This window comes from Vicia villosa, linkage group LG4 (assembly GCF_029867415.1).
Source record: "Vicia villosa cultivar HV-30 ecotype Madison, WI linkage group LG4, Vvil1.0, whole genome shotgun sequence".
Classification (NCBI taxonomy): domain Eukaryota; kingdom Viridiplantae; phylum Streptophyta; class Magnoliopsida; order Fabales; family Fabaceae; genus Vicia; species Vicia villosa.
In genome coordinates, this window is record NC_081183.1 from 39,910,900 (window position 1) to 39,982,988 (window position 72,089).

Sequence of the window (72,089 nt, forward strand, 5' to 3'; positions counted from 1 at the left end):
ATGAAAATCCTGAAGATATGTCATCTCAGGGGGGTCAAAAATTAGGGTATGACAGAGTCATCTTCCGACTATGCGCCTAGTCAAGATCCAAAGCTAAGTATTCAATTTAATTATTATTATTTTAAAGTTTATTTTGTTTTCCTTTTAATTAGGGTTTGCCTTTAAATAAATCTTGCCTACATTCACTTTTCTGCCCTTGCTTTGCCATTTTTCAGGGTTAACCCCAAGGCTTCCTCCGACCGCCAACCATATCAGATCAAATTAAAAGCTAATTACTCTTTTATATTTTAAATTATTTGTTTATTTGATCTTATTTATTAAATTAGGGTTAACCCTAATTGGCATTTGGGCTGATAATGCACTCACCCTACTTTTGTTTGCTATTTTTCCCACCTTTTCAGGGTTTGCCAACCATCAAGGCTCGAATAGTCAGTAACCCTAAACGTTAATCTCCTTTATTCTTCTGCTTTTATTTATTTATTTGTTATCCTCCGCTGGTTTCATCTCCCATTTCCTCCGCTGGTTTCTTTTTCCCCTTCCCCGTATTGCTTTAATTATGTTTGTTTATTGACTGATGTGGTTAGTAATTTTAGGGAGTGCAACCCTGAATTAAATTATAATCATTTAATTAATATAAGATAATATATTATGAACTAATCACGTGATTGGTGCACACACGCACACTTTTGGGGTAACCTCTTTGCTGCCTGTTGCCTGTTGCCTTTGTTCCCTTGTGTTTTTGCAGAATAGCCATGTCCCTCAATACGAGGATACCTCAGCCATGTTGCCTCGATTAAGATCATGGGTCCCTAATGATGCTGCCTTCGATACACTAAACATGATCTCGACCCTCGGAAGTTGCCTACGAAAGGCTGAGGTATCCTCTGGCTGCCTACGAAAGGCTATTCTGGTTCTTCCCTTAGACTATCTGCCTCTCTATGGCATGGGATAGTCTTATGGCGAACGAACTCTCGATGACCCTTCAACCTCCAAATGAAAGGCTTCCTGCCCTCTTATGGCATGGATAGACCCTTTCATCCTGAAAGGCTAAAAGAACTGTTTTCTACATTACTAAGGTAATTGCCCCTAATTGCTTTGCCTTGCTCTAAAACCTTTTTCATATTCTTTCTCATAAACCTTCAAAATGGCTACGCTCATTTACGAGCTAAAGTCCATATTCACTTCTTCTACATTTCTGAACGAAAAAGAGCAAAGCAATTAAGAGCCCATGGAAAACCATGGATGCAAAGGGTGCCTTACACCTTCCCTTTGCATAATTACCCCCCGAACCCTGTTTTTATTTAAAAAGGTTTTTCCTGTTCTTTTAGCCTTTCCGATTTAATTTGGATAAAATAAAAGTCGGTGGCGACTCATTGCTATCCGCACATTTCAAATAAAGTCAGTTCACCGTATTACAAAGACCAAGACCAAGATTTAATTCTGATACTTAGTTCCGGGTATTCTCTAGAGATAGTTCAGAAATGATCAAGACCAAGATTTAATTCTGATACTTAGTTCCGGGTATTCTCCAGAGATAAATTCAGAAATAATCAAGACCAAAATTTAATTTTGATACATATTTCCGGGTATTCTCCAAAGATAGTTCAGAGATAATCAAGACAATGATTTAGTTCTGATACTTAGTTTCGGGTATTCTCCATGAATAGTTCAAAGATAATCAAGAGACTTAGATCTAATTCTATCACTACGAACAGTGCTGGTATGATAGACCTCCAACAAACACTTCTCAATACAAAGGATTCAGTCTAACGCACGATTCATCCTTCAGCCTAACGCACGACTTTCCAGACATCTACCGATGCAAATTGGATCAGGTCTAACGCACGACCCATCCTCCAGTCTAACGTACGACTCATCCTAAGTATATTCTTCAGATACGGTCTAACGTACGACGTATTCTAACTCTCAAGTCTATCAAGCTGGATGGCATCTTTAAGCCCATCTCAATCGTACATCTTTTCCAAACACCTGGATGGCATCTCTAAGCCCATCTCCGAAAAAGTCCTTCCACCATCAGCAAGGGAAAATTTCTTGGTATTCTAGTGTTCAATCCTCTTCCACCTTCAGATTCCGACTGGCACACAAGCCAATCTACATCCTCAAGTGTAAGAAGATTGAACAGGGGCAGCTGTCATACCCCAAAATTTGTCCACCACATTTTCATGCTCAAGCTCATTTGAATATCAAAGTCTCAATACTTGATTGAATATACACTCTCCTAAACAACAACTCTCCGACTAGGGTTTTGCCTTTCTCAAAGAAAAGTCAGGTTCTGATACCTCAAGTGGACTCCATGACCTATCATATGATTCTAAGAATCCCTATGCCAATTTTCAAGCCCTAACTCCCAAGATTGCACAGTCAACTGCTTAAAAGATCAACAATCGACCAATTTGACCTAAAAGTCAATTGTGGTCAAAGTACAGTCAAAACTCCTGATTTTTTGTCAACATCCTCATTATGAAGTATCATTCATCATTTTATCAAGAATTGATCATGATGCATCAAGGAAAGCTCCAAAATCATCAAAAACCTAAGTTTCTAAATTAGGGATTTTAAGGAGAAAGTCAACCCAACTTTGACCAGCCATAACTTTCACCGGGAACATCAGAAATTTTCCATCCAAATATCAATTTGAAGGAAATTGAATTCTCTACAAATTTTTCTCTCACAAGCCAAGTCCAAAAATGCTCCATTTCAGAGATATGGGCCAAAACATTATAGGTCCTTCTAAAAGATCGCAAAAAGTCATTTTTTTTTCAAAGCTCATAAATTGAACATGGTAGAATCAATTGAGATGAAACCAGAAGGAGCTTTTATAGGACTCTTTAAGCTTTCTAAAAAGTCCTAGAACATGTTCATACCACAAAAATTGAAGGAGATATGAGGCTCAGAAGTTGGTCAAAATTCAAGAAGTGCATGAAGCCATAATTGAATAATTTTGTGTGTTTGAACTAATGGGCTCAGGTTTTGAACTTAAAGCATACATATGATCCAAATAAGAACCTATAAAACCATACTTGTATTTTTGGCATTTTTATTTCTATTTATTTCAATTTTATTCATATAAATTGCAAATAAATCAAGTAAAATACCAAAAATACAAATTAAATGGTGAAGCTTTGGTTTGGATCATATAAAGGCCCAAGAAACTCATTAAGGACCATAAAATTTCGTGGTGCATGGTTTCAATAATTATTTTATTTATTCTTTGATTTTATTGAATTTAAATCAATGAAAAATAAAATAAATATCTAATTGATGCATGATCAGATTTTTTCAATCAATAGGCATTCTTGGAACTCAAGCAAGTCATTCATATTTGATTGAAATAATATTTGGATGAAAATAGCAAGTTATTATGAGATTTTCAAATCAAATATTTTGCAATATTTCCAAATATTCAATCACATAATTATTTCCAAATTTAATTGACCTAATGGGTTCTCTATATATACCACAATGTAATCAGAACAAGGATTCACGAAAACCTAGCCTCAAAAGACACTTCCAAACCTTCAAAAATTCTCAAAAACTAGGGCAACTTGCACTCTTTGTTTCAAGTCAATTCAGAGGCAAGCAAACGTTCTATTCAGCTTTCAAGGTATCACAAGGTGAGTGCAGGTAATTTTTAAACATTGATTGTACATGAAAAGCATGTATCATAGTCATATACTTTATTCATGATTCTAATTTTCGTATTTCATAGATTGGTGTGTTTCAATAAAGTTTGATGATACTAATGAGATCCTGAGATCATTTAGAATAGGTTTGAATAATTTCTTGGGAGTTTGGACGTGAGGATTATGAGACACCATTGTTAGGGCTTTGAACTTGTGTCCTTCGAATCCCCACGAACAAGCACTTGCAGGCCATGAAAATAACACCATTGGATTCGTAATGTCCCAAATATATAATCTGGGCAGCTTTTTTTCTCGTTTGATTTTGATTATGCAGGTTCCCAGTTCACGCCATGGGGGACTTAGGATACACGAAAATCCGCAGGAAAAGGCGTACGAAAATCCGCAACAAATTCCATAGGTGGCGAGGAAGAAGACGATGAGTTGGAAGGCTGACTCTGTTGACCATGCGTGGAGCGTCCTAATTCGTCAGTCAACCGAATCATTCCCTCTCTCCACTCATCATTGGTTCACGTATAATTATGTGGGCCCAGTTCTGAGTTTGGTTTGACTGACCCATTAATGATTTTTGTTTCTAATATAATTTATTCAATGTGCTATATTGATGACTAACTGATTCCAGCGCGTTTGGCAAGAAAGGATTAGTTTAACCCATGAGACATGGGTTCGAGCCTGGCTACCCTTAATTTTTTTAAAAAAGGATTTGTTACGGATCCAGTGTACCTCACCTTGGGCTGCGATACGATGCACCTCATACCATTAACCGTCCGATCTCCATGATGCACGATCTAGTGTTACACAACGCAAGTCCATCATACACATTCATTCATCAGCCACACAGGATCCAATACCCAGCTATGTTTCTCCTCCTTTTTTTCTTTTGTTTTGTTTTTTTTTTGTTTGTTTGTTTTCTTTCTTCTTTAGTTTTTTTACTTTAATTTAATTAACCCTTTATTAATTAATTATTTAATGTTAATTAATCATTAACTAATAAACCATAAAGTTAATATTAGGAGTATAATTAGGTTTTTTATCATTAGGGGTAGGTTTAATTAATGAATGTTGATTTAATATAATTAGGATTACGTTTTTATTATGATAATTATCTTAATAATTAATATTTAATTAATTAATTTAGGTTACATAATTTAGGCTAATTAGTTTAATTTTTAGGTTTATAATGTTTAACCTCGATTTTATTTTTAGGTTTGTTAATTTTAACCATTAATAGTATTTTTAGGTTTGTTTATTAACCCTCAAGATTTAGAATTTATCACCATTGTCTTGCTAACCCTTATTGTAGAGCTGTAATGCACTAACACTTTTCTTCTTCATGACTAATTTTCAGGAATAACCAAAAATCCTTCAGCCACGCGCCATCAGATCAAAAAGCTAAGTTCTAACTTCTTTTTTGTTTAAATTTCACTTCAATTCTTATTTAGCCTTTTGCCCAAAATAGGGTTTATTTCAATTAGTTAATGAATTTCTCCTACACTCACCCTTATTATTTTCCTTTTAATTTTCAGAGTTCGAGGAAGATCAAGGCACTCAAGGATTTTTACTAATTATTGATCTCTCTTATTTTTTGCCTTTATTCCCCCTCCCCGCAGGTGTTTATTGTAATAGCTAGGACATTTAAACTGCTTTATTTTTTTATTTTTTTGCCATGGTTAGTAATCCTAGGGAGTGCAAGACTATTAACTGAACCTAGATCACTAACTTATAAGATAAATATCATCGAAGTTAACCACGTGATTGTTGCACCCACACACCTTTAGGGTAATCCCTTTTGTTGTTGCCTGGTGCCTTATATTGTTGCCTTGTTGCCTCTAAGTATACTAAATAGTCAAGTCTCTCAATTCCGAGGATACCTAAAGCAATGTTGCCTATTGCCTTCAAAGTTATTAAAACTCCCTCGAGGTTGCCTTATAAAGAATAATTGTCCCAATTACTAAGGTATCCTCGCATGATGCCTAAAAAATTTAATGACTATTATATCCTTCCCTTATACTACCTGCCTTTTTTATGGCAAGGGACAGTCTTGTGGCGAACGATAACTCGATGAGCCCTCACACATCCAATTGAAAGACTTCCTACCCTCTCATGGTATGGATAGACCCTTTCACCCTGAAAAGCTAAAAGAACAAATTTCAAAACTTAGGGTAGTTGTTACTAATTGCTTGCTCTAAATTCAAAATCTTTTTTCCACTTTCTTTCAAAATCAAATTCAAAAAAACTACGCTTATTTACAAGCTAAAGTTCTTATTCAAATTTCTATTCGCACCCTGCTTTTCAAACAATTCAAACATTTTAAAAACAAAGTGAGTTAAGCAGTTAAGAGGCCATGGATAACCATGGATGCAAAGGGTGCCTCACACCTTCCCTTTGTATAACTTACCCCCCGAACTCAAAATCTTTAAAAGGTCTTTTCCTGTTCTTTTAGCCTTTCTTATTGGATAAAATAAAAGTCGGTGGCGACTCTTACTTACCGCACATTTCGATAAAGTCAGTTCACCGTATTACAGAGACGATGAATGAAGAGAGAGAATGTAAAGAGATGAATTGTTGTGAAGATGAGTTTATATAGGGACGGATTTGAAATGAAATGAAATGTGTGTTTGAATGAATATGATTACAGAAAAACAAAAAATCAAATGCATTTAATGAGAAATGTCGTTAGGAGAGATAATGTAACATTTGAAATAATTTGCACAGTTACCTAGGGCGGCGTCTCCTCAACTGCACGCGTGCTTGTCCAAATAGAGTGAACACGTGTTCAGCATCTGGAAAGCTGGTGACTGCTGTTTTGCTTTAAAAGAACTTCTGAATCAACTTAGATAATGAAACGTCAGTGATAACAGAATCAAAACTTTTAATTGATCATCATCAGAACTTCTTATAGGAAGATAAAACAAGATCATTTCAGAACTAATCCATACATCAGAACTTCTCATCTTCTCATTCTGGGCATAAATCCATACTGATATTCTTCAGAATGAATTTAAACCTATCTTCAGCAAGGGGTTTTGTAAAGATATCAGCCCATTGATGGTCTGTATCAACAAAGTTCAAAGATAGAACACCCTTCTGAACATATTCCCTAATGAAGTGATGTTTGATCTCAATATGTTTAGCTTTGGAATGTAAGATAGGATTCTTAGGTAAACAAATAGCAGAAGTATTATCACAGAATATAGGAATGTTACTCTCATATATCTGATAATCTTCTAGCTGACTCTTCATCCAGAGCATCTGTGTACTACATCCAGCAGCAGCAACATATTCTGCTTCTGTTGTAGAGAGGGAAATGGTAGCTTGCTTCTTGCTATACCAGGAGATCAAATAACTTCCAAGAAATTGACAACTTCCAGAAGTACTCTTTCTTTCAATTCTATTTCCAGTGTAATCAGCATCACAGTATCCTACTAAGTTGTACTCTTTAGATCTTCTGTAGACTAAACCAACATTAGTAGTACCTTTCAGATACCTCAGAATTCTCTTAACAGCTGTTAAGTGAGATTCTCTAGGATCAGATTGGAATCTTGCACATAGACAAACACTGAATAAAATATCAGGTCTAGAAGTAGTAAGATAAGAAGAGATCTAGTCATACCTATGTACAACTTCTGATCTACCTTCTTACTTACCTCATCCTTACCTAAGATACACGTTGGATGCATAAGAGTATTTGCTTTCAGAAAGATTAAACTTCTTCAGAAGTTCTTTCACATACTTGGTTTGGTGAACATATGTTCCTTCTGATGTTTGATTGATCTGGATCCCAAGGAAATACTTGAGTTCTCCCATCATGCTCATTTCAAACTCAGCCTGCATAGACTTAGCAAACTCCTTTCCAAGTGTAGAATTAGATGTTCCAAATATAATATCATCAACATAAATTTGACAAATTAAAAGATCCTTCTTAAATGTTTTACAAAAGAGAGTAGTATCCACTTTTCCTCTAGTGAAACCATTATCCAGAAGGAAAGAACTTAATCTCTCATACCAAGCTCTAGGAGCTTGCTTCAATCCGTATAATGATTTCTTTAGTTTAAAAACATGATTTGGAGACATAGAGTCTTCAAATCCAGGAGGTTGATGGACATAAACTTCTTCATCTATATAGCCATTTAAGAAAGCACTCTTAACATCCATCTGATATAGAGTGATGTTATGTTGAGTGGCAAAAGAAATCAATAAGCGAATAGATTCTAACCTGGCCACTGGTGCAAAGGTTTCAGTATAGTCAATACCTTCTTGCTGACTATAGCCCTGAGCCACCAGTCTGGATTTGTTTCTTACAACTTCTCCTTTTTCGCTTAGCTTATTTCTGAAGACCCACTTTGTACCAATGATGTTAAATCCTTTTGGTCTAGGAACAAGATCCCATACATCATTCCTTGTAAACTAATTTAGTTCTTCTTGCATGGCAATTATCTAGTCTGCATCTTCTAGAGTTTGATCAACAGAAGTTGGCTCGATCAAATAGACAAGACCTAATTGACATTCTGCATTGTTCTTGAGGAATGCTCTTGTTCTGATAGGATCATCCTTCTTTCCAATAATGACATCTTCTGAATGAGCAGAAGTGAGTCTAGAAGATCTTATGACTGTTGGCTCTTCAGAAATTCTGAGATTCTCTAAAGTTGTAGCAACTTGATCTTCTGATCCTTTGCTTCTTAGATCTTCAGCTTCTGAAACTTTGCTTCTTGGTTCTTCAGCTTCTGATATATCAATATCTAAATCTGCAAAATTCTCAAACTGCTTTGGCTTTTCAAGACCAAGCTTATCATCAAATCTGATATTGATTGATTCTTCAACAACCAATGTTTCAGTATTGTATACTTTGTAGCCTTTAGAGCGTTCATAATATCCAAGAAGGAAACACTTATGTGCCTTAGAATCAAACTTACCAAGATGATCTTTAGTATTCAGAATAAAATAAACACATCCAAAAGGATGAAAATAAGAAATGTTGGGCTTTCTGTTCTTCCACAATTCATAAGGAGTCTTATTAAGAATAGGTCTTATGGAGATTCTATTCTGAATATAGCATGCAGTGTTTATTGCTTCTGCCCAAAAATGCTTAGCCATATTGGTTTCATTGATCATGGTTCTGGCCATTTCTTGTAGAGTCCTATTCTTTCGTTCTACAACTCCATTTTGCTGTGGAGTTCTAGGACAAGAGAAATCATGGGCAATACCATTTTCTTTGAAGAACTCCTCAAAGAATCTGTTCTCAAATTCACCACCATGATCACTTCTGACCTTTATGATTTTACACTCCTTCTCAGATTGAATCTAAGTGTAGAATTCAAGGAACACTGAATGAGACTCATCCTTGTGTTTCAAGAACTTTACCCATGTCCAGCGGCTATAATCATCTACGATGACTAATCCATATTTCTTCCCTCTGACAAATGCTATTTTGACTGGGCCAAACAGATCAATGTGCAGAAGTTCTAGCGGCCTAGAGGAAGAAACAACATTCTTAGACTTGAATGCAGGTTTGGAGAACTTGCCCTTCTGACATGCTTCGCAAAGAGCATCTGATTTATATTTCAGATTAGGGAGTCCTCTGACCAGATTTAGTTTGTTAATCTGAGAAATCTTTCTCAAACTAGCATGGCCTAATCTTCTGTGCCAGACCCATTGCTCTTCACTAACAGACATAAGACAAGTTACCTTCTGATTCTTAAGATCTTGAAGATCAATCTTGTAAATGTTGTTCTTTCTCTTGCCTGTAAATAGGATTGAGCCATCCTTCTGACTTACAGCCTTGCAAGACTTTTGATTGAAGATTATGTCATAACCATTGTCACTTAATTGACTTATGGACAACAAATTATAAGCTAATCCATCTACCAGAAGAACATTAGTTATAGAAGGAGAGTTACCAATACTAATGGTTCCTGAGCCAATAATTTTTCCCTTCCGATCTCCTCCAAACTTAACTTCTCCAGCAGATTTAAGCATCAGGTCTTGGAACATAGACCTTTTTCCCTTCATGTGTCGAGAGCATCCAGAGTCCAAGTACCATGACATGCTTTTCTTTGTCTTCTTTGCAGCCAAGGATATCTCTTCAGAATCTGATTCTGATGTAGATTCTGATCCATCATCAACTATGGCCATCAGTGCAATGTTTGCCTACTCGCCTTCAAAGTCTGATTTTGATTCTGATGAATCTGAATCATCCCAAGTTGCCATAAGACCTTTCTTCTTATGAAACTTCTTCTTGGGCTTCTCCTTCTGAAGCTTTGGACACTCACTCTTGTAGTGACCTGGCTCATTGCACTCGAAGCAAGTGACCTTCTTCTTGTCATATCTTCTGCTTCCAGAAGATTCTCCTTTTTCAAGCTTCTTATAACTTTTGAAGTTCTTGAACTTCCTATGCTTGCTCTTCCAGAGTTGGTTTACCCTTCTGGAGATCATGGACAGTTCATCTTCTTCTTCTGATTTTGATTCTTCAGAATTTTCTTCTTCAGCCTGAAAAGCGTTAGTGCATTTTTTATAATTGGATTTTAATGCAATAGACTTACCTTTCTTCTGAGGTTCATTAGCATTCAGCTCAATTTCATGACTCCTCAGGGCGCTGATCAGCTCTTCCAAAGAGACTTCATTCAGATCCTTTGCTATCTTGAATGTAGTCACCATTGGGCCCCATCTTCTGGGAAAGCTTCTGATGATCTTCTTGACATGATCAGCCTTGGTGTATCCCTTGTCAAGAACTCTTAATCCAGCAGTTAGCGTTTGAAATCTTGAGAACATTTTCCCAATGTTTTCATCATCCTCCATCTTGAAGGCTTCATATTTCTGGATCAAGGCAAGAGCTTTGGTCTCCTTGACTTAGGCATTTCCTTCATGAGTCATTTTCAATGATTCATATATGTCATAGGCAGTTTCCCTGTTAGATATCTTCTCATATTCAGCATGAGAGATAGCATTCAGCAAAACAGTCTTACACTTAAGATGGTTTTTGAATTGCTTCTTTTGATCATCACTCATCTCTTGTCTTGAGAGCTTTACACCACTAGCTTCCACTGGATGTTTGTAACCATCCACCAGAAGATCCCATAAGTCACCATCTAAACCAAGAAAGTAACTTTCAAGTTTATCTTTCCAATATTCAAAGTTTTCACCATCGAATACTGGTGGTCTAGTGTAACCATTGTTACCATTTCCATTGTGTTGCTCAACAGAGCCAGATGTAGATGTAGTTGTTGGAATTTCACCAGCCATCTAAACTATGTGTTTTTATCTTCCTGAATCTTTTCTAACACGGTTAAGTGCTTGCACCTAGAACCGGCGCTCTGATGCCAATTGAAGGATAGAAAAACACTTAGAAATGGGGGGTTTGAATAAGTGTAGTTTTAAAACTCTTAAGATAAAAACAATTTGCACAATGATTTTTATCATGGTTCTTTGTTAACTAAAGTACTCCAGTCCACCCCCTTGGAGTGATTTACCTCACCTGAGGATTTAATCCACTAATCAACCTTGATTACAATGGTTTTCCACTTAGATACCTTCTAAGTCTTCTAGAGTATTCTGATCACACCTTGATCACTCTAGGAACCCTTTACAAATGAATGTAAAATAAATTCTTACAAGAGTATTACAATGCTTCTTAATAAGCTATAATCACAACTGTGATATTTCTCTTAAGTTTAAGCTTAATCTCACTAAGATATTACAACAGTAATGAAGTGAGGTTGAAGATGAAGTTTGAGAGCTTTTTCACTTTGACAGCGTTTCTGTAAGTTTGCGCAGAGTGTTGTATTCAGCTTCTCATCAGAACTTCTATATATAGGCGTTTGAGAAGATGACCGTTGGGAGCATTTAATGCGTTGCGTGATCCGTACAACATTGCATTTAATGTTTCACTCTTTTGTCAACTACCTCGAGCCTTGCTTTTCCTGCTTTTACTGACTTTGCCGTTAATAGCTTCTAACGTTCCTTTTGTCAGTCAGCGTAGCCTACCATCTTGTACTTGCTTCTGATCTGATGTTTGTAGAAACAACGTTTGAATTTCATCAGAGTCAAACAGCTTGGTGCAGAGCATCTTCTTGTCTTCTGACCTTGAAGTGCTTCTAGCGTGATACCATGAGAACTTCAGTGCTTTTGCTTCTGATCTCAAGTTCTTCTGATGCTTCAATAGACCATGTTCTGATTCTGCTTGACCATCTTTTGATGTCTTGCCAGAGCATGTTCTGATGTTGCATGCTGAACCTTCTGAGTCAGTGCTTCTTGCGCTGATTTTGTGCATACTCTTTATATGTTTCCTGAAATGGAAATTGCATAGGATTAGAGTACCACATTATCTTATACAAAATTCATATACATTGTTATCATCAAAACTAAGAATATTAATCAGAACAATTCTTGTTCTAACATAACGCATCATTCTTCTAAAATCAACCAACAAACCCGTGGTTTTTCTATCCCGAACTACGGAGCTCTGACTTTCCCATTGCACGAGGGAATACGTAGGCACAAGACGCAATGTCTTGGAGAGCCCAATAAACTAAAAATAAAAACCCTAATTTCTCTTTCCTAAGTAGAAGATTGCAAACTTTTTACGATAGTACTCGAGCACAACATTAATTAAATGGGCCTCGTTGAGTACAACGGACGTGAGGGGTGCTAATACATTCCTCTCGCGTAACGGACTCCCGAACCCGATATGGTTGCGATGACCATTCCCTTCCCTTTGTAGGTTTTTTTCGACATCGAGCATGCGATGCGCTCGGGTATTTTTCGCGCCGCGGCACACTGAATTTACGGTCAAAACATGAAACTTTGCAAAAACCAACAACAAGACCAAATTTCACGAATTAGAAGCAATACAACACATAACAACAAGAAATTGTCATCAACGTACATCAATCATCAACCTTATGAAATTCCCATTCAAAACCTAAAATTATCACATAGAACCAAAACCCGATTCCTATCTACTAATCATCATACGCAACCTTATAGAGTTAGAACTCCACCCTTACCTTGGATTGGTATTCTCCACTCTTACAATGGATTCCTTTCCCTAGCCTCTTTGTGTTTCTTCTCCTCTTCTACGATAACTCCTCTTTCTCACGTTCTTTCTAATTTCTTCCAATTCTCTCTTATTTTAGTTAACCCCTTTACTAACTTCTATCTCACTAACGGGCTTAACAATAACACCCCCAATATTCCTCATGCTAACACAATATAGGCCAAACTAATTTTATAATCATGTATTCTATTATTATTATTATTATTATTATTATTTAACTTCTAATAAAATATCATAACCTCTAATGTCTAGCCACACCCCCATGTTTCTACACGTTTAGACATACACCCCTCTAATTAACACAATTTCACAAATAAACCATAATTCTACCAAATAATCCACAAACAATTAATAAAATAATTGAATAAAATTAAACAGGCGTTACACATTACAGATTTCTTCAAATTCAGTCTTCCATGAGAGGACCAAATATATTGAGATAGACTGTCACTTTGTCAGAGAGAAGATCGAGTCTGGTGACACCTCCTCAAACTGTGTCAACTTTAATGATTGACACTTGTGTTTAAAAAAATCCATGTGAAGCCCCAAAACAAACTATATATGTAACAAGCTTGGTGCATTTGACTTATATGATCAAGCTTGAGGGAGAGTGTTGACATTTACATATGTATATGTAGAAAGAGAATATTCTCTAGAATATTTTTTATTGTATTCTTGAATAGAATAAGACACACACACACACACATATATATATATATATATATATATATATATATATATATATATATATATATATATATATATATATATATATATATATATATTTATATATATATATATATATATATATTGATACTATGTTTTGTATTTTCTTTCTTATATAATTTATCTTCGGTTGTACTATTGAGACACACAATTTAATCTAAATGTCTCTTAGTCTCACTTATTTCAACACTTTTTAATATTTAAATCTCTTTCATCAAAAAATATCATCGTCGAACCACTTAAAGAAATCACATCATTTATTAGTGTGGTTTTAGTTGTTTCTACATGCCATAATTGTTTTTCAAAATTCAAATTTGTTATGTGACTCACGGATCAAAGAACACCATCCTCCTGACCGCAACATTCTCTCCTCTTGTATATTCATAGTACAAATTCAACAAAACCAAAGATTTGGTTGATTTGTTGTGTTGCAAAGCATAGTTGAATCTCAAATTATGGGATTGCACATGTTGAACATCTCAACATGGAGAGGAACATGTACTAAACTAGGGAATTGGGAATTGCATAACAATAAGAATATGAAGATGAACGTGAGCTTTATGAAATTGTGAGATTAAGGGAGATCAAAAAACAAACTCGGATTAACAACGGACAACAACATAATCAAGAGGTGCCTTGGGTGAAAATTGAACAAAATATATGGAATATGATGAACAAGGAAGCAAGATAAAGGAAGGTTTGAAATATCACATTCATGGTTGCTTAGAATATGGATCGCGTGTGTGTTATACAATCCAAAAGGCATGACTAATTGTTCAAAGAGGCCATCTATTGTATAAAATGTCATCTTAAAGGTATCTTCGGACGTGAGGGTATTTGAAGGTACATGGAAAGTAGATTGAGTTTGGAAAAGACTTTTGAACCATGAATCTTATTGAGCAACTCATCAATGATCCATATTTAATTTCCTCACAAATGGAAGTGGGTTTTAGCACGCATGCATGCATCCATTTGAACTAACCCACATGGGTTGAGAGTTTGAGAAAAAGAAAGAGAATGAACAATCTAACTAACTCTAATTGTCTTGCAATAAAAATTGATTCAAGTCTCTATAATATTTACATTTTAAAATGATACTGTAATAAATTTTATTTTTGATGTTTATTGTTAATCAAACATCGGAAAAAAAAATTGCTCAATATTATAATGGTTTGTCAAGTATTATTTTGTTTAGTATTTGATGAGAAAAGATAATTTGGAATTTGCTCTTTTTTATTCATTCACCTCTCAACTTCGAGGAGAGTTTGTTAGGAGCAAGTGTCATATGTAACCTTGATCTTCCATTCATTCATTCATAACATAAATTTGTAATGCTATCTAATGGAATAAAAGAAAATTTCTTTAGCCACCTCTCTATGGGGTCACCCCCAGCGAAAATCCGAAAATACTCCTGCTTCGGAAATGAACTTCCGAAGCGCTTTTTTTTTAAAAAAATTTCCATAATTCGGAAGTGCATCTCCGAAAACACCTCATGGGGGGTGTCTTCGGAGATGAACTTCCGAAAACACCTCATGGGGGTGAATTCGGATGTTCATTTCCGAATTATGCAGAAACTGTGTTTTTTTTTTATGTTTTTTCTTAAACAGTCTCGCATTTTAATTAAACGCAAACGGCAAATAAAATAAGCGACATATAAACAGAAAATACTAATATGATAAATAAAATCCAAAAACACTGTGCGAAAGATACAATCCGAAATCAAAACAAAACAAAACAAAACACGTTGTAATACGGTGAACTGACTTTTTATCGATCGAAATGTCGCGGTTGAGCATGAGTCGCCACCGACTTTTATTTTATCCAAACAATATTCGGAAAGGCAAAAAGAAACAGAAAAAAACCTTTTTTAAAGAAATCTAAGTTCGGGGGGTAATTTATGCAAAGGGAAGGTGTAAGGCACCCTTTGCATCCATGGTTTTCCATGGGCTCTTAATTGCTTTGCTTGCTCGTTCGTTTAGAAAATGTAGATGAAAGAGATAGGGACTTTAGCTCGTAAATGAGCGTAGCCCTTTTGAAAAATTATGAGAAAGAATATAATGAAAGTTTGAGCATTGCAAGGCAATTAGGGGCAATTACCTTAAACTCAGATGATAGGTCTCTTTTTAGCCTTTCAGAATGAAAGGGTCTATCCTTGCCATAAGAGGGCAGGAAGCCTTTCGTTTGGAAGTTGAAGGGTCGTCGAAGCATCCTTTGCCATAAGACTGTCCCATGCCATAGAAGGGCAGGTAGTCTAAGGCAAGGATCAGAATGAGCCATTTTTCCGTTAGGCAACCAGAAGATACCTCAGCCATTTTCCGTAGGCAACATCCGAGGGTCGAGGTCATAATTGTGTATCGAAGGCAGCATCATTTAGGGTCGTATGACCTTTACATATCGAGGCAGCATGGCTGAGGTATCCTCGTATTCGAGGGACATGGCTTATTCTGCAAAACAAACATAAAGGCAACAGGCAACAGGCAACAAGGCAACAGAGAGGGTTACCCCAAAGCGTGCGTGTGTGCACCAATCACGTGATTATATTCAATTATATTATCTTTTAATTAGTTATTCTAATTCAGTTTAAGGCTTGCACTCCCTAAGATTACTAACCACACAATAATATAAAGCAATAAAGGGGGCGGGAAATTGTAACCAGCGGATCCCTTATCAGGGTTTGACACAAGTAATAATAATAAAAGGCATAAAATAAAATGAGGTTTAGGGTTACCAATGACGTAGCTTTGGCGATCGACAAACCCTGAAAAGGAAAAAGACAAGACAGAAAACATATAGTGAGTGCATTATCAAATTCGAGGGCAACCCTCATTAACTACAAAAGAAAATAGGATAATAAATTAAAAATAGAATAGGGAGAAGGTACTTAGCTTGGCATTTGCCTGACAGGGTTGAGGGCAAAGGTTTGCCAGAAGCATCGACTCTGACCATTAGGAATGAGCAAAGAAACAAATAAGGCGTGAGTGTATTATCAGATTCGAGGGCAAAGGGATTAACCCTAAAAATAAAGAATAAATAAATATAAAAATAATAGTTAAAAAAGTGAGGGTACTTAGCTCTGATTTGATCTGATATGGTTGATAGGGCGCTTTAAGGTTAACTCTGAGGGTAATAAAAATTAATGAAAATTGCGGATGTCCATAAGAAAGAGTCTCAATCTCAAGTGGTACCTGCGTGAGGTTGAAGCAGATCTGGTGCGATCTGGTGTCATGTTGTAGTATTACCGATCGGTTGTCGTTGATGTTCGTGGCTGGGATGAGAGGCTCCATTGATTCACGTAGTGGCTTGCGGTCATCGCGGTTGCGATCCGGGGGCTGTTCCATAAGTTGCAGCGGTTCACGGCGGTGAATGGACGTCGGATCTAAGGCGTGGTGGCTGCAATCTGAAACGAAAGTGGGGAGGTTGAAGGTTGCCTCGTCGGAAGGCCTTATCTATTCCCCTTTCCTGCAAAACAAACACAAACTTGAAATCCAATTAACGACGCGTATAATTGTGCTAAAAAAACTTTGAGAGTAGTGTTTGAAAAAATAATGGTATTATTGTTGGAATAATGAACATGAGGTTTGTTCAAGTTTCTGTGATTTCTAGATTTTTCTTGAATATGTAAGGTTTGTATTTGTGAATGAAGAGAGCTATCGTGAGAATTCATTTTTTATTCGAAGACATGAGAATCCTTATAGTAAAAGAATGTGAGAGTGGACTACAAGGGTTAGTAAAGTGGTGAAACAGGATTGTTTCTACCGTAAGGCAGTGTTAGTAAAAAATAAGGGTTTTGTTCCTATTTATAATATACAAAATTAGGTTAAATTTAATGGACCAAAATTAATTAAAAATAACTAAAAGCCCAAATAAAAGGAATTATTTTAATTGAGTTTTTATAATTATATTTAACTAATTAAAAAAACTAACCTAAAATGTAAAAAAGGTGTGAAATTTAAAATCTTTCTATTTTTTATGGAAAAAGTGAAAAAGCTATAAAAATTAATTGCAAAATAAAAAACAATTTTTTTTGTGATTTTAAGAAAAAGTAATTTAAAACGGAAATTACGTTAGTAACAAATAAAATAAAAAAATGTTAGTAATGGGACTCGAGCACGGGACCTCGCGCTAATGTACCATTCACGCTCAGATTCTTACCAACTGTGTCAATTTATTTATTCGAAATAAATGACGTTTGTAAATATATGAGGGCAAATTTTGGGGTATGACACACGTCAAACAAAACACGTCAAACAAAACAAAAACACGTTATTCTGCCCGACGAGCGTTACAAAATACACATCAAACAAAACAAAAACACATTATTCTTCCCGACGAGCGAACTCCTCCGAATGAAGATACTGATACCAATCCTCATCCCACTCAGTTTCAGAACCATCAGCATCAACCACGACTCTCACGCCAGATAGTTGAGCTTGAGCATCCGGGCCCCGGGCCCCCTGGGAACAAGAAGTAGAGCCGGTCGAAACCTTCTTCTTCTCCTTCACCTCCTTCACTCCGCGAGAGCACGAAGTAGAGCCGGTCGAAACCTTCTTCTTCTCCTTCACCTCCTTTTTTCCCTTAGCGCCACCCATTCCTGCGTAAAAATGAAGAAAGAAAGGTCCATGAGACCTCCTTTTATAAAAGAAGAAAGGGGACAAAAACGCTTGGGAAACAGACAAGTCATTAAAGAACAAAGGAGGTGAAGCAGAACGCATGCACACAAACTTCAAAGAAACAGACACAATAAACAAAGGCGTTAAAAATAAAGTACTTGCAAATTAAAACGGACACTCCCTACCCTGTGTAGCTGACGCAGTCTGGGTCTCCCTACCCTGTCTGATGCGTGCTGGTTGGTTGCCTGACATGTTCCTGTAAACAATTGAAATTGATTAATATGCGAGACAAAATAAAAAACTAAAAAATTTGAACTTCTGATACAATTCGGAAGTTCATTTCCGAAAACTGTGATGGAGGTGTTTTTGGAAATGAACTTCCGAAACATCCCTGCGATGGGGTTTTCTGAAACTTCCATGGCAGACCCCAAAATCAAACATAAAACCAATTCAAAAAGCTTCTAAACAACCTAAATACTACTAACAACCAGTCCATATATCATTTATGCAATTGAAACCCTAAATAACATGCATTTGAATAATGAATCTAACAAATTTAAAACTTACAAATTGAGTGATTTGTGGGCTTTTGAATGTTGTATAGCAATGTGATTGGAGCCTTGATGCAGCCTTGGAAGTGTGTTTACACAAATTTTCGCCTTTGCTTGTTTTTGATTTGAGTTAGGGTAAATGAATGGGGGAGGGGAGTGTTTTAATAAATCTGCAAAACGCGCAGTATTTCGGAAGTTCACTTCCGAAATGCTGTTTTCGGAAATGAACTTCCGAAATAAGACAATTTTTTCAAAAAAAAAGGCGTTTTCGGAGATGCATCTCCGAAAACACCTTTTTCTTGCATTTCGGAAATGCATTTCCGAAGTCAGGGGTAGTATGGGGTTTTCACCAGAGGTGGACTAGAAGGTATGGAGGTTGGCAAAGAAATTCTCTAAATTAAACCTACAAGCTTCCAATAGATCTTATGATGTCATTTAAATGTACTTAATTCTCTTTCTTTTTCTTCTATTAGGATTCATCCTGCCACCCCCAAAATCCCCTAAGATGAACCTTACACTCCTAATTTCAATGTTTTTACCAAAATATTTTTGGTGATTTTTTAAGTTTTTAAAAATTATGTGTTTTAACGGGTTTTTTAAAATATATTAGGGAGTTTTTTAAAAAATTATGAATTTTTACCGAAACTTTTAAAATACACTATCAAAATATACTCTCGGATTTCTCAAAAAATTGAGTTTTTACCAATTTTTTTAAAAACATGAGTATTTACCGAATTTTAAAAAATCTAAGACAAAATTGAGAGACAACCTCTCACCATTTTACCCCGTTGATCCACTGTTTTGTAGCGATATTTTTTTTTGGCAAACTCTATCCCAACTCTGATTTGCCTTTCACCCACTACTATGACTCATTCCGACATCATATTTTCGTAACTCTTCGGTCACCATCGTCTCTGCCACCACCATAGTCACTGACTCCGACACACCACCCCCGCAGACAGAAGCACCTAATCTGATATGGCTCATCCCTAGAGAACACTACGAGAACCTTAACAAGCGCCCCGATGCGCCGCTGTAACCTCCGGACGGGGCCAATTCTAGCAAACTTTTTGTCGCCCACCTCGTCTCCCTGTTATGGTTCTAAATGCGGTCTCAACTTTTAGTTTCAACTCGCAGAAAAATCATGCTCTAGTTCAAACAACCATTGTTTTTCCGTCAGTCGCGACCGCCATTAAGCGACCTTGTTTGCACGCCTTTCAGCCACCAAATCTCATGTAAGATCACTTAGCCATCGATTTTGTCTCTTTTACCGAAATTCTGCTCATCCCGTGCGAGAAACTAACCAGGATAATTAAATGTCATATAAAGGCAAGAGAACAACAATGACAACCTAGGGTTGTTGCAGTTTCTCAATCAACCATCGCCAAAGAATGTTACTATTTTGGCCGTTGATTACAATGAGTTCCTTCAGTTTAAAGCAAACCAAAAACCATTATCTTCTTCCGTCGTTGCTCAGTTTGGTAATTCTATAGCCTTTGTATCTTCATTCTCCTCCCTTAACCCTTGGGTCCTTGACTTTGGTGCCTCTAATCATATAGTTGGTAATAAATTTATTTTATCTTACTTGTCTTATTCTGATTCTTTGCCTTACACAACAACGTTTGGGTCATCCCAGCCTTAATAAAATGCGTCTTTTGTTTCCTAGTTTTTCTAATCTTTTGTCATTTGAGTGTCAGTCGTGTCAATTAGACAAACGTACTTCTTATATCTATTCTCAACGACTAAATAAAAGTGTTGTGTCACCTTTTTCTTTATATCATTATGATATTAGGGATGTTAGTCGTGTCAAGTCAACTTTAGGATATTATTACTTTGTAACCCTCATCGATGATTTTTCACAATGTACTTGGTTATTTTTAGTGAAAAACCATTAAGATGTCTTCCATGTATCCCAATAATTTAATGCCGAAATTAAAAATCAATTTGACACTTCCATTAAAATTTAACACACTGATAATACTCATGAATATATGTCATCCCAGTTTCATTCCTTTTTAACATCATAGTGGATTATTCATCAATCATCACGTGCTTACATACCACAACAAAATGGTGTTGCTGAACGAAAGCTTCGTCATTTAGCTAAAACTGCATAGACTCCTTTACATCACGACAATGTCCCTTCATATTTTTAGGATGTTTCTCTTCTCTTAGCTTGTCACCTTATCAAGCGGGTGCTTTCATCGATCCTTTAAGATCAGATTCCATACTATATCTTAAACTTGCGATATGATCTATCCCCCCTTCTTCTATGCGTCATTGGTTGCACGTGCCTTGCTCACGGCCTCAATCAAGATAAAGAAAAACATTATGCCAAATATCTCAAATGTATATTTCTAGGCTACTCACTTATACAAAAAGGATATCATTGTTTTTTATCCCTGACTTCAATGATACATTGTTTCCTCAAATGTCACATTCTTTGAAACTTCCCTGTTCTTCTCTGCCTCTTTGTCACCTGATTAGAATTTTACTTCATATGATCAAGATATCCATTCCATCACCCACACCCATTATTGCCCATACCTCTCCATTGTAGGTATACCAGCGATGGACAATCCGTTCATCAAAGATAAGAGATGATATTGATCCACCAACACCATTTTCTGCTCCAACTGCTCCTCTAGTTATGTCACCTAAGCTTGAACTTCCAATAGGACTACGAAAAAAGTTATTTGGTCTCATCATCCTAATCCTAAATATGCTTGTATTTTAAATTATGACTGTCGATCTACCTCCCATGTCTCTTTTATTTCTGCTCTGGATTTTGTGTCTATTCCAAAGTCTATAGGTGAAGCTATGATTGATCCAAATTGGCATCTGGCGATGGTGGAAGAAATGGTTGCATTGCATTAAAATAACACTCGAGACATTGTTACTTTACCTCTAGACAAAACTACAGTGGGAAGTCGATGGGTTTATACAGTAAAAGTTGGACCAGATGGCTAGATTGTCTGTTTCAAAGCCCTTTTAGTAGCCAAAGGATACACACAATATTTGGTCTTGATTATGGTGACACTTTTTTTCAAGTGACCAAGATTAGTTCAGTCTACCTCTTTCTTGCAATGGATTTCATTCATCATTAGTTGTTTCATCAGTTGGACATTAAAAATTCCTTTTTACATAGGGAATGGGAAGAGGGAGTTTATTTGGACCAACCTTTAGGTTTTACAATTCCTGGAAATTATAAACTTGTTTGTCGGCTTCGTCGTTCTTTTTTTATGGGCTGACAATCCCCACGTGCTTGGTTTGGTCATTTCTTCTATTCCTTGATACAATTTAGTATGATTATATGTGAAGCAAATTACTCTGGTTTCTTCCTTCATTCCTCCACTGGTCGGTGCATCTTTCTTGTGGCCTATGTTGATGACATTATTATAACTGAAGACGATACTAAAGGTATCCAACGCCTCAAAACTCATCTTTTAAAAAAAATTCAAACAAAAGACTTTGGTCCACTCAGATTTTTCTTAGATATTGATGTTATTCAATCCTCTCTAGGCATTGCAATCAATCAACGCAAGTATACATTAGACATCCTCAATGAAATTGATATGCTTGATTGTCGTCCTATTAATACTCATATGGATCTCAGCGTCAAGTTTCTTCCAAATTTTGGGTAGCCTTAACTATCTTACGTTCACCATACCAAATATTACATTTGTACTGAGCATTGTGAGCCAATTTCTCAATGCTCCTTGTGATATGTTGTCATTTGATTTCTTAGATACGTAAAGAATGCACTAGGAAAATGATTATTATATGAGGATAAGGGTGATGCTAAAATCATTTGTTATTCAGATGTAGACTGGCCTGGATCACCGTCGAATAGGAGATCCACGTCTAAATATTGTGTTCTTATTAGAGGTAATATGATCTCATGGAGAAGCAAGAAACAAAATACAGTTGCACAATCTAGTGCTGAAATTGAATATCGTGTTATGGAAGCAGCCTCAAAGAAGCTTGCATGGCTTAAAAATATACTCTCAGAGCTTATATTAGGAGATCTTCAGACCATAAAACTCATATGTGGCACTCCATATAGCATCTAATTCGAATTTTCCAAGAACGAACCAAACACATAGAAATAGACTGACATTATGTAGGGGACAATGTACTTTCAGGAGAAATCACCATAGATTTTGTCAAATTTGTAAATCAATTGACTGATAAGTTCACTAAGTCTCTTAAGAATTCTCGAGTGAATTAATTTGTAACAAGTTTGACTTACATGATATATATAATCCTACTTGAGGGGAGTGTTAATAATCAATTATGTTAATATTAGTATAGAGAATATTCCATAAAATATTCCTTATCCTACCTATAATAGAATAAAATACACTGTAACATATTCCTTATGTAATTGATACAATAAGAAGTAAGTCTTATTATATAATACAATCTGTCTAGTGCTATTCAAACAAACACTTAATTTTATTCAAATATTTCTCACTCTCTCATATTTCAACAAATAGTGTTGGTCTAATCTTTACTCCTGAATTTGATATAGTTAAATTATGATTAAATAGAATTCATAAAATACATCACACTTAAATCATAGATTCATAGTAAAATAAATTTTATTTATTTATTTTTCTAAAATTAATATGTGGCTAAATTATAGAGAATCTTCAAAAACTTACTATTGTCTCGATGGTGCACATATCATGGATGTATTAGTATCTGCTGAGCAAATTAATTATTTTTTTTGGCCATGATGGCACTAAGCCGTTTCATTTCCACTTAAACCGGCTGCTGTCGTAATCTAACAATATCATCATGCTAATAAGCTCCATAAAAACATCCATAAAAACAGCCGCATATTTTGATTATATGTTTTGTTTTTTTCTTTAATAATTCTTTGTTATTTGTAGGAACACAATAAAGTTTATTTATTTCACAACCTTTCCGTAAAGTTTTCAATATTTTTTAGTACGTTCATATCTTATATCCACGCTGACCACCCGTGGGCTATATATCCCTTCCACACATATTCTAGGAATTTGTCACCCTCAATCTAAACTACCATCCTAAATTTCAGATAAAGGAAATAATAACTGTATTATTATAGTCAAGAAAATTGATTTTGTCCAAAATTAACTTGACTTAGTTTTTTCTTGTCTATTATAATTCTCTGTGACTCGAAAGATTAATCTCTCCTATTTGTGAAAGATACAATAAATATGAGATTATATATAGACTCAACTATCAACTACTATAGTCTCTCAGCTCTTCAAATACCAACTATTCAAAACATGAAGTAAACTACAACTATACAAGTACTAGCTAATAGCTAGATATTCACTACATCTCAAACCTATTTCCATAAGTTATGGACTGGTTCTCTTGGTTATCCAAGACCAACCTAGACCCTTTTCTACTCTACGAGTATAGCCTCACTTTCACCCGCAACGAGCTTCAACTACAAGACTCAATCCACTTCACCCATGAGTTTCTCCAAAGCATGGGAATTTCAGTTGCCAAACACAGGCTAGAAATTCTCAAGCTTGTCAACAACCAAAACAACAAAGTGCCAAAAGACACCAAGAAGTTTTCTTTGGTTAAGTGTATAAAGAAATGTCTAAGCAAACTCATTTTCCATGAAGAAGAAAAAAACAAGAACATGATTTCAATGCAACAAGAGCAAAGTTGGAACCAAGGGAAATGGAGAAGAGCATTGGTAAGTGAGGAACTCAAAGGAGATAAGGGTATGCATAGAAATAGGAGAATAGCATTTTCAGGGCCTTTGGATGGAAGAATGTATGATGAGAAAATGGTGGTTACCAACAAAAGTATGTTGAAGTTTTCTGGTCCTCTTGATGGAAAGATGAATGAAAGAAAAATGGTTTACACGAATAGAAGTCCTTTGAGAAATAGGCCTATTGAAGGAAGGTTTGTGGGTGCTACAACAAGGAGTCCAAGATTTTCTGGACCAATAAGTCCAAATGATTTTCATTGTCTCTACAACAAGACAGGAGATGATTGTGATTTTGAGGATGCTGAAATGTGGCGTGCATTGTTTGAAGATCTTAAACCAACTTGATTTTTTTTTTTTTGGGTTTTTCTTGGTGTGAAATTAGTGTTTTCTTTATCAAGTATGATGGTTCTTGAATTTTGTAGTATTTTTTTTTTGGTGTTTCTTTCTGTTCTTCTGTCAACTAGAATGTTTCATTACGTTTCAGTGTGCTTTCGCATGACGTTTTGGCACGAATTCAAAAGATTACATAAAAGCAAGTTGTATGATTCCAATATGAGACTATCCTAATATATAGCAATAGTTAATATAAGGATTTTAGTTAACTATGACAAAATAAATACAAATACAGACCTTATTTAATTACGATTTAACTTAACAAATATCTTATGAGCCCTATTTAACTATAATTTAATCTTGATAATTGTGAGGTCATGTGCGGTAATCTGTCTTGCATGCTCTAAAAATGGCTTTGTTTTATTTATGATGACAATCCAGCATGTCTGTTCCGTTTAAGTTCAATCTACATAAGTTTTGGAAAAAAAAATGAGACGGAGCGGGACCGGTATAATTGAGGATGCGAACCTACAAATTTAGTTTATCTTGTCAAAAAATTGGGGCGAGATGGGACGGCCTGTAAGCATTGCTATTTTTAAGCCTAAATTTTAAATTTTAGAAAATAGAGACAGAGCGGAACCGGATAGTTGAGAAAGGAATGGGATAGTTGAGAATATAGACTTAAAAATTTAATTCATCCTGGGAGGACAAAATATACATGTTAAAGGGTGCAGATGCATATTTAAAATCTTAACACTTTTTGTAAAAAATTATAGACGAAACAGATATGTTCGATGGATCGGATCTGTTTTATCACCTCTACCCTTATGAAAATAGATCATCTTGTGTTATTTTCAGTCTTTCCTGTGCTTCATTCAATGGTTGAGAGTTCATAAAAAAACTGATAAATAAATAAAGAAACGGTTTTAAAAAGAGTGAAAAAATACGGATGAACGGCTCTAACCAGCGCAGAACGGGCAGCTAGAAGGAATGAGCCCGAGAAGTTCTATTTCCTACTCTTACTTAACCATAGTCTTAGTTGCACAAAAATATTTCCTATGTGGAACGTTTCATCTAAATTATGAACCATATATAAGGAAGCTTATTAAATAGGATTGATAAGTCTAGATGTTCTCTAACGGTATGAATTAGCCACTAATTAAGGATGCATTTTCTATTCAGTTCTATGCTAATTACATTGGTGCATTTGTTTAGAGAAACTACCTTCATGGTGCTAACATGTGAAATGGATTTCATTCATGATCATTTAAATCATCACCTTCCATTATAAATAAAAGGAAAAAAAATTAAAAATCATAATTTTAGACAAAGACGTGGAAACTTTAGAAAAACAAGAAAAAAATTTGGTGACGATTTTTTTAAAGTAATTTAATGGCTGAAATTTTATCTTTTAAAGATAAATAGGTGTGATGTTGCATATTCGAAGGAACTGTGATGTCCATAGTTATCAATTTGGTTGGTTTACTGAGACAAAATTAAGATGATTTAGGATGACAAATATTGAAAAAAATCATAATTTCTAACATTGGTTAGAGATAGAACCTTAAAAGAGTTTATATAGAGTGTTACCTCTCACTTTACAATTCTATTTTTTAAGGATGAGTTTCGTCAAACTAAAATATCATATCAGAGTCTATCGATTGGACTATGTGATGTCTACCGTTTATATTCATGCACCGAAGCGCAAAAGAATGTTGAACGTGAGGGATGTATTGGGAAGATCCCAAGTCCCAGATTAGTTAGACATAGGGCTTGAAAATAGTATATATAGAGTGACATCCCCCACTTTACAAGTCAGTTTTGTAAGGTTGAGTTAGGTCAAACTAGATAAATTCCTAAAAGAGTTTATATAAAGTTACACCTCTCACTTTACAAGCCGTTTTTATAATGATGGGTTAGACTAAACTCTAATAGCTAATCAAGTAAGAATTCTATTTTTTTCATACTTTAATAAATTTATGGCTTAATTGTAACTTTGATCCCTCTATTTTGTCTTTTTTCCGATTTTGGTCCCCCAGTTGAATTTTCTGTTGAAAAAAAGATAAAAATAGAGACTAATTTTGCCTAAAAAAGAAAAATAGTGGGGCAAAAATTGCACAGAAAACTTAAAAAGAGGACTAAAATAGTGGTTTTTAAAATAGAGGAATCAAAATTAAGAAAAAGACAAAATAGAGGGACTAAAGTTGCAATTAAACCTAAATTCATTTATGAAACTTGTGATTTGAAACTGAGGAAGATTGCCTATCTAGAAACAACGGATTTGAAACCACCATTGAAACCGGTTAAAACAAAGGGTGTCCCTGAAAAGGTCAAAGTGACATAATGTGACAACTCCACGAGACATTCTCCTTTATACTTTTAACACGTTGACTCGCATTTTCTGTATTATCCGACTACAAGGTTCCAAAAAGTGTTTTCAAGGGTGCTCGCATTAGCAAACGACCTCCTTCAGCTTTGTTATAAAAAATCAAATATATTGAAGAGATGCTGCTTTTTATGCACAAATACATTAACTGGATTGTAAATGTTGAAGGTGACAACAACTGTGATTTTCGGATTTGCTCGATAAAAGAAAGGACGACTAGAAATTTGTTTTTCATCATCTTATACAAGAGATAACGACGCATGTAGAATCATACATAAAGCTATATGGGAACAAAGAAAATTGCGATGCAATTTCCAATGCTATATTTCCTTGTTTTAGTTGTTCGGCTCCGTTGGACAAATGGATGCGCTTCTAAAAAATGGGACATCTTATAGCAAGTTCTTATGATAGGATTTGTATTGATTTAATAAGATATCATTCTCGAAAACATTCTACCCACTTCGGAGTAAGTCACCTTAAAATTCATCTAAATGAATCATGTGTATTGGTTGGCTATAAAAAAAAATTTGTTCAAACTTATTTAAAACTGGGATGTCATATACCAAAGACATCACTTGAGTAGACGACATATTTTACGCAAGATGTTGAAACTTGGCTGGATCACTTTATAGAAAGGATGAAAGAGTTCATCAAATTGAGCGACACTAAAAGAGAAGCAAATAAGAAAAGGTCCCAAAATGAACCACCAATAGATTTAGGTAGTGACATGTGTTTTGATACATTTAGTTGTAATCTAACAATGTAGCTCATTTTTTCTATGTAACGAACTGCATGATTTTATAAAATTGGATGGTAATTTTTAGACAATTTTTGGGTTTCTAAATTCTACACTACATAATACTTTAGTTCTGCATAAATAGTGTTTTTGGTGGATCTGGAGATGCATCTCCGAACATACCTTTTAAGTATTAAAAAAACAAAAGAGGGGAGTATACGGATTTGCATCTCTGTAAAGGCCTTTATTTTTTTAAAAAGGGACGGATCCAGAGATGCATCTCCAAATTATGTCCTGATGCATATGATAGGGTTTGTAAAGTTCTTATTGATCTAAATATTCTATAAATATGGTCTCTCGTTCCATTTCCGATGACGTGTTTCTCGTCTATCTGAAATTCAAACTGAATACTCTCCTACATTATCTAGAAAAACAAAGAATTGAAATTCAAACTGAATACTCTCTTACATTATCTAGAAAAACAAGGAATTGTCAAACTCGAGTATCGTTCGCCCTTGATTGACAACAAAGAAAAGATAAAGTTCACCATGCTTGAACTGAAGACGAATGATAATTTAAAGTTTATGTGGAGTACTTTTTACTGTTACTCAACGAAGTGTCTAATTAAAGTGGATGCGGCGATTGCACAATCAACCAAAGATATTATAAAAATGTTGCAACGTCCTGAACCATCCGTTTGTAATGATATGTAATGTTAAATTTATGTGAAAAAATACATAAAAAGAACAACCCCTTAAAAAAAATATCCATCACTTTAAAAAGTCAATAATGCGAATTCTATCTATATCTAGTTCGATATCACGTATCTCCTGTCAATGATTAAAGGGTATGTTACAATAAAATGAAAAGATAAAATTACATCTGGTCTTTTTTTTAAACTACAATAAAATGAAAAGATAAAATTGCACCTTTAGTCTTTCAAATTTAACTTGTACTTCAGATTGATAGCTTTTTTTAAATGATTACTTATTTTACACACTATTTGTATAGTTAATCTTTAAATTATGATTTCTTTGTACTTTTTTGTCCTCCATATTATATTTCATGTTGTGCAATAGTTATTTTTTGTTTTTTTGTCATAGGAAGCAACTTGCCGGTTGACATCAACGAGGAGAAAAAAAATTGTATAATTATCAGCAGTGACCAAAAAATACAAGAAATAACATTAGCTCATATTTTCATGTCTAAAGGTGTTGGAGCATAAAACCAAATCAAATGCATAAGCAATCCCAAAAGCAAATAAAGTAGAAAACATAAACTTGTAAAACTTCACAAGACTAAACATGTGGCCCCATTGTTGCTCAACTATGTTATATAACTGACTTAAATATTGTTCTGCTTTTATTCATTGTTCAACTATGCTAACTTCTTCTTAGGTACTAGAAGATGTTTGAGGAATTCTGAAAGATCCTCCAGCATAAAGCATTTGGTAAACAGGTCTAATTCTCAGAGTCAGAATGATGCTCAAGATGATGCCGGCAGCGCACACACTAGAGAGAATGAAAAATGTCAGCTTAAAGCAATCTGCGCCGATGCAAGAAACTTCAGAAGCAAGAAGGTTAAGACCGTGCAGACTGAGACCGTGCTGCTTTGCTGCCTCTTTGTCATATATGTAACCTGCTAGCAGAGCTGAGAAAATGGCTGCCCCAAGTGGATTACCCAATGACATGACGTTGCTCAATACGCCAAAGTTCTTCAAACCGAAAAGCTCGGAAACGGTAGGGATCATTATGGAAACTTGCACGCCGTAGCAGACACCAAGAAATGCAACCGCGGGATAAAGGCTTCCGTTTACAGCAAAGGCAAATAGAAGATATACCAATATCATGATTGTCTGTGTGCATGTCAACCAGAATGTCCTTGGGAGCAATTTGGTCCTGAAAATTGTTAAAAACGGAGAAATCCATTATATCAATTGAACACAGAAAATTGACAGTTCTATGCCATTCTTAACACTAATGTTTGTCTATAAAAATAAAGAATAGATTTTTCAATTCACTGTCATAAATAAGATTCACTAACCGGACAAAATGCTCTGAAACAACTCCTCCACCAAGCCGACCAACGAAATTGCAAAAACTGAAAATCGACAGTAAAGTTGTAGTATCTTCTTCACCTTGTGCAATACCTATTTGGGCTAGATTATTGAGCACAGTAACTCCGGTGCCAACACCGACAAAATAAACAAAAAATAGTAGCCAGAAATCAGCCTTTACTATAGCCTCAGTAAACTTAAAATCTTCTCCACGTTTAGGCTTTCTCTTCTTCTGCTTTATTGCTCCCTCACCTAATGCAAGAAGCATAGCTACCTCAGACGAATCATCATCGTTCGAGCTTCCAAGGGCTCCTGTTGACGAAGATCCTAGCAACGGCTCCATTTTGTCATCTTTTCCTTGACCGAGAGAGTCTGAAGATCCAAGTGGTTGCTCTGAATTTGAAACTCTTTTAGGATACAATGTCATCTTTACAGGGACAGCAATTGGAGCCATGAGAAGAAGAACCATCACAGCCACCAAAATATACGAAACTGTACCATTTAATGTAAGAAGATTGCCAAATATAGTGGTTGAAAGAAGATATACACCCAAGACAACACTAGCACATTGGATAAAGATAAAATGAGAACTAGATGTGGAGTCTTCATCCAAAGCTGGTGTACAAGGCCTAACAAGAAACATCATACTCAAACAAACGGCTGGAATACCGATCGTCAGTAACATGAGGAACTTAGAAGAATTGTCGTGAAGCAGTAGGCTGTAAATTTGAGTGAAAACTGCAGCACTAAGCCCTCCATAACCTTTCAGGATTCCCGCAACTTTGCCTCGACTAACTGGGAAATTTCTCATGTTGGTTACTAGAACCGAGGTGGTTAACCATGCACTGCTATTGGAAGCTACAACAAGGGCACACCAAAGCTGCAACATGATACAAAAACAAATGACAGTTAGCCATTTTCAGTCAAACTCTATACAATACCAAATGCAACATTGACCTATGTACATCCATAACAAAAATGCTAATTAAACGAAGAAACTAATTAACATTGAAATCACATTATTAGTACCATTGCACCAAAAGAACAGATTTGGATTGCCAGTAGTCAATTCAACACACATTCACGCGGTATGGAAGAATAGAAAACACATTCATGCTCTCAATAGCAAAACACAATCACACTTTCAATGAATCAGAACCTTAAATTCATCCATCATTCCACATCATCTCTTCCATATTTTCACATGGATGGATCCAAGGTTCCAGCATCATTGATTGCGTGAATGCCTCCTCTTTTAAATCAAAAGCAATCCAAATCCAGGAAGGAAAAAAAAACATAAATGTGTAACTAAAATTCTACTTCCTTATTAAAGTGCTAACTATCATGAACATTTTCAGCTCAATCATGCAGAGAATCAACACAAATCAAAATTAAATTAAATGTGAAGAGAAAACACAATAAAAACATGAATCTTAAAGAAAAACAAACACATGACACTAAAATTTGATTTCTTAAATTCCAAATTACATGTTAAAACGGTCCAAAAAAAAAAAAAAACTCTCCTCAATTAACAATTTAATAACTGAAAATTATTGAATCACAACTAAAAAAAATTAATAGAATGATTTAAAATGCTATTTCTCTATTTTCAGTGTCAGATCAAGAGTTTTCTCCTCTAGCACTTTTAGAAACAGATGCAGTTTCTAAATAATCAATCAAATAATCAATGTATTGAGTAAGATTTACTTTACCAAACTTTATTATAAAAAAAAATCATAAAAATTGAAATTAGATCTAAGAGTTGTTACATGCATACCAGTAAGTAAGGAAGATTAGTAACTGTTTGGGTAACAGCAAGCCAAAGAACACCGTACCCAACAAAAGAAGCAAGCGCACCAACCGAAAGAATCAACCAAGGCGGGAACCTATTACAAGCGATCCCGGGAAGCAACCCAACGTTTTCTCCAATATCATTAGCAACACCAAGAAGTGTAACTTGTCTTTGATTAAAACCCAAAACAGATTTCAAAGAGTGTGAGTACAGAGGAAAAGTGAAAGTGTTTCCTGACGCTATTTGAACCCAGACTGCTGCTCCTAATCCTACCCATGGTGGCCTGCTTCCTCCTTTCAGAGTTAACATTTTTGAACTTTTTTTTTTTGCCTTTTTTGTGTTGCTAGTTTTTTTTTTTTTGGGTGTGGGTTGTGGGATTTATATAATGATGGAGTGAGATGTGAAGCATGTGATGGAGTGGGGTTAGTGTGTGAATTGGGACTGTTTGAGGAAAGAAGGAAGAAAACGTAAAAGGAAATCGGGGGATAAACTATTGCCAAATTTGACGCTATAACTAAAAACATGGCCCATCAGTTTCTCCGCGTGGTACATTTCAATTACTATTTGATATGGGTGATGGCTCCACACCTTTTCTTTTATAGTATCATTTTTATTTTTACTTTATAAAAAAAAAATATTGTTTAATATAAAATTATTGTTGTTTAAAGATAGCTAATTTAATCATCAAATTTAAGTCGATAAAAAGATCGATATTATTAGATTGAATATTAATATCAAGAAATTAAATTTTGATTTGGATAATTATTTATGTGAGTTTTTAATAATTATTATTATTTTAATCAGTTTTTTTCATATGCAAGAGTTTGAACTTTTTGAAACTTGTTTAAGGGTTCAAAATGTGTTACAACTTAAATTAATTTATTGTGGGTTGGATCACATTGTTTTCTATTTCATTTTTTTAAGTTGGTGGTATTGGTAATATAAAATTTTAAGAATAATTATTTTAACGTGAAAGTGTGTAGTTGTATCTATGATGTTGTATTCTTATAATATTCATATTAAATGTATCAAATTAGATGTATTTGTGATGCGGTTTAGATCGATTTTAAGATAAAAATTTATTCGATTTAAAGATAAATTTATTTGTGATTTGATTCAATTTTTAATTATTAATAAAAAATTGATCAGATCCAATTCATACGGTTTAATTTGAATGATTTTTTAATATTCAAATTACAAATTATATTTTATATTAAGATTATAAAAATGCTAATAAAAAATATATTTGATACAATATATAACATATAGCATATTAAAAAATTAATATTACAAAATAAGAATGGTCGATTATATTTGAAATAAATAAAATATTAAAAATAAATTAATTAAGTTAAACTAATAAATAGTATTAAAAAATATGTATCGTTAAAATATCATACTAATAAAAAATAATAAACATAAAACTATTTAGATGATGTTTAGCTCGGTATGGATTAGTTTTGAAAAATCAATTTAAAATTCAATCTGAACCGATTAATTTTTACAAAAGACATTCAAACACATTTAATAATAGTTAATATTTTGCAATTTTATTTAAATCAGTTTGGATTTGAACACTCCTACTAAATAAGGTACTACAAACATTTATAAATAATGATATTGAAATTATTTTATAATTATTTTTAATTTTTAAAATCAATAAATTTTCAATATTGTGGTCATATATAAAACAATATATATATATATATATATATATATATATATATATATATATATATATATATATATATATATATATATATATATATATATATATATATATATATATATATATATATATATATATAATTTTGATTGGTTGATTTTAATGGGTTGGATTGGTTTCTCTTTCTATGATCCTTAATATTTATTTTAAATCAACATAGAAAAAGAAACTAATCCTGTTCATTAAAATCAACAAATCAAAATTTAATGATTGTGATTCATTGTTCTCATTTCTCATAATAACCAATAATAACCAAGTGTTCTCTCTTGAGTCGTCCCCATATATATATATATATATATATATATATATATATATATATATATATATATATATATATATATATATATATATATATATATATATATATATATATATATATATATATATATATATATATATATATATATATATATATATATATAACTTATTAAATTATAATTAATATATAAAAGTTTATAGTAAGAATTAAATATAATTTTATAATAAAATATTAAATAAAATCATATAAATTTTTACTTTATATTTCAAAATTTATCGCACCGGCCCAACTTCCAACGGCACAAACTCGTGAAATTTAGGGCCCGTTTGTTTTAGCTTTTTTTAAAAATAATTTTTATAGTGTTATATAATTTTGTGTAAAAAATTTTTATAAATAAACTTTTTATAAAAGCCTCAAATGAAAATTTGGTTTGAATAGTTATTCTTAAAATGTGATTTTAATATTTAACTTATTTATGGAAAAAAAAAATTGGATATCAAGTTTTCAAAAAATCACTTAATTTTGAAGTTATTCCAAATAGATTTTCATGAAAATTATTTTTGAAATAGCATTTTTGTAAAAAAAAATCGCAATTTTTACTAAGTTTTGGTCTTTACTAATGTATATTTATGTTATATAATATCAAAATCAGTGTTTCATTTTAAGAAAAATGAATATAACAAAATTTATAATATTTTGAAAAACAATTTTAAAAAAATTATTTTCAAAAATATAAAAAAAATCTATTTTTTAAAGCTGAAACAGATCCTTAATCTAAATCAGAGAACATAAATATCACAAATAAGAAAAAAGATTTTGAATGAAGAATCTATGTACAACTTTCATGAGTTGGTTGTTTTCTAATACAACCGTCAAACAAAGGTAAATAACCACACACAAAATAATGTGACAAATCAGGCTTTTCATGTGGTTACCAAGAAAATTGATGGAAATGGTTCCTTTCAATTATTACGTAATAGATAAATTATATAAAAATTATTATGTACAAAATAATTTAGTGATTGAATGTTATTAAAATACTAAATAGTATATTTAACATTTATCAACTACCTAACTAAGAATATAACATGCCTATTAACACCCTTAATTGCCCTTCCATTAAAATTAAATTTGCACTAAACATAGGGCATTTTAGTAACTTGCTAATTCAATGGAATTAATCAACCAATGATATTATCCCATTCATCCAAGTGGCACACATTTTCAAATTGTGGAGTGCTTTTGGCTGAAATTTTCTTTTACCCAATAGACAATGATATGCAACTTTTCTTTCACCCTTTATTTGCTATAGTTTGTGAAACTTTACATTACCCGGTAGACAAACAAAACACACAATTTCAACACATTTATCTTCCATTTTCCCTTCTTCATTCATATGTAGTCTCGGTTCTCTCTCCACACATTGTTAGCTCAACAACTTCCGCTCTCTTCCTCTTCCCATTCCAACCGCCCTCCCCACCGGTAAGACAACATCATTATTTGTTCATCAACTTCTGTTTTCATTCGTTTACGTTTGTTTTGCATTTTCTATTTTTCGTTTCCCTTTTGTTACATGTTGGTGTGTTCTCTTTCGTTACATGTCGGTGTATTTCATTTCCGTTTACGTTTGTGTGAAAAGTATTCTGTGATACTAGACTGTGGAAGTGTGGAACTGATTTTAACTTCTTCATAATATTGTTTCTGTTTGGTTTTCATGTTTTAAGTTTGTTTTTAATGTTTCTGTTTGAATTCATGCATTGCAGTGTGTTGTGTTGTGGATGTTAGGTTTAGATGATAAAGTTTTGATTTTTCTTTACTGTAATAAGGTTTTCTTTGTTATGAAGTCTTGGTTGTATTTTCAGTTATCCATCTAATCATGTCGAGACCATCGATTATTATTTGCGACTTGAAGCCGGAACAAAACGTTTGGAAGATCGCTATTCGTGTCGTGGATGTCAAGGGACGAAATGGCTAGCAACATCTGGAAGCTATTATTGAAGATGTAAAGATATTGTTGTCTCTTTAGTCATTGATTGTTGTTTATTTGTTGTTTTTCATGTTAAACGTTTCTGCAGTGATGATAAAGTTTTGATTTTTTTCCACTTTAGACCTTTTTGGTGGTAAAGATTTGTCTTAATACGAGAAATGCTTGGTCTAAACATTAAATCTTTCTCCAGCTTGATAATTTAAGATTTGTGATAAAGATTTGTTTTTTATTGGTTAGTCTAGGAAAAAATAGACCATGTATTTAAGATCTTTTTTTTTATAGGTACAAGTATACATTATTCAAACCCTTCCTCCAAACACTCCTTTGCAATCTTTAAATATGAGGAATACTCAGGATTGGGTCAAAGAATCAGAAAATGCAGAAAATGAAGTAGTGTAAATAAATGAAGTTAAACTATACTGCATAAAATGGGAAACAGGTAGTACTTATAATTCTCCTACTCTTATGGGAATAATACTTGGATGAAAATTATAGAGATAATATATCTCATTAAAATGTAAAACAAAATCATAAATTTATATTTTACTCAATGTGTAGTTATCTACATCAGTTTGTTTAAAGTTTTATGATAAACTCCAAATTTTTTGCATAAATGAATTTACATGCCCTATATTACTCTTGCCAACTCTTTTGATTCTTTAATTAACTGTGTCCATTCTTATAACCAATTTGAATGGTAGATTGACAGGGGAAAAGGTAATTGATTTTATTTGTTTTGTTGAGACATTATGTAAAATTCATTCTTTGTTAAGATGCAGTTTGTTCATAAAAAAGGGCTTGGAAGAGTTTTATATGACATATGACGGTAAAAGTTTAAGATGGAATGGAGCTGATCTATTGACAAGGGTTGCACAAAAGTCTGTAGGAGAAAGCACGACATGATGTTTTGATTGAATAAATCAATATTTTCACAGTAGGATTAGAGAAAACTACTTGTAAGAGGACTCCTCGTGTACTTATACTTTTAAATACAAACGCCTTAACTAATGCTTCTAAATACAAAGGCCTCTGTCCTTTTATCTTTCATACTCATTTACAATTCCTATCACACATAACATAAGAGGCTATCATAGAAAATTAGCAACAAAAAATACAATAGTTAAACTGTCACTCTGGTTATTTATTTGCAGGAATCCGAGGGTGCCTCTATTACATTATTGAAACATTTAGAAGAGCTTTAGCAGTAAGGAGTAAATTTCTACTCTCCAGCAACACAAGCTTATACATAGTAGTATAGTACCCACTGCAAATAAGTTTTAAGGCTATAAATATAATTAATATATTAGAAATATATTATGTTCTAATACTCATAATAGTATACTAGAAATATGTTATGTTCTAATACTCATAATAATGGTATCTCTATTTTTTCAAGTGAACAATATTTGTGATGTTTCCTGCTTAATTTCTTATTAAATTTAATCTCTTAATGTTAGTAGAATATTCAAATTAGAAACACTCATACATTGTATATATTCGATGAATTATTAGGAGTAAGATATATGAATTAACTTTACTTAAATAGCAAACTTATACAAGCATGAAAATGCAAAGATTCACAAGATAGAAACTGATCCTCATTTATAATGAGCCAAAATATATGTACATGTAAAATAGTATCCATGTAAAACAGTATCAATTATTGTGACTATGAAATGAATACAAATGTTTTATAAATGTTTGAGATGTCTATTTAAAATCTCTCATTATCACGTTTGTATCTAGCTTTTTTAAAACTTTAGACTGTTTCAATTGTCCTTCCATTTTAAAACTTCCAGCTTTTTCATTTCATGCAGCATATTCCACCTTTTCACTTTTTTCACTTTCTCATACTTACAATCACCTCTCCATTTCAAAGCAACTACAAAGTTTTATATGGGTTTTCTTCCATAAAGTACAGTTATTTGCAGTCCCATATTTAATGTATGTCATTCACCTGCACCATCACCACTGTCACATATACTAGCTCTGCTTTGCATTCCCTATGTTGTTGGAATACCAATGTTTTTTCCACCAATCACACCACCTCTTGAACTAACCTCTAAAACCCTTTCATCAAACTAAACCAATTGAATGAACCAACCTCTCAATTAAAAAACTACAAATCAAATGGGGCTTTCTTAAACTGGTACTAAGTTGTCTTTGTAATTTTTTTAATACAATTATTTTGATTTAATCATTATTATTTATAGAATTACACATGTTGATTATAATAGGCATTTCTGATATATTTTATATACCGTTTCTTTGTATTATGAACTAGTAAGAAACCCGTGCGTTCGCACGGGTTCTGGTATGGGACGCGCATTTGTTTCAGATATATATTTTTTAATAAAAAAATGTCTGTTACCTGTGAAAGAATAATGATTGAATGTATAATTAATAAAAAAATATTTTGATCAGTTACTATATGTCTCATTAATAATCAATATTTTAATCAATAATTTCATGTTCCCGTGTATAAATATTAGTTTGATCAATAATTTCATATCCCCGTGCACCTTAAAAAATATTTTGATCAGTAACTTCATGTCCCGTTAATAATCAATATTTTGATCAGTAACTTCATGTCCCATAAATAATTAATATTTTGATCAATAACTTCATGTTCCCGTGTGCAAAAGATTTACTAAAACATAATATTATTTTTGCATCTTATTTATACACTAAAATTAACTTAAAAATATTACCGTGTACAAAAAGTTTAGTAAAACATAATATTATTTTTGCATCTTATTTTATACACTAAAACTAACTTAAAAAAAATATTATAAATTTCATTTTAGAAGCATAAATTTTCTTATATATTATTTTTTTTTTAAAATCCAAAATTGTAAAAAACTTTTTAGAACCATAAATTGGACCCCAAAATTGTAAAAAAACTTTTTAGTAGAGGTGTTCATGGGTTGGGTAAACCCAATAAACTCAGTAAAACCCACCCAAACCGATCCAAAAAAGTGGGTTGGGTCGGGTTATTGGGTGAATACGGTTTTCAAAAATGAAAACCCATTCAAAATAATTGGGCTATGGGTAAAACCACACCCAACCCACAAAACCCATGGGTTATTGAGTGACTATATTTTTTCTCTTTTTTTTTTTGTAATTTGACAAGTGATGACTTTGATGCTTTTAATTTTGCTTGCTTCAATTTCAACTTTTTGAAGATCTTTTATTTAGTAAGTAATGCTTTTAACTTATTTAGGATGCCACATTTTGATTATTTTGATGCTAATTCTAATAAATTGCTAGTATTTTATGCAATTATAGGTTTTACTAATGTAACTTTGGTTTTTACAAACATATGTTTATGATAAATTTCATTATACATTTTGACATTTGATGTTAAAAAAAAAACAATAATGTGTTAAGCTATTTATTAAGAAAAAATGTAACATATCATTAATAATTATATAAGGAAAAATAATATTGGGTAACCCATTACCCAACCCAATCCAACCCATAAATTTGTGGTTTTACCCAAACCAACCCAATGATATTGTGGGTGGTTATTTTTCCTCACCCAAACCAGTGTACCATGTACGGGTTGGGTTATAGTTTTGGCTAAATTCAACCCAAACCGACCCATGAACACCCCTACTTTTTAGAACCATAAATTTAACAACTAATCATGAGCTTGGAGAAATTTCAAGTATGCTAAAAACAATTTAAGTTTGGATCCAATTCAACGAAAGACCGAGTGGAGTTGTACCTAACCACATATGTGTTTAGTTTGTCATAAGAAATTATCAAAATTTATTGTTTCGTGCTTAATTTTAGTAAAAATTATGATGTTTGTTCACTATATGAAACAATTGATTGTACCTCTTAACTTAATGATGTTATGTATATTTAGTTGAAAGAAAAACCACATTGATCAAAGAGCTTTAGGCTGCAAGTTAAGCAGTTAGTTTCATAACTAATTCAAGATTTCCTACCAAAATAACTCATCTCTAATGTGAGAAATTCATTATTGAAAAATCTGTAAATACTTTTACAAAATGCTTCATAAACCTTGAGACTTCTTCTAGCCCTATTAAGTTGTTGAGACAAATCTTCCATGAAAATGTCTCAACTTAAAACTATGTTAGAGTCTGAGAAATATAATTTTACAAAAGAATACCCTTAATATAAATATAGAAACCTGAATACACTATGAATGTAGTTTATCTATCTCCCTTCATCAAAAGAAGAAGTAGAGATAGAATTTCTAGAATAATCCTCTACAAAACTACTACCACCTGAGACCTTTGTGGCACTACTGGCATTAGTATTTGTCAAAGCAGAAGTGGAGGTTGTAGTCCACTTTTCCTACACGACCCTGAAGTCCTGGTTTACTTGGTCTTGGCAAAGTGAATGAATCACTTGATAGCATTAGATGAACTGAGTTCATGTCAGGTCTCTCCCCTACACTTGCTTGACAACACAATAAACCTAGCTGAATGCACATTGCAGCCTCGTCGCCGTTGTATTTACCGATGCTCTGGTCTATTAAATCCATACTCTTCCCTCCTTGATAAAGCTTCCATGCCTACAACTAAATTAAGAAATAAACAACATTGTAAGACTACGAAATAATTTCACACTGGTAGCAAGTTTCATGTAAACTAAGATGGCACTATCAGTCTAGCAGAGCATACATTATTTGCGTCACCCAACAAATTATCCATGCACCAAAGACAATAGTGTTGGACGTGAAAAAGTATATATTGAAAAAAAACTAAGTCTCACATTCAAAATAGTTTATAAAAAATAACACATCACTCATCTTACAAAGATGAGTTAATCCAAATAGGCTGCAGAAGTTCATAGATATACATTCTTGGATATTCTTGGACCTGGCAAAAGTACATATAGCACTAAGACTTTAGAAACACTACCACGAAAAAGTATGAGCAAAAACTGAGCTGCAATAGGAAACAACTTTTCAAGGAACTAAGGATCTATGCATGCAGCTGTGAACTGCAATAGGAAACAACTTTTTCAAGGAATCACCAATCTACACATAAAATTTACAAAAAATTAATAGATAGAAACACTACCACGACAAAGTATGAGCAAAATCTGAGTAAAATATGCAAAAACTTAAAATTCAAATTCTACAATCAACATAATATTTGATGATTTTAACTTAGAGTGGACCAAACACAATGCATCCTGATAAGCCTCCGAATGTAAATATTGACATCCCTGTGTTTTGTTACCATGCTAAAACAATAGTTCCAACTCCAACCAAACTTCATATGTCATAAATAGAACAATTATATACTAAAAGTTGTAAAGACAAACAAATGGAAGAACGGTGAGTAGTACAAAACAGAAAAAACAATTGTTTTAGGCAAACAATTCAAAAAATATTGAATAACAACAAATCTAAGATCCTAAAGAATAATAAATTCACTTATAGATTCATAATATTTTCACATACTTGAAAAGATTGGCAGCTGTGGATGCATTTGACTCATCTCCTCGTACTTGCTAATCACATTCTGACAAGTTTCTTATAGAGATCCTCCATGCAAAAACTTCAAACCAGCTTCGAAGTAGGTCTCATTGCTTTCAAAATAAAATCCAGAGTTCTATGAAATACACAATATTACATCATCAGTTAGAAATAGATATCTCATTGCTGATTTTAAGATTCAGACAGTGATTTATCTTACTAAACATGAATAAGATTCAGAAAGTGATTTATCCCACCTCGTGAGGTTTCCCCGTCCATTTCACTTCACCACAAAGCTTTTCATTTTATCTGCTAGAGTACCTGGTGAACATGTAACATGATACTGAAAGTGAAAATAGGAAATCTCAGTAAGCATAACTAATATTACACAAATAGTAAAAAGAAGTTGGTATGCGCATATGCACCATACTCGTCGCCGGAAATCCGTAACAAAACATAAATTGAAAATGTCAAACAGAAATCATTTCGAATCGGACCACCACCGCAGTCGTCGCCGAAAACAATAACAGAGTAGAAACGAAGTTCAATCAATCAATTTTTCTATATTTGTAAGTAGAGAAAGAACCAGGTAGAGAGAATAATAGATACCAAAAGAATGTAACTGAGATACTCAATTCTTCTGTTAAAAAAGAAGCATAAGTAAATAGAACCAGACTAAATAGAACCAGAAACAAAGCAAATGAAACATTAGATTATAGAGGATCACCCGGTAGATAACATAAAAAGAAAGATGTTTACGGCTAGCGGCACCGATATACCAACATCTTCAACACCTGACAATAACCCGAAAACAAAAACAAAACTTCATTTGGCGAATTTGAAACAGAAAATCTAAGAAAGTGATTGGTTTGGAACTTTCATCGAACACTTTGCAAGCAACGTGTTTAAACCCGAATATGCCACAATACTAAAACAAATCATTCACAAACTAAATTTCCAAACAGTTTAAAACAATTAGACCCAGATCTAAAATATAAAAAGTGAAGTTTTTCTTACCTAACCGTCGCGAATCTCCCCCTTTTCGCTTGAGCCAACACCATTAAACCTGAAACGACAAAAACTCAATCAAAATCAAAATCATCAAATCAACCAAAAAACCCTAACCACAAAATTAAAACCCTAACTTTATGAGAAAATCAAGCAAAAACAAAAGATAGGTAAAGATGCAAAGATACATATATATGCTGATGAAATCTCCAAACCCTAGACAAAAAACCGTGATGATGGTATTCCTTCGATGATAACCGAAAACAACTCTGAGAGATAGAAGAAGATGGAGAAGAAGAAGAAGAAGAATAAGAAGAAGAAGAAGAAGAAGAAGAAGAAGATGAGAAAGAAGGAATAAGTGGAAGAGGAGAAGAAAGAAATAGAGTAAGACGTAGGCGGAAGAGAAAGAGAAAGAAGACGTAGGCTGAAGAGAAAGAGAGAGGTAGAGAAATACGACGAGAGAGAAAGACAAAGCAAACGAAAAGTTAAGAAAGAAATTTAAGCAAAGGAAGCATAGCTGAGAAACAATGCAGATGTTGTCCACGTGGATAGTGTTATTGATGAGTATTTGTAAAAAGGGCATATTAGTAATTGGCAGAACATCTAACTTTCTTATATGATAGATTATTCACATCTTTTCTCAAAGTGAACATTATATTATGTAAACATTATATAAATATAAATATGAGTTTAAGTTTGAAAAGTTTGATTTTTGTCACATATATAATCAATTTTATTAATTTATTATCACTAAAAATATTAATTAATTTTTTAATTTTGAATACAATTAATAATTTATTTTATTTAATTGAATATCAATAATCGTGTAGACAATTAATTTTTTTTATATTACGGGTCACTTCGAGCATAATTGAAACTCAATATTTTTACGAGTCACTATCACCACAATACATTTTTTATTTATTTTAATAAACAAAACATTTATAAATATTTATATTGGATTATAATGTTGGTGATTTACTACATATTTATTTTTAAATATTGACAATCATTAGTGATTTTATAATAAGAATTATTTTTTGTTTTTATAAGCAATATATAGATATAATGAGTACAAGGGGTACTCAACCCATTACAAAAAATCCCTAATTTAGTCAACAACCAAAACTTCTAGAATGATTTAGGATATGAATGAACATACCTTTTTTAGTAATTTATAATGCAACTCCTATGAATTTTATCACTAAATTTTATCACTAAAACTATCAATTTATTATTGTATTTGAACGAAACAATGAGAATGATGTTCATAAATTTCACTAACTCTTATTTTAATCAACAAAATATTTATAAATATTTATAATTATTAATTATATATATATATATATATATATATATATATATATATATTTTAAATATTTTTAATGATTTTATAATAACCTACAAACTATTTTCTCCACCTATAATAAAACGATTATTGTATCGCCTTACAAAAATGAGTGCTTTATATTTATTCACGAAATTTTTTATGATACGTGGTCTAGGTAATTATTTTAAATAATGTGTTAAGTTTGGTTTTTAAATTATCAATAAATTAATTGTGTGTGTGAGGTTGGTAACTGATAAGACTCTAACTGGCATCACTTTTTAAATTATGAAATGTTAACTTTTGTATAAAATTAATTAATTAAACATATTATTATATTTTATTAAATTTATATTAAATTTTATTAATAAATTATGTTACACCTACAACTATTTATAGTTAATAAGGATTTTTTAAAATTTTCATGTTAATAATAATATGTCAATAATAAAATATATTGTATACTATCTTAATTGATAAATTACAATATTAAAAAAATAAAGAATTCTAAAAATTTAAATATATTTTTTAAATTTATTAATTGATCATCATAAATATACTCAATTGTATATCACAACAATACGAATGACTATTGCATTTCTAGGTTCTTTTTTTACATAGCTATTATATACAGAGTCATTTCATCTATATTATGTTCTGTAAAGCTTAAACTAACATTCCTCATCCGAAATTTTAAACTTATTTTTTGCGTTTGTAATATATTATTCATCTTAAGATTTGACTTACCCGTGCGGACGCACGGGTATTCTACTAGTTTTTATTTGAAATAAGAGTGTTATTAGATGCATGGATTTTTTTATTAGCTTAACTTATAAATTTAATAAATATTTTTGAGTTATTAAAATATTTTGTTGTATTCTATAAATTTTAATAAATTTGTAGAGATATATTAAAAGAGAAAAGGGGATGTGCACTGACAGTGTAAATTATTTTTACACTGTCAACCAATAACAACCATGTATATTACCAAGTCACTCTTTAAATTTTAAATTATAGATATGATTTGGCACTTTAAAATAATCTGATTGGATGTCTGTGTAATACTTTTTTACACTGACAGTGCACTACCATTAAACTCATATTAAAATTTCCTTAAACGATAAATTATATAATATTTAATATTTTTTATCTATTAGTCTAAATTTTATATTTTTATTATATATTTTAGAGTTAAATACGTTTTTTCTCCTTATAAATATTTCAAATTTTATTTTTCAGTTTTTATTAAAATAATGACATACTTTAATCCCTACAAAAGTTTTATGCATATTGTTTTAGTCCTGTTATTTTTTTAAAGTTTAAAAATTATTTAATTATCCTTTAATTTTTAAATTTTTAAATAATTTGTTCATACATATTTAAAATACTTAAAAAGTTTATTTACCAAATTTTAGAATTATTTAAAATGAGAAGAACTAAATATGAGTTTTTAAACTTCACAAAATAATAATAAAAGTAAGGAAAATATTGACTTAGAAATTAAATATTGAGTTTTTTTTTTCAATGAACTTTTTAAAACGTTCTAAATATGTTTAAAAATTAACCATTCAAAAATACACATTAGTTTAACTGTAGGACCTGTGACTAAAACTACATGCATAATAATTTTTTAGAGACCAAAACATGTCATTTTTTTATTGGGATCAAAATAATATTTAACCATATATTTTATTATTATTAATTACTTTTATTAAAATTGTTTTTTATAAGCTATATATATATATATATATATATATATATATATATATATATATATATATATATATATATATATATATATATGGAAAGATCAAAGGATACTCCAATCTAGGGGTGTTCGCGGTGCGGTTTTGACGATTTTGACAAAAAAATCATCCGAACCGCAAGAGAAAAAATCGTGCGGTTTGGTTCAGTTTGCTTTCAGAAAAAACCGAACTAAACCAACCAAATCAATATTGTTTGGTTCGGTTGATTCGGTTTTTTACAAATATTTTATTGAGCCATACATACACATATAGATGACAACATAACTTTGTATTTAGACATTTATAATAATAAAACTCCTCATATTTTGACAACAAATTTTTATTTAATATGTAAAAATTAAATTAGATAAAAGTGGAATAATAAACATAAAATAATAACATAAAACAATATAAAAATTATTATAATGAAACAAAAAAATAGAAGATGTGAGAGATTTTAGTGAAGATGAAAAAGAAAAAACAAAAGAGTTGAGAGATTTGAGAAGAAGATGTGCGATAAAAACGAAACTGAAATAGGAAACATTTGTATAAAAATGAGAAGGTGAAAAAGAAATAATATAAGAGAGTAGAGATTAGAGAAGAAGAGGAAAGATGTATGTGGAAAAGAATGCGCGATAATGCTATTAGAGATTTGAGAAGATCGGAACTGAAATCATATGTGTAAGGATGAGAAAATTGTTCGTAATCATAAGGTTAAGGTATAATAGGTTTAAGTTTATGTTGGATGTGAGTTAAGTAAAAGTTACGTTGTAACATAATGCGGTTTGATTCGGTTTGGTTCGGTTTACAAAATACAAACTGCAAACCGAACTGAATCGTGTGGTTTTGTTAAAAGAATACCCAAACAAATCCAAACCAAATGAATTTTTTTGCGGTTTCGGTTTAGTTTGGTTTGTGGTTTTCTATTGGGTTTGTTTGGTTTTGAACACCCCTACTCCAACCCATCCCATTACAGAAAGAGTGAGATCTAAGCCCAACATCATAGAGAAGAGTCTCTACCCACCTTCTATGAAGGGTTGTAAAGGACTCTCGCGATCATATACTCGAAAGATAGACCAAGTCAAAAAGCTAAAACAAGGTCTGGATTACAATTTGTTATCACAACAAATCATGTATAGTTGTACAGTATCCATTCAAATACAGATGGCAATGATTTTGTTATTAATAGAATATATTTTCATTAAAATAGGATTTGATTGTAATCAGTTTCCTTTTACTATTTTCCATTTGTAGTTACGTTTCATGCTTGGTCTGTAAGTATAATTAGCATATCCTTTGTACAGTTTCTACACAATATATGAATATACATTTAAATTCAAACTCCTTCTTTACATGGTATCAGCCTACCACCATTCCTCCGTTGTTTAATCATCCATGGCTGCCATCAATATTTCAAATAAAGCCTCCCCATATTTTCTTCATTCATCTTATCAACCTGGCTAATTACTAGTTACACAACTTCTTAATGGTGATAATTATACCACATGGAGCCATGCAATCACCATGGCACTAGAAGCCAAAAATATAGTTGGATTTATTGATAGTACTATCATCAAACCAGAACTAAACAACCCTAATTTTTCTAATTGGGTTCGTTGCAATAATATGTTTCAATCTTGGCTTGTTCATTCCACTATTCCAACTATTGCAAATTTCATTCTTTGGATCAAAAGCGCACGCGATATATGGCTTGATCTTCTTACTCGTTTTAATTAGAAAAATGTCCCTCGTATTTTTGAAATACGACTTGCCATTTCAAACCTCTCTCAAGGAACCAATTATATTGCTGCTTATTATACACAACTCAAGGCCTATCGAGATGAACCTCATTCGTATCATACACTTCCTACTTGTGCATGTGGTGTTACATCCAATTTCAATAACATTTATGCTACTGAACATCTCATGGATTTTTTTTACAGGGCTTAAATGATTCATTTTCATCAGCATACTCTCTTTTGCTACAGGAAGAGCGTCAACGTTCATTATTTGATTCTTGTTCCATTGCAATGGAACAATCTGCCATGGCGGGTCAACATACCCTTAATTCTCATGATGGCAATATTGATGGTCATTCAAATAGTCGTTGTTACACTAATATTGGATATCTTTCTTGGTGGAGACATAATCTTGGATCCAATAAAACCCATTGTGGGCCTTCCTCTCGTGATGGTCGAGGCTCGAGATCTTCTACTTCACACGGTCATCCAACTGCTGCTGCTGTTGCTTCATGTTTGGATTCTCAGCCATTGGTTAATTTTTCTTAGACTCAAATCCAATAATTACTTTCTATTATATAGTGTAGTAATGATCAACCTCTAGCAAATTTTGCAGGTAACTCTTTTCAATGTTTTACGTCTTTAAAACCTTCCTCCTCTCTTTGGATTTTAAATTCTGGAGCAACTCGTCATATGGTATCTGATCTTTCTTTTTTTCATTCATACAAAAAAGTCTCCACATATTTTAAATTACCTGACAATAAACTTGTTCCAATACATCATATTGGTTCTGTTTATTTGAAATCTGATATTTTAATTCCATATGTTTTACATGATCCCTCGTTTCAATTTAATTTGTTATCTATTAGCAAATTTCCACGTGATACTAACTCTTCTATCATATTTACTTCCACTTAATGTATTTTACAGGACCAGAGGACGAAGAAGACCTCTGTGATGGGTAAGCAACATGGAGGCAATTTACCTTATGAACCATTCACCAACTATCATTTCCTCTGTAGTTTTATTTGACTCTTATTTTGATTTGTGGCATTGGCATTTAGGACATCCATCCCCCACCCTATCTTCCCAATTCAATAATCTTGATTCTAGCATTAAGTTTTCAAATAAGTGTTCATGTAATGTTTGTCCTTTTGCAAAACAAACTCATTTACAATTTTCATTAAGTAGCATTTCTAGTGTTACATGTTTTGATTTAGTACATTTTGATGTTTAGGGATCCTATAATAATTCTCACTCTTTTGGTGCAAAAAATTTTCTTCTTGTGGTTGATGATTTTTCAAGAAGCACGTGGGTTTTTCTCATGCATCACAAAAGTGAAGTTAACACCCTGATTCCTCAATTTTTTAAAATGATTGAAAAATAATTTCATACACATATTAAAAGAATTCAATCTGACAATGCACGTGAATTTTTCAACTCCCACACTAATAGTTTTCTAAAAGATTTGAGAGTATTGCAACAATCAAGTTGTGCTTACACTCCACAACAAAATGTAGTTGTTGAGCGTAAGCGTAGACATTTATTAAACGTTGCACGCGCTCTGCATTTTCAATCTAATTTGCCTTTAAAATTTTGAGGTGATTTTATGTTAATAACTACTTATCTAATCAATCATTTACCAACTAAGGTTCTTAAAGGTCATACTGTTAGAACAAGATTTGTTCTGATCAATATTCTTGTTTTGATGATAACAATGTATATGAATTTTGTATAAGACAATGTGGTACTCTAATCCTTTACATTTTCCATTTCAGGAAATACATAAAGAGTATGCACAATTCAGCACTCAGAAGGACTGACTCAGAAGGTTCAAGATTGCAACATCAGAACATGCTCTCGCAAGACATTAGAAGATGGTCAAGCAGAATCAGAACATGGTCTATGAAGCATCAGAAGAACATGAGTTCAGAAGCAGAAGCACTGAAGTTCTTATGGTATCACGCTCAAAGCACTTCAAGGTCTGAAGACAAGAAGATGCTCTGCACCAAGTTGAATGACTCTGATTATTCAAACGTTGTATTCACAAATCTGAGATCAGAAGCAAGTACAAGATGACAGGCTATGCTGACTAACAAAAGGAACGTTAGAAGCTACAAAAGGCAAAGTCAGTAAAAGCAGCAAAAGCAAGGCTCGAGGTAGTTGACAAAAGTGTGAAACATTAAATGCAGAGCTTGATTCGGGGATACTAGATGGGGTTCACATTATACTACCTTGATTCGTTTGGATGAGATGTGGTCCTCCGTGTTAGAGGTGCTTAGTATTGTTGATGAAGATGGACGTGGACCATCTCAAGCAGCAGGTTTGATAGAAAAAATGGAGAGCTTTAAATTTGCTTTCATTTTGAAGTTTATATTAAAGTTGTTTGGTATCACAAATGAACTTTCAAAAATCTTGCAAACAAAAGATATTAATATTGTGCTTGCTATGGAATTAGTTGATGATGTTAAAGCTCGGTTGGCTACATTGAGAGAGAATGGTTGGGATGATTTATTTATTGATGTCCAAGAATTTTGTGTTGCTCAAAGTATTTCAGTGCCAAATATGGATGAAGAAATACCGGTTCGGGGTCGTTCAAGAAGAGAAGGGAGAACTGTCACTAATCTTCACCATTACCGTACAGAGATTTTTTATGTTGTTATTGACAAAATATGTGTGGAGATGGATCACCGGTTTAGTGAAGGAAGTAACATTGTGCTGGATTACTTCTCATGTCTTGACCCCGAGAAATCTTTTTCCAAGTTTGATGTTGATAAGCTTGTTCGTCTTGCTGATATTTATCATGCAGACTTTTCTAATGAAGATCGTGGAACAATAAGGGAGCAACTTGAGACTTATGTACATCAAGTGAAAAGGCATGCTTCCTTTACTTCTTGTGAAGATGTTCAAAGCTTGGCTATGAAGATGGTTCAAACTGAGAAACATTTGGTATTTCTATTGGTCTACAAACTCATTGAGTTGGCTTTGATATTGTCGGTGTCGACAGCATCCGTCGAAATAGCTTTTTCAGCAATGAAGATTATCAAGTCTAATTTGCGCAACAAGATCAACGATGTGTGGTTCAATGACTTGATGATATGTTACACCGAACGGGAGATATTCAAGTCACTTAAAGATGTTGATATTATGCGAACATTCACCGCAAAGAGGTCTCGGAGAGGGCATTTACCTCATAATTTTATTTAGCACACTATTTACAGGTTAGGTTTCATCTCTCTTATGTAGCACATTTTATGACTATTTATATATTATGTCACATGTAACTCGCGGTTAAAACTTTTGCCCAAACTATCTAAAATTCCTGGCTCCGCCACTGCTTATCATTTATTAAAATTATTGTTTTTAGTAGTTTTTTAGGACATAATGAAGGATAGAAAAACACTTAGAAAGGGGGGGTTTGAATAAGTGTAGTCTTAAAAAACTTGAAAGATAAAAACAATTTGCACAGTTATTTTTATCCTGGTTCGTTGTTAACTAAACTACTCCAGTCCACCCCCACGGAGTGATTTACCTCACCTGAGGATTTAATCCACTAATCGCAACAGATTACAATGGTTTTCCACTTAGCCCACGACTAAGTCTTCTAGAGTATCCTGATCACAACCTGATCACTCTAGGAACAAATGCTTAGACACAAGCTAAGACTTTCTTAGAGTATCCTGACCACCACGTGATCACTCTAATTACAGCTGCTTAGACACAAGCTAAGACTTCCTAGAGTATCCTAATCAACACTTGATCACTCTAGTTACTTACAAATTAATATAATCAAATAAGAGTTTTACAATGCTTCTGAAAAGCTATAATCACAACAGTGATATTTCTCTTAACGTTTAAGCTTAATCTCACTAATATATTACAACAGCAATATAGTGAGCTTTGATGAAGATGAAGTTTCTGAGCTTTGAGTTTGAACAGCGTTTCAGCAAGTTTTTCAGAATTGGTTCTTTCAAAATCGTCAACCTTGCTTCTCATCAGAACTTCATATTTATAGGCACTTGAGAAGATGACCGTTGGGCGCATTTAATGCTTTGCGTATTCCGTACAGCATTGTATTTAATGTTTCACGCTTTTGTCAACTACCTCGAGCCTTGTTCACGCTGTGTCTACTGACGTTGCCTTTAATAGCTTCCAACGTTCCTTTTGTCAGTCAGCGTAGCCTGCCACCTGTACTTTCTTCTGATCTGATGTTTGTGAATAAAATATTTGAATATCATCAGAGTCAAACAGCTTGGTGCATAGCATCTTTTTGTCTTCTGACCTTGAAGTGCTTCTGAGCGTGATACCATGAGAACTTCAGTGCTTCTGCTTCTGACCTCAAGTTCTTCTGATGCTTTCATAGACCCGTGTTCTGATTCTGCCTTGACCATCTTCTGATGTCTTGCCAGACCATGTTCTGATGTTGCATGCTGAACCTTCTGAGACAAAGCTTCTGAGCGCTGATTTGTGCATACTCTTTATATATTTCCTGAAAGGGAAATTGCAATGTATTAGAGTACCACATTATCTCACACAAAATTTATATCCTTGTTATCATCAAAACTAAGAATATTGATCAGAACAAATCTTGTTCTAACAATCTCCCCCTTTTTGATGATGACAAAAACATATATAAATGATATGAATTTTCGATCAGAAAGAGCAGACGGCTAAAGACAGATTACACAGCTATATCATAAGCATGCGAATATGTCTCCCCCTGAGATTAACAATCTCCCCCTGAGATGAATAATCTCCCCCTGAAATTAATACTAGAAGAATTTTAATAATAAAAGACTTCCCTGATTATTTCGGTAGAGACGTTCACAGTGCTTGATCTTCAGAACATTCATTACTTCTGATTTCTGCTTCAATAGGACAGCTTCAGAACATTGAATTTCTTTAGATCCTCAGAACATTCACAGCTTCTGACTTTTGCTTCCATCGGACAGCTTCAGAACTTGAATTTCTTTGATCTTCAGAACATTCACAGCTTCTGACTTTTGCTTCCATCGGACAGCTTCAGAACTTGAATTTCTTTGATCTTCAGAACATTCACAGCTTCTGACTTTTGCTTCCATCGGACAGCTTCAGAACTTGAATTTCTTTGATCTTCAGAACATTCACAGCTTCTGATTCTTGCTTCCATTGGGACAGCTTCAGAGCTTGAATTTCTTCTTACATCACTTCATGCTAGATTGTATCAGAATATTGTTGAATGTACCAGAGCTTCATCAGAGCATCTCTACATCCTGAAATGTTATAGAACAAAACTAAACGACAAAAGTCAGCATGAATGAATCAGAACATAAAATATGTTTCAGAACACATAATATGTATCAGAGCCATATAAGCCATATAGAATGTATCAGATCCATATAAAATGTATCAGAACAAATAGACATAATGTTTCAGATCATATTCTATCATCAGAATATCTGAACATTCTTCCTTCTTGCTTCTGATTCTGAAGCTTCATAGCACTCAGCTTGCTTCAAGAATCCAAGAACTTGATTCATCTTGTTGCTTCTAATGTTGATCTTTAAAGAGAATCTTCGATTCCTGCAACAACACAACTTAAAAACATAGAACTTTGCAAGTTCTGTTAGTAATGTGGGTGTGGGGCCTTTTTACCCGGTAGCTGATAATATTAATCAGATCATTTATCATATATTTTCTCCCCCTTTTTGTCATAACATCAAAAAGAATATAAAAGATTCAGATGTAGAAAACGACAAAGGAAAGAAACAAAATAAACTTTTCGTTGATTAAACAAACAGGATTACAAAAGATGTATGCAGAAAACAGATGCAACAAGGAAGGAAAACTACAAAGACTAACGACTAAGACCCTAGTCTAGACAAAATCTGCGCCAGAATGTCATGAACCCCGTCAGTGCTTTCAGTTTGTCTTGCCATGAAGGAGCGAAACTTAGCGTTGGCTGCTTCTTGCGCATCCAAACGAGAAGCCAGCATAGCCTGATTCTGATGCAGAGCTTCCAAGGTCTCCATCAGAGCTGAGGGTACACCAGAAGAAGAAGCACCATAATTTCTGCCAACAGGGACAGCAATCTCAGCAGGACGATCTTCTGGAAGGTCTTCAGCAGCCTCAGCATACTTTGGTTCAGGCAACACAGAAGCTCCAACTTCCAACGCCTGAAGAATAGCTGCTAGGTTTGTTGGAGGAGTAGGACCAGCAACTTCAGCATGATAAACCACTTCTGGAAATACCATGTGAGGAGCACTTTCAGAAGGGTTCATTCTGAACCAATCAAACAGCCACTGAAAATATCCAGTCAGCACAGGGTACCATGGTCTCCAAACCACGATGTCTCTGTAGGGATTTTCTTCTTCCATCTCATCTGCAGGTATCCTCTCTTCAAGAACTCTTCTGTTCCTGATGAAATGGTGATAGCTGCTTTCACCAACTTCCAAGAGACGACCACGAACACCAGGTGCGTCAGACATGATCCTTCTCCGGACATCCGTAGCCTTGACCAGAAAGTCCTGACGAAATGCATCCCAGAGGTTGCAAGTAGCATACTCATCCAGATGGTTAAGGTGAGCAGCGCCCAGAATCTCCAACCAGCTATTTACATCAAAATGTAAAAGCTCTAGAAATGATTGAGTGGTAGGTGTTGGAGGGTTTACAGTGAACCTGGAGTCGGGAAACACAAAACTGTAGGGGTTAGGTGTTTTGGTGGGAAATGGGTGTGAGAGAGATGAGGATATATCTGAGGGATGGGTTGAAGGAGAGGAGATATCAGATGGTGAAGAAGGTGGTTCCAAAGAGATGAATGAAGAGGAAGAGGTGGTGGAAATCTGTGAAGAGGGAGGTGATTGAGGGGTACCGTCGAGGGGTTGATACACACGTCTAGAGTAGTTTCCAGACATCATAGCTTCAAAAGGGATTCACCTTGAGAGGGTCATAGGTGATCTTTACTCTCTTAGGTTTGATTTCTTGTTCATCAGTTGCCTTTCTCTTTTGTTTTCGATCAGTTTCTTGATTTCCAGAGCTTGACGAGGGATTCATGATGACTTTGCAGATAGTGAAAACTGCTAGGGTTTATGATATGGATGCAAAAAGAGAGAGAACGAAAAAAGAAACTGAATGCAAGAGAGAGAGAAAAATATAAGAGGGAAAAGAGACGTTTGAAGAGTATAAAAAGAAACTGAAATGATGAATGGCATTTAATGTTACATGACGTGAGGAGAGATAATAATGACAAAAGAAGTGATCAGCACAGTTACCTAAGTAGACGTCCCCTCAACTACACGCACGTTTGTCCAGAAATAGTGAACACGTGTTTACCATCTGGATAGTCAGTTACAGCTGTTTTACTTTTAAAGAGATTCTGAATCAACTTAGACAATGAAACGTTAGTAATAACTGAATCACTACTTCTAATTGATTACAAACAGAACTTCTTATAAAAGACTAATCCAGTCTCATTTCAGAAGATACTCATACATAAGATCTTCTCATCTTCTCATTCTGGGCATAAATCCATACTGATATTCTTCAGAATGAACTTAAACCTATCTTCAGCAAGGGGTTTTGTAAAGATATCAGCCCATTGATGGTCTGTATCCACAAAGTTTAAAGATATAACACCCTTCTGAACATAGTCCCTTATGAAATGATGTTTAATCTCAATATGTTTAGCTTTTGAATGTAAGATAGGATTCTTAGATAAACATATAGCAGAAGTATTATCACAGAAAATAGGAATGTTACTCTCATATATCTAATAATCTTCTAGCTGACTTCTCATCCAGAGCATTTGTGTGCTACATCCAGCAGCAGCAACATATTCTGCTTCTGTTGTTGAGAGGGAAATTGTAGCTTGCTTCTTGCTGTACCATGAGATCAGATGACTTCCAAGAAATTGACAACTTCCAGAAGTACTTTTCCTTTCAATTCTATCTCCAGCATAGTCAGCATCACAGAATCCTACTAAGTTGTATTCTTTGGATCTTCTGTAAACCAAACCAACATTAGTAGTACCTTTCAGATACCTCAGAATTCTCTTAACCGCAGTTAAATGAGATTCTCTCGGATCTGGTTGGAATCTAGCACACAAACAAACACTAAAGAGAATGTCGGGTCTAGAAGCAGTTAGGTATAGAAGAGATCCAATCATACCTCTGTACAACTTCTGATCTACCTTCTTACTTACCTCATCCTTACCTAGGACACATGTTGGATGCATAGGAGTTTTGGCTTCTTTGCTTTCAGAAAGATTAAACTTCTTCAGCAGTTCTTTCACATACTTCGTTTGATGAACATAGGTTCCATCAGAAGTTTGGTTGATTTGAATCCTAAGGAAATACTTGAGTTCTCCCATCATGCTCATTTCAAATTCAGCCTGCATAGACTCAGCAAACTCCTTTCCAAGTGTAGCATTAGATGTTCCAAAGATAATATCATCAACATATATTTGACAAATTAAAATATCATTTTTAAATGTTTTACAAAAGAGAGTAGTGTCCACTTTTCCTCTAGTGAAACCATTTTCCAGAAGGAAAGAACTCAAACGTTCATACCAAGCTCTAGGAGCTTGTTTCAATCCGTATAATGATTTCTTTAATTTAAAAACATGATTTGGAGACATAGAGTCTTCAAAACCAGGAGGTTGATGGACATAAACTTCTTCATCTATATAACCATTTAAGAAGGCACTCTTGACATCCATCTAATAAAGAGTGATGTTATGTTGAGTGGCAAAAGAAATTAATAGACGAATAGATTCTAACCTGGCCACTGGTGCAAAGGTTTCTGTGTAGTCAATCCCTTCTTGCTGACTATAACCTTGAGCAACCAGTCTGGCTTTGTTTCTTACCACTTCTCCCTTCTCGCTTAGCTTGTTTCTGAACACCCACTTAGTGCCGATGATGTTAAATCCTTTTGGTCTAGGAACCAAGTCCCATACATCATTCCTTGTAAACTGATTTAGTTCTTCTTGCATGGCAATTATCCAGTCTGGATCTTCTAGAGCTTGATCAACAGAAGTTGGCTCGATCAAAGAAACAAGACCTAATTGACATTCTGCATTGTTCTTAAGGAATGCCCTTGTTCTGATGGGATCATCTTTCTTTCCAAGAATCACATCTTCTGAATGAGCTGAAGCAAGTCTAGGTGATCTTCTGATTGTTGGCTCTTCAGAAATCCTGAGATTCTCTAGAGATGCAGCAACTTGATCTTCTGATCCATTGCTTCTGAGACTGCCAGCTTCTGCAACATTGCTTCTTGGTTCTACTTCTTCTGATATATCAATATCAAAATCTGCAAAATTCTCAAACTGCTTTGGTTTTTCAAGACCAAGCTTATCATCAAACCTGATATTGATTGATTCTTCTACAATCAATGTTTCAGTATTGTATACTCTGTAGCCTTTAGAGCGTTCAGAATATCCAAGAAGGAAACACTTTTGAGCTTTAGAATCAAACTTACCGAGATGATCTTTAGTATTCAGAATAAAACATACACATCCAAAAGGATGGAAATATGAAATGTTGGGCTTTCTGTTCTTCCACAATTCATAAGGAGTCTTATTTAGAATAGGTCTTATAGAGATTCTATTCTGAATATAACACAGTGTTTATTGCTTCTGCCCAGAAATGCTTAGCCATATTGGTTTCATTGATCATGGTTCTGGCCATTTCTTGTAGAGTCCTATTCTTTCGCTCTACAACTCCATTTTGCTGTGGAGTTCTAGGGCAAGAGAAATCATGGGCAATACCATTTTCTTTGAAGAACTCCTCAAAGAATTTGTTCTCAAATTCACCACCATGATCACTTCTAACCTTTATGATTTTACACTCATTCTCAGATTGGATTTGAGTGCAGAATTCAAAGAACACTGAATGAGACTCATCCTTGTGTTTCACGAACTTTACCCATGTCCAGCGGCTATAATCATCAACGATGACTAATCCATATTTCTTCCCTCTGACAGATACTGTTTTGACTGGGCCAAACAGATCAATGTGCAAGAGTTCTAACGGCCTTGAGGTAGAAACAACATTCTTAGACTTGAATGCAGGTCTGGAGAACTTGCCCTTCTGACATGATTCACAAAGAGCGTCTGATTTGAATTTCAGATTTGGGAGTCCTCTGACCAGATTTAGTTTGTTAATCTGAGAAATCTTTCTCAAACTAGCATGACCTAATCTTCTGTGCCAGACCCATTGCTCCTCAGAAACAGACATAAGACAAGTCACCTTCTGCTTCTCAAGATCAGAAAGATCAATCTTATAAATGTTGTTCTTCCTCTTACCTGTAGATAGGATTGAGCCATCCTTCTGACTTACAGCCTTGCAAGACTTTTGATTGAAGATTATATCATAACCATTGTCACTTAATTGACTTATGGACAATAAGTTATGCGTTAATCCTTCAACAAGAAGTACATTAGTTATGGAAGGAGAGTTACCAAGACTAATGGTTCCAGAGCCAATGATTTTGCCCTTCTGATCTCCTCCAAACTTGACTTCTCCACCTGGTTTAAGCACCAGGTCTTGGAATGTAGACCTTCTTCCCGTCATGTGTCGCGAGCACCCAAAGTCCAGGTACCATGACATTTTGCTTTCTGTCCTCTTTGCCGCCAAGGATATCTGCAACAGAAATTATCTTCTACTTAGGTACCCACAATTTCTTGGGTCCTTTCTTGTTAGTTCTCCTCAAGTTCTGATTGAACTTGGGTTTAGCAAAATATTTAACAGGAGGAACAACATGATATTCTTTAGGTTTGTCAGCATGATATTTCTTAGGGTGTGTCACAAGCTTCTTGGTGTGAACAGTGTTAAACTTCTGTGCATGTGAAGTGAGCCTAATATCATGTGCATGGCCATATTTGAACTGATCATACAATGGCTTGTATGTGATCTTCAGATCATCAATAGGTTCAAATTTATGTGAGGTATCACCCTCATAGCCAAAACCAAACCTTTTGTTTCCAGAAACACCATATATCATAGAAGCAAGATGACTTCTGTCAATACTTCTAGATAAGAACTTTCTGAAGCTCGAGTCATATTCTTTCAGAATATGATTCATGCTAGGAATGGATTTTTCTGTTTCAGAAGGAGATCCACTATCTTTGGATAGATTTAAAACTTTTTCCTTCAGTTCAGAATTTTCCAATTCTAGCTTCTTAGTTTCAAATTCAAACTGCTTTTTCAGCTTTTTTGATTTGATACTAAGATGAGCCTTGAGTTCCAGAAGTTCTGTTAAACTGGAAACTAACTCTTCTCTAGATAGTTCAGAAAATACCTCTTCAGAATCTAATTCTGATGTAGATTCTGATCCATCATCTTCTGTAGCCATCAGCGCGAAGTTGGCCTGCTCTCCTTCAGAGTCTAATTCTGATTCTGATTCAGAATCATCCCATGTTGCCATAAGACCTTTCTTCTTATGAAACTTCTTCTTGGGATTCTCCTTCTGAAGTTTTGGACACTCGTTCTTGTAATGTCCAGGCTCATTGCACTCATAGCAGACAGCCTTCTTCTTGTCAGATCTTCTGTCACAAGAAGATTCTCCACGTTCAAATCTCTTTGAACTTCTGAAGCCTCTGAACTTCCTTTGCTTGCTCTTCCAGAGTTGGTTTACCCTTCTGGAGATCATGGACAGTTCATCTTCTTCTTCAGATTCTGATTCTTCAGGATCTTCTTCTCTAGCCTGAAAAGCGTTAGTGAATTTTTTAACATTAGATTTTAATGCAATAGACTTACCTTTCTTCTGAGGCTCGTTTGCGTCCAGCTCTATTTCATGGCTTCTCAAGGCACTGATAAGCTCTTCCAAAGAAACTTCATTCAGATTCTTGGCAATCTTGAATGCTGTTACCATTGGACCCCATCTTCTGGGTAAGCTTCTGATAATCTTCTTTACATGATCAGCCTTGGTGTAGCCTTTATCCAGAACTCTCAATCCAGCAATTAGAGTTTGAAATCTTGAGAACATCTTCTCAATATCTTCATCATCCTCCATCTTGAAGGCTTCATATTTCTGGATTAGAGCAAGAGCTTTAGTCTCCTTGACTTGAGCATTTCCTTCATGAGTCATTTTCAAGGACTCATATATGTCATGGGCCGTTTCCCTGTTAGATATCTTCTCATACTCAGCATGAGAGATAGCATTCAGCAAAACAGTCATGCATTTGTGATGATTTTTGAAATCTTTCTTTTGATCATCAGTCATTTCGCTTCTCGTGAGCCTTACACCAGTAGCTTTAACAGGATGTTTGTAACCATCCAACAGAAGATCCCATAGATCAGCATCTAGACCAAGAAAGTAACTTTCCAGTTTATCTTTCCAGTATTCAAAGTTTTCACCATCAAATACTGGTGGTCTAGTATAACCATTGTTACCGTTGTATTGCTCAGCAGAGCCAGATGTAGATGCAGTTGGATTTGATTGAGATTCACCAGCCATCTTTTACTTAAGCGTTTTTCTCTTCCTGAATCTTTTCTAAACACGGTTAAGTGCTTGCACCTTAGAACCAGGCTCTGATACCAATTGAAGGATAGAAAAACACTTAGAAAGGGGGGGTTTGAATAAGTGTAGTCTTAAAAAACTTGAAAGATAAAAACAATTTGAACAGTTATTTTTATCCTGGTTCGTTGTTAACTAAACTACTCCAGTCCACCCCCACGGAGTGATTTACCTCACCTGAGGATTTAATCCACTAATCGCAACAGATTACAATGGTTTTCCACTTAGCCCACGACTAAGTCTTCTAGAGTATCCTGATCACAACCTGATCACTCTAGGAACAAATGATTAGACACAAGCTAAGACTTTCTTAGAGTATCCTGACCACCACGTGATCACTCTAATTACAACTGCTTAGACACAAGCTAAGACTTCCTAGAGTATCCTGATCAACACTTGATCACTCTAGTTACTTACAAATTAATGTAATCAAATAAGAGTTTTACAATGCTTCTGAAAAGCTATAATCACAACAGTGATATTTCTCTTAACGTTTAAGCTTAATCTCACTAATATATTACAACAGCAATGTAGTGAGCTTTGATGAAGATGAAGTTTCTGAGCTTTGAGTTTGAACAGCGTTTCAGCAAGTTTTTCAGAATTGGTTCTTTCAAAATCGTCAACCTTGCTTCTCATCAGAACTTCATATTTATAGGCACTTGAGAAGATGACCGTTGGGCGCATTTAATGCTTTGCGTATTCCGTACAACATTGCATTTAATGTTTCACGCTTTTGTCAACTACCTCGAGCCTTGTTCACGCTGTGTCTACTGACGTTGCCTTTAATAGCTTCCAACGTTCCTTTTGTCAGTCAGCGTAGCCTGCCACCTGTACTTTCTTCTGATCTGATGTTTGTGAATAAAATATTTGAATATCATCAGAGGCAAACAGCTTGGTGCATAGCATCTTCTTGTCTTCTGACCTTGAAGTGCTTCTGAGCGTGATACCATGAGATCTTCAGTGCTTCTGCTTCTGACCTCAAGTTCTTCTGATGCTTTCATAGACCCATGTTCTGATTCTGCCTTGACCATCTTCTGATGTCTTGCCAGACCATGTTCTGATGTTGCATGCTGAACCTTCTGAGACAAAGCTTCTGAGCGCTGATTTGTGCATACTCTTTATATATTTCCTGAAAGGGAAATTGCAATGTATTAGAGTACCACATTATCTCACACAAAATTTATATCCTTGTTATCATCAAAACTAAGAATATTGATCAGAACAAATCTTGTTCTAACACATAATATATAAAACAATGACTCGACTATACTCTAATTATTTATGTAGTATTATTTTATCTTTAATCAATTTTTTTTTATAAAATACCCTAAATTTATCTTGTATATCAATGAAAACTTTTTATAGTGTCAACTCCAAATTATTTTTTCATACCATATATTTGAATATTTCTCAAATATTATCATAATTGTTTTGTACTTTATTGCTTTATATGATAATGTTATTTTTGACATCTTTTTTTATTGTTGTTTGTACATGGATTTAGTGATGGGAAATACATTTTATTTTCTATTATGAATAAAGTTTAGTTTTTTAATTATATTATAGTTAGATAGTTGTAGGTTGTAGAAAAAGAAATGTTTTTTTAAGGCAAAATACTCTTTTTAGTTCCGTAAGTTAACCTTGGAGTTCATTTTGGTCCCTTAACTTCAAAAAGTTTTAAATTGGTCCCTTAATTCTTCAAAAGGTGTCATTTTAGTCCTTTTTGTCATATTAGCGACGGAAAAACTCAAAAATTGATCGCTAAATCCGTCGCTAATATGCCAAAAAAGACTAAGTGACATTTTTTGAAGAATTAAGGAACCAATATGAATCTCTTTGAAGTTAAGGGACCAAAATGAATCCCGAGGTTAAAATACGGGACAAAAAAGGTATTTTGTCTTTTTTTTTTTATTGAAGTGTAAAAGTATAAGACGGGTTCATTGATTTTAGATGGAATTAAATAATATATTATATTATAATTTAATATTTGATTGCAGCATATCTATATATAAATAATTTACCCTATCTCTAATTTTAATCAAGATATTATGAAAGTATTAGTTAAAAATTATATGTCACAAACTCACAATCAATAAATAGCAACTTAGATCCATCATCTTATTTTTTTTCAATTAAAGTATAATGTTTGTAAAAATATTCATATTTTTTATAGATAATATGTGAAGTTAAATTACACATTTTTCTTATAAATCTACTTATATAGACAAATTGTATAGACGTTTATTCGTAATAAGTTATCAATTTTATCTTATAACTTTATATAGTGTTTTTTTTCCTAGTCAGTTAAATCAAGTATATATCATTTCTTTCATTTTATATCACTTTTTAGATACTCATCTAATGTAATTTAAAATATTTGAATAAAATATATATATTTATTCATCTTATTACAAACATGTTAAATAAAAGAGAAATGATACGTGTACACCATTTCTTACACTTACACCTTAATTGAATACAAGTGTAAAAGTTTCATTTTTTAAAGAGGGGTGCTATGCTTACACCCAACTTTGACACCGTAATATTACACCGCATTCTATTATGTGAGTATGGTTTTCAAATTTTGTACAAGTACATGTTTCAAGGTGCAAATAAAATATTAAAAAATTAAGAAACAAGGCACTTTATACGATATAGTGTAAAGTTTTGTGTAAGCTTAGCATTTCACTTTTTTAAATAATATTTGTAGTCTTGAATTTTGTGCAGCAAAGATTTCTTTTGCTATAATTCAAGGTGTAAGATACGGTGTATCAAAAGTGGGTGTATAAATAGCATGGCTCTAAATAAAATGTTTTAATTTAGGCTCTGTTTAGCATGTCTTTTTTGAGCTTATAGCTTATAGTTTATAAGCTCATACAATAATAAAAGATCAGTTTAGTAACCGTTTTTTCATCATGAACTTGTAGTTTATTTTACTAACTTATAACTTATTTTCCAACACTATTTCAAATAGCGTTTTAGCTGATAGCTTATCATTTTTCTTTCATTTTTAACCTTATTATTTTAATTAAAATCCACTTTTACCCTCTATAATTTATTTTAATTTAAAATAAAATAATTACATATTAAATATCTTTTATGTCATTTTAATTAATCAGTTAGTTGAACCGCTAATTTTACCAAATACTTCAATTAGCTTCTCAACTATAAGTCATTAGTCAATTAACTATAAACGGTAAGCAATCAGTCATCAACCATCAGCTATCAAATATCAACTAATTTATCAGTCAACTGCTATTTTTATCAAACAAAGCCTTAATGTGAGATATTTTATCTCGGACTATTATTTGGCGTGTACTTTTTAAACTGATTGAATTCAACTCCATTAAGATTTTTTTTATGCAATCAAAAATTTGATTTATAACACATTTTTATTTAAAAATAAAATTATTCTGAATCTTTTGTTGAAGATATTTGAATTTTTATTTATGTTAAATTAAAATTTAATTGAATTTGATTTATTCAAAATTAATTTTATTAAGATAGATTTTTCTTATGCTTTTTAAAAACCAACAGTCTTAGTGCCAAAATTCTATTGAACTTTTATGTAGTTATTGTTGCTATTCAAGGAGGTGATCTACATCTACCTCATGGGGTTTATATAAATGAGAGAATGTGATTAACTACCTTGTGGGGGGTTTATACAAGAGAGAATGTGATTGAGGAAGATGTGAACCACGTGATGAAGAAGTGGGGTTAGTTAGTTTCTTGGAGTTCGTAGCAGGGGTGACAATTAGATCCACTAAGTAAAAATCTATCCAATCCATAAGTAAAAAATTTATCCAATCCATACACCACATAAAAAAATAAGTTAATGGATGAATCCAATCCATCCAACACATTTTGATAATCAAATAAATTGTTTTTATTTTATACTTCAAATCCATTAAATTATTTTTAAAAAAATAATAAAAATAGTTTTTTGAAAAAATAATAAAATTTAAAAATATAAAAAGTCGAGTTTTTTTTTCAAAAAAACGGAAAAAATCAAGTTTTTTCAGAAAAACGAAAAAGTCAGGTTTTTTTTTGAAAAAACGAAAAAAATCGAGTTTTTTTAGAAAAACGAAAAAGTCAAGTTTTTTTTCGAAAAAACGAAAAAATCGAATTTTTTCGGAAAAACAAAAAAGCGAGGTTTTTTGAAAAATCATGTTTTTTCTTAAAAACGAAAAAAATCGAGTTTTTTTTCTGAAAAACGAAAAAGTCAAGTTTTTTCGAAAAAAAAGGAAAATCGAGTTTTTTCAGAAAAACGAAAAAAGTCGAGTTTTTTCGGAAAAACGAAAAAGTTGAGTTTTTTTTAAAACCGAAAAAATCGAGTTTTTTCGGAAAAACGAAGAGTGGAGCTTTTTTTTTTTGAAAAACAAAAAAATCGAGTTTTTTTCGGATAAACGAAAAGTCGAGTATTTTCGGAAAAATGAAAAAAATCGTGTTTTTTCCGAAAAATGCAAAAATCGAGTTTTTTCGGAAAAACGGATATTTTTTTTAGAATATTTAATTTTTTTATGAAATTTAAAAAATATTTTAGAATATTTAAATTATTTTTTTATGATATTTAAAAAAATTAAAAAAAATTTAATTATTTTTTCGATATATGGATATCCATCCATTATAAATATGTTAATGAATGAATTGAATTGATTTTATTTTTTAATTGATGGATTGGATTGAACTTTTATTAAGAGAGTTTAGTGGATTGGTAATGAATTAACGGATTGGTTTGATCCATCCATTAGCCATCTAATCCATCCATTTTGTCACCCCTAATTTTCTAATACATACTATTATCTTTATTAAAAAAAAGGCTTAATAACACTTTTGGTCCTCGTGTTTTGACCAACTCACGAATCTGGTCCTTCCATTTTAAAACAGAACAAAGTAGTCCCTAAACTTGTCTAAAAGATGCAATACTGGTCCTAACCCCCATTTCCACTCCAAAAAAGCTGATGTGTACAAATTTTAAGTGATGTGGCCCAATATTTGTTTACGTGGCATTGCATATTTGGAAATATAAATTATTAATTCATCATCTAAATAATTGATGTAATGAATTTATTAATTCAGAATTATAATATCTTCCCTAATCTCCTCAAATAGAATAACCTTCTTCTTCTTTAGTATTTTCAATCACATTTTCATCTTTTCTTTCATTTTCTTCCTTCAAGCTTCATGTTAGAGAAAGTTAATGTAGTAAGTCAACAAAATCATCATCTGTTCAACATGAATTCAAACGAAGCAACATCCATCACCATCTTCGGACTCGCCAACAACAACATAAATCTTCCATTCCTCAAAAAACATGCAGCAGCGAATCACAACAACGATTCAACAACAATCGAGCCACAGCGACACGAATCCAAAAACGCACGGACCAGAGATTGAAAGAGGCGATTGAGATCGGAGAAGAAGACGTCGGAGAGAGGGGAGATCACTGTTCATCATCTGCAAAACACAGCCGCAGAATACAGAACCAAAACCCTTAAATTCCATCATCTTCATTTCACCGCACCACAAAACGTTTCCTCACCGAGCCAAATATCAACCAAATCGATTCACACAATCATCGAACCGCAACAAACAACATCATCATCCTCAAACCTGCATGTTAAACCCAACACAACAAAGCTAACAACGCAACTCAGAGGAGAAGAGATAAACGAGAAATCCAGAATCGAGAAAGAGAGGAGGACGAGATTTGAGGCTGCGCGAGGGAGAGTTTATTTGTCGGAAGTTGATCGAAGAAGAAGAGTTGACGGAGGGTGGCGTGCCGGAATCGAAGACGGGGAGAAACTAGCGCAGCGCCGTTTGTATAGAAAAGGGGAAAAAGAAAGTGAATGGGCCACAAATCTCTAACCCTAACCCTAATCCCTTTCTAGCAACAGTGTTCATGAACATGATGAAGATAATGCAAAGAATTCCATTAAATATGATTTTTTGTTTTAATCTTTTTCTTTATTTTCTGAAATGTTAAATTAAATATTATTAAATAAAATATTCAGTTTTAATGACGTGTAAATGTCTAGTCAGTCCCTTAATTTGGACACATCAGTTTTTTTGGAGTGGAAATGGGGGTTAGGACCAGTATTGCATCTTTTAGACAAATTCAAGGACTGCTTTGTTCTGTTTTAAAATGGAAGGACCAGATTCGTGAGTTGGTCAAAACACGAGGACCAAAAGTGTTATTAAGCCTAAAAAAAAAGTACCAAATTTGTGACTGCCTGAGAAAGTACCAAATTTGATGCCGTACTAAATTGGACCAAATCGATGTGGTTGAGAACGATTTAAGGGAAATAACCAAAAACGTGAGAAACCAGTTTCTTTGCGTCGTACCTTTCAATTATTCTTATTACATTGACATGGATCGCACTTTTTTTTATAATATTATTTCTTTATTTTCACGTTATAAATGAAAACTCCTAATTTTATTTTTTATATTGGTCACCTTCTTTTCCTCTATAGCGTGTTTTATTGTCTTTGTTAGGGGTGGCAAATAGGCATGCCCGCCCCGTTTAGGCCCGCCCCGCAAAACCCGCGAAAAAACGGTGCGGGGCGGGGCGGGCATATTTGAGAGTGCGGGCCTAAAACATTGCCCCGCCCCGCAAAAAAGTGAGGGCGGGGCGGGGAAAGCCCGCGGGCATTGAACCTTTTAGGCCTAAAAATTGTATGAAAAAACTCAAGCCCGCAAAAGCCCTCAAAAAAACGGGGCGGGACGGGGCGGACACATTAAAGGGAGCGGGCCTAAAACCTCGCCCCGCCCCGCAAAAAAGTGCGGGTAAAATGGGCTTTCCCCGCGGGCCGGGCCCGTTTTGCCACCCCTAGTCTTTGTCAAACCAATGATGCTTCTTCACTGGTACAAAATTAAATAATATAAAAATTTAAATGCACTTTTAATCCTACTAAATTAGCAAGTTTTTGATTTTTATTTCTGTAAGTTTTTTTTGGGTTTGAGTCACTATATTTCACTTTCACGTTCGTTTTAGTCCTAAAATCAAAATTCGCAGAAAAATTCACAAGAAAATCCATAGAAAACCTGCAGACTGCAAGTAAAAAATAAGATAAAGGGACTCAGACCCAAAAAAAAAATACAGGACAAAAACCAAAATCACACAAAATTACAAGGACCAAAAACTATTTAAACCTAATATAAATAATAATGGAGAAGATTTTGAATGAAGAATCTATGTACAGCTTTCATGTGGTTACTGTTAGGAAAAATCATAGAAATGTTTCCTTTAGCATGGTTCGCATTCTTATGTTTTAAATTAAAATTGAGTTTAAAAAGTATTCTATTTTAAATTTATTTTGTCAAGTTACTGAGACCTATATATAATATATTTAGTGGAAATTTTTACTGTGGTTATTCTTCAGATATTGTTATAAGAAGTATTTTCCGCCACATGTCATTTTGTGGATTATAAATAAAATACAAATAATATTTAATATAATTAAATAATATTTTAATAGGTTATTTTTCTAAATTACACTTTTATTGGTTAAAGAATTGACTACAGATTTTCATTTGGGATACCTATGTATTGAAATTGTATAATCTACCATGGTTATGGTAAAAAAAAACTATCTTAAATGAATTAAATAGATAAATAAATAAATTACTTTTTATTTGTAGTATCATTATTAAATTTAATTATATTATTAATTTATTTAAATTCTTATTATCCCTTCTTCTAACGTTTCATCTCTATTTTTTTTCTTGTAAATAAATAGTCATGCTTAATTTCGTTTATTTTGCTGCATTATAAGAAAACAATTGATTGATTATATTTAAAATAAATAACAAAGTACATTTTATTGTATCATTATAATTATGATGTTTGGTGAAATTTAACTTTTATTTATACTTAAAAAAAATTAAGAATAGGTTGAACATGTTCAATTATCTTTTTTATTAATTATTTAATGAATTAGGTTTTATTTTTCACTACAACGCGCAAGACTTTTAAAAGCGTTTTTTTTGGCCTTTAACAGCGCTTTAAAGCGCTGCCAAAGCCAGCGCTGGCATAGGCTACGAAAGCGCTTTTAAAAGCGCTCTGGTAGGCCCCCCTATAAGAGCGCTTTTCTGGAAAAAGCGCTCTTGTAGACCCCCTTTAAGAGCGCTTTTCAAGAAAAAGCGCTCTGGTAGGCACCCCTATAAGAGCGCTTTTTTCAAAAGCGCTTTCGTATGTTGCGTTTTTTTTTTTTTTATGCTTTTTATTATTTCTAAACCTGCACTTTTGGCAGCAATATTTTAGAACCTGTAATTTACTATTTTTTGGCAGTATTTTTTCATGAACCTATAATTTATACCATTATAATCGATATCGATTATATACAAAAAAGTATTATATTATATACCATTAATGTAAATCAAAATACATATATACATATTTATAAACCAAAACAACTAAACCAATTCACATATTTCTAAACCAAAACAACTAAATGGGAAACAACTTCCGAGTTCTTATGCAACCAATGTACGCTTCCTGTATTATCTGGAGCTATGTTGTATTGATGCTTTAGTGGAGAACCAGTAGTCACCTGAGCTATGTTGTATTGTGTCACAGAATATGAATCAAATAACTGTACCCCGAACGATCCTGCCACAGAAGACTTAGCTTCGGGGTACATTACTTGATTCTTATTCTGTGGAACATAATCGGCAGGGGCACATTGTGTTCTATCCTTTACCAGTCCATCCACTGTTTGAAGCTCAACCTACAATAGAAAAACGTGATTATTTACACAACATTCACATTCTCAATATTTTCTCTATCAACCAAAAATTTCCTCATCTCCGAACAAAAGACAAAATAGTTAATAAAAATAGTGCTATACCAGAACAGAAACCAATTTATAAGAAATCAATTAACAACCACATGCACATAAAAATAGTTTTTGATAAAAGAACAAGTCAATTGAGCCAACAACCAAAAACCCTAAAAAAAATCAGCCGTAGAGCCGTAGAGCCAACAACCAAAAACCCTAAAAAAAATCAGCCGTAGAGCCGTAGAGCCAACAACCAAAACCCTAATTGTTCATCTTTCTCATACACGCAAACACTAACCAAAACCCTAATTGTTCATCTTTCTCATACACGCAAACCATTCATCAGAAACAAAACCATTCACAAATCATCATCAAACATAACCAGACAAACATTCATCAAACCCAAACATTTGTTCATCACTTTCCTAATCAAACAAACCCTTCAGAAATTTGAGAGAGGAAGAGAGAATAAGAAATAAACTCAGAAAGGTCTCACCCGGTTTTGGTTTGTAGATTCAGAATCGAAACCGAACTCAGCAACAACACGAACCTCAACTCACCATAAACTCGTGTGTTTTGGATCTGAAAGGAAGAAGAACGGCGGAGGTTGCTCGTGGTGGCTGGCGACGGAGGGACGAACGGTGGTGGCTGGCGACGGAGGGACGAACGGTGGTGGCTGTGGCTGGCGACGACGGAGGGATTTTCGGTTGCAGAGAAAGTGAGAAACAGTAATAAAAAGAAAACGAAAGAGAGAAAGTGAGAAAGTGAAAGCGTGTTTTTGTTTTTAATTTTTACTAATAAAGGCTACTAAAGCGCTTCTGAAATGCGCTCTCATAGCCTGGTCTATACCAGCGCTTTTTAGCAAAAAGCGCTCTCATTAAACCCCCCTATAGCAGCGCTTTGAAAAGCGCTCTCATAACCCCCCCTTACCAAAGCGCTTTTCAAAAGCGCTCTCATACCCCCCCTTACCAAAGCGCTTTTCAAAAGCGCTCTCATACACCCCCCCTACCACAGCGCTTTTCAGAAGCGCTCTCATACCCCCCCCTTTAAGAGCGCTTTTTTAGCGTGTTTTTTTATTTTGTTTTTAGTGCAACCTATAAGAGCGCTTTTTACTAGAAGCGCTTTAGTAGGGGTGCTGTTAAAAATTAAATTTGGCGTAGTGTTTGTTATTCAATAATTTGTGTTTATAAAAATATATCTTGTTATTCTCGCATTATAAAAAACAATTAGTTGACTATACTAAAAAAATTAAAAAAGAATCGCATTCTATAATTATGATACTCTATTTGCAGAGTATGAGATAAATATTTATTAAAAAAAATGGTTAAAACTTAAAATAATAAAGTATTGAACTGATTAATATTCATAAGAAAAAGAATTAAAAAATATATTAAAAGTATTACATAAATAATAATAGATGTAACACTTAAACTTAAACTTGTTAAAAGTAATTCCTTGTGTCGAAGCAGGATGTTCGATAGAGACAAGAGAGTGTCAAAAAGATTTGTTTGTGTGAGAATAGTTTGTTACACACATTTGTTTTAGATCTAGATAGATTTAATTTAGATTTAAAATAGATTAGATTTGTTTTAGTTCCAAAATAGATATTTTGGGCTTTTATAGTTTTGGGCTTTGGCTTAGGGAGAAAGCTAACCTAAATCTATAAATAGGGAGTAACCCTCATTATTTTGTAATCAAGTCAATTGAGTTGTATTCACAGAATTTGCAGTTGCAAGTGAATAACAAAGTTTTCCACAGTTTGTGGGCAGAGAGTTACTCTGCAGAAACTCTAATCTCTTTTCTTCTTTAAATTTCTTTTCTTATTTCATCGCTATTGTGTGAGTGATAACAATCTTGTTCATCAAGATTGATAGAAATCCATCATAGGGTTAATTTCCAACATCTGGTATCAAGAGCTCCGATTTATCGATCAAGGGAAGAAGAAGAAAATCACGATGGTGGTGAATTATGGGAATGGAAATTATCCAGCAAGTCTACCAATTCTAAAAGTAGATAACTATGTGAATTGGTGCAAACATATGAAAGTTCTATTTGATAACACGTAATTATATCGTATATTAAGCTCGATTATAACATAAATTGTTTCATTATTTTATTATAATTATATTTTATTACGGTATTATGCCGGTATTTTCCTTTGTTTTAGGTATTATGTTTATGCAAGAAGCATTTGGCAAAAGAAGAAGAAATCGAGAAGAAATGATATTAAAAAGGGCAAAAGAATCAAGTTGGAGGTACTGTAGTGAAGTGAGGTGCAAATAGAAGAATCCAAAGTGGAACACGCGAGGCTCAGCCCACGTGAAGCTGAAGCCCCCACGTCTCCAAGTGGGAGACGGTCATCTCACCCTCCACAAAACAAGGGACGCACGTCCCCATCATCCAAGCCACGTCTCTAAGTGGGAGACGCCCGTCTCCAGGCCCACTACCAGGAGGAGACGTCCGTCTCCTAGGCCCAAGGGTGAAAGAGAGCCACGTCAAGCACTTGAGACGTCCGTATCCACCTCTCCACTATCTTCTCCACTTCTTTCTCACGCAAGGCGCACGTCTCCAACACTTTCCAAGTCAAACTGTTCCTAAATTCTCGGGGAAGAAAGAGGAACACATGAAGAAGCAGTTACCATATTCTTCATTATAAAAAGAGGCTTCTACGAAGTGAAAAAGGGTTGGACCATGCTTTGTCCCAGCCACAATTTCTTTTGTCAAGTATTCCTATTTTCAATTCCAGCATTACTTTTCCTGCATTGAAGCTTATTTCTATTTATTATTCTTTTTTCTCTTTTCATAGTTTTAGGAAGATATTTATTTTCTCACAATAGTTTCTGCACCGGAAACTATTGTGTAATTTTTACTGGATCTAACCTTACGTAAGATCATAGTATTTTATTTCCTTGTTTTTATTATTATATGATCGAAGAATTTATCGAAGAACAATCCAACCGATTTGTGGTGGAGGTTCGAGCACTTGAAGATCTAAAGATTTATTCCAGATTTATATTATTCAGGTTTCTTATTTACTGCTTTAATTATATTCCTTTGCATGATATATTGTATGCCAATTAATATGCCTAAAATTATGAATCAAATCTATTTATGCATGTTTAACCATATTAATATGTCTGGCTAATTTATTTTGATATCGGTATGTAAAGTACTTTAACCATAGGGATCCGAAATAAATTGGCTTAAATATGTTTTATTAAAAATCACTTGTTTCTGGTTTTGTGTCTAATTTAATTTCTTAAAGTTCTAAAATCAACAGAGCGAGAGTTTGAGATTTTAGAACTGATAAAGGTTAAGATCAACAGAGCGAGAGTTTGAGATTCTTAACTGGATAGTAGACATAGGACATTAGTTTTAAGGATGGCGAAAGCGTATTAAAACTAATTAGAATTTATTTATTTTCAAAAAGTGTTTTTAAACCCGACGCGGGATGGCGAGAGCGTACGTTAGGGAATACTAGCATGATCTGAGTCAACAGAGCGAGAGTTTGAGACTAGGAGATTCAAGTAGGTAACGTCTTCATGAAGTGAGCATTTTATTAATTATGATGTTTTCAAAAAGCGTTTCTAAATCTGGTGGGATGGCAAGAGCGTACATTATGAGTTAGGATCGTAGTCTGAATCAATAGAGCGAGAGTTTGAGAGGAGGACTTTTAAATAACATAGTTAGTAAAGATCTTTGATTTAATTAGAATCTGGCCAATGGAACTTTGGATCACCTAAGTTAGACGAACTACATACTGATATCCGCTTATTATTATATTACTTAGATTTAAGATTTTATTTTCTCCATTTATAAACAACCCAAATATCATTAGCCTTAGATTTACATAGTAACTTTAGATAACGGTAGATCGATTTATAGTCTCTGTGGATTCGATATCTTTTAAAACTACACGACACGACTGTGCACTTGCA

The 72,089-nt window shown here is 33.5% G+C and overlaps 2 protein-coding genes, 1 long non-coding RNA gene and 1 pseudogene across 3 annotated transcripts; 1 reads left to right on the top strand and 3 right to left on the bottom strand.

Annotated features, from left to right (window-relative positions):
* Positions 1–17,912: 17,912 nt before the first annotated feature.
* On the bottom strand, positions 17,913–18,692 carry LOC131599084 (uncharacterized). The gene is made up of 3 exons (XR_009282542.1): positions 18,618–18,692; positions 18,236–18,306; positions 17,913–18,031 (listed from the first exon to the last, which is right to left on the bottom strand). It is a non-coding gene; the product is annotated as an uncharacterized LOC131599084 (long non-coding RNA).
* Positions 18,693–23,678: 4,986 nt separating this feature from the next.
* Positions 23,679–24,852, top strand: LOC131599085 (uncharacterized). The gene has a single exon (XM_058871574.1). It carries the CDS (start codon positions 23,958–23,960, stop codon positions 24,666–24,668), a length of 711 nt encoding a protein of 236 aa, XP_058727557.1. The 5' UTR covers positions 23,679–23,957; the 3' UTR covers positions 24,669–24,852.
* A 4,098-nt stretch (positions 24,853–28,950) lies between these two features.
* LOC131594736 (protein NUCLEAR FUSION DEFECTIVE 4-like) lies at positions 28,951–32,105 on the bottom strand. The gene is made up of 3 exons (XM_058866936.1): positions 31,612–32,105; positions 29,822–30,714; positions 28,951–29,676 (listed from the first exon to the last, which is right to left on the bottom strand). Exons 1-3 carry the CDS (start codon positions 31,933–31,935, stop codon positions 29,172–29,174), a joined length of 1,722 nt encoding a protein of 573 aa, XP_058722919.1. The 5' UTR covers positions 31,936–32,105; the 3' UTR covers positions 28,951–29,171.
* A 7,535-nt stretch (positions 32,106–39,640) lies between these two features.
* On the bottom strand, positions 39,641–40,278 carry LOC131599087 (cysteine-rich receptor-like protein kinase 44; annotated as a pseudogene).
* Positions 40,279–72,089: the final 31,811 nt, after the last annotated feature.

Bases quoted from the DNA above. Each gene is read 5' to 3' on its own strand.
- LOC131599085 (XM_058871574.1), top strand. From the start codon at position 23,958: ATGGACTGGTTCTCTTGGTTATCCAAGACCAACCTAGACCCTTTTCTA.
- LOC131594736 (XM_058866936.1), bottom strand. From the start codon at position 31,935: ATGTTAACTCTGAAAGGAGGAAGCAGGCCACCATGGGTAGGATTAGGA. The intron at 30,715-31,611 runs GTATGCATGTAA...ATCATGTTGCAG, and splicing joins CTAATCTTCCTTACTTACTG to CTTTGGTGTGCCCTTGTTGT. The intron at 29,677-29,821 runs GTTAGTGAATCT...AACAATTTTCAG, and splicing joins GTTTCAGAGCATTTTGTCCG to GACCAAATTGCTCCCAAGGA.